This window comes from Miscanthus floridulus, chromosome 12 (assembly GCF_019320115.1).
Source record: "Miscanthus floridulus cultivar M001 chromosome 12, ASM1932011v1, whole genome shotgun sequence".
NCBI classification, from domain to species: domain Eukaryota; kingdom Viridiplantae; phylum Streptophyta; class Magnoliopsida; order Poales; family Poaceae; genus Miscanthus; species Miscanthus floridulus.
In genome coordinates this window covers 83,711,040-83,779,916 of record NC_089591.1, presented here as the reverse complement: position 1 = coordinate 83,779,916, position 68,877 = coordinate 83,711,040, and the positions used below count along the sequence as shown (strand labels likewise).

The 68,877-nt window shown below is 48.8% G+C and overlaps 7 protein-coding genes, 1 non-coding gene and 2 pseudogenes across 11 annotated transcripts; 6 read left to right on the top strand and 4 right to left on the bottom strand.

Annotated features, from left to right (window-relative positions):
* Positions 1 to 13,025: 13,025 nt before the first annotated feature.
* Positions 13,026 to 13,445, bottom strand: LOC136496274 (uncharacterized). The gene has a single exon (XM_066491930.1). It carries the CDS (start codon positions 13,443 to 13,445, stop codon positions 13,026 to 13,028), a length of 420 nt encoding a protein of 139 aa, XP_066348027.1.
* A 4,284-nt stretch (positions 13,446 to 17,729) lies between these two features.
* On the top strand, positions 17,730 to 29,035 carry LOC136498096 (serine/threonine-protein kinase STY46-like). Of its 2 annotated transcripts, XM_066494037.1 has the most exons (16): positions 17,732 to 18,394; positions 18,489 to 18,603; positions 18,737 to 18,831; positions 19,030 to 19,128; positions 19,785 to 19,857; positions 19,972 to 20,082; positions 21,275 to 21,325; positions 21,514 to 21,650; positions 21,932 to 22,039; positions 22,128 to 22,201; positions 27,370 to 27,545; positions 27,625 to 27,720; positions 27,997 to 28,077; positions 28,219 to 28,269; positions 28,376 to 28,516; positions 28,625 to 29,035. In XM_066494037.1, exons 1-16 carry the CDS (start codon positions 18,168 to 18,170, stop codon positions 28,682 to 28,684), a joined length of 1,695 nt encoding a protein of 564 aa, XP_066350134.1. In that variant the 5' UTR covers positions 17,732 to 18,167; the 3' UTR covers positions 28,685 to 29,035. The 2 variants fall into 2 exon arrangements, with proteins under 2 accessions (XP_066350135.1, XP_066350134.1); XM_066494038.1 differs by lacking the exon at positions 19,030 to 19,128 and having other exon boundaries at positions 17,730 to 18,394.
* A 301-nt stretch (positions 29,036 to 29,336) lies between these two features.
* LOC136498097 (serine/threonine-protein kinase ATG1t-like) lies at positions 29,337 to 31,418 on the top strand. The gene is made up of 8 exons (XM_066494039.1): positions 29,337 to 29,630; positions 29,719 to 29,836; positions 29,986 to 30,044; positions 30,145 to 30,209; positions 30,397 to 30,490; positions 30,571 to 30,651; positions 30,750 to 30,861; positions 30,950 to 31,418. The coding sequence occupies exons 1-8, from the start codon at positions 29,349 to 29,351 to the stop codon at positions 31,000 to 31,002; spliced, it is 864 nt and encodes a 287-aa protein (XP_066350136.1). The 5' UTR covers positions 29,337 to 29,348; the 3' UTR covers positions 31,003 to 31,418.
* Positions 31,419 to 31,549: 131 nt separating this feature from the next.
* On the top strand, positions 31,550 to 33,104 carry LOC136496273 (putative pentatricopeptide repeat-containing protein At3g15130; annotated as a pseudogene).
* Positions 32,918 to 33,667, top strand: LOC136496272 (anthocyanidin 3-O-glucosyltransferase-like; annotated as a pseudogene).
* A 3,946-nt stretch (positions 33,668 to 37,613) lies between these two features.
* On the bottom strand, positions 37,614 to 41,254 carry LOC136498094 (3-isopropylmalate dehydrogenase 2, chloroplastic-like). Its single transcript, XM_066494032.1, has 11 exons — positions 40,958 to 41,254; positions 40,718 to 40,847; positions 40,458 to 40,569; positions 39,998 to 40,073; positions 39,784 to 39,872; positions 39,466 to 39,552; positions 39,060 to 39,176; positions 38,852 to 38,959; positions 38,687 to 38,740; positions 38,435 to 38,587; positions 37,614 to 37,975 (listed from the first exon to the last, which is right to left on the bottom strand). The coding sequence occupies exons 1-11, from the start codon at positions 41,172 to 41,174 to the stop codon at positions 37,895 to 37,897; spliced, it is 1,224 nt and encodes a 407-aa protein (XP_066350129.1). The 5' UTR covers positions 41,175 to 41,254; the 3' UTR covers positions 37,614 to 37,894.
* Positions 41,255 to 41,259: 5 nt separating this feature from the next.
* On the top strand, positions 41,260 to 49,753 carry LOC136498095 (F-box/FBD/LRR-repeat protein At1g13570-like). 3 transcript variants are annotated; one of them, XM_066494035.1, is made up of 4 exons: positions 41,260 to 41,511; positions 41,610 to 42,431; positions 49,367 to 49,522; positions 49,629 to 49,753. In XM_066494035.1, the coding sequence occupies exons 2-3, from the start codon at positions 41,646 to 41,648 to the stop codon at positions 49,505 to 49,507; spliced, it is 927 nt and encodes a 308-aa protein (XP_066350132.1). In that variant the 5' UTR covers positions 41,260 to 41,511; positions 41,610 to 41,645; the 3' UTR covers positions 49,508 to 49,522; positions 49,629 to 49,753. The 3 variants fall into 3 exon arrangements, with proteins under 3 accessions (XP_066350132.1, XP_066350131.1, XP_066350130.1); XM_066494034.1 differs by lacking the exons at positions 49,367 to 49,522; positions 49,629 to 49,753 and having other exon boundaries at positions 41,260 to 41,442; positions 41,633 to 42,875; XM_066494033.1 differs by lacking the exons at positions 49,367 to 49,522; positions 49,629 to 49,753 and having other exon boundaries at positions 41,610 to 42,875.
* LOC136498260 (zinc finger CCCH domain-containing protein 43-like) lies at positions 44,358 to 46,014 on the bottom strand (the record flags this gene model as incomplete). Its single annotated transcript, XM_066494203.1, has 3 exons — positions 44,358 to 45,081; positions 45,603 to 45,703; positions 45,837 to 46,014. Coding segments are annotated over 3 exons (852 nt in total), but the record flags the coding sequence as incomplete, so codon positions are not given.
* A 7,477-nt stretch (positions 49,754 to 57,230) lies between the features above and the next one.
* Positions 57,231 to 57,304, top strand: TRNAV-CAC (transfer RNA valine (anticodon CAC)). Its single transcript has one exon. It is a non-coding gene; the product is annotated as a tRNA-Val (tRNA).
* Positions 57,305 to 60,559: 3,255 nt separating this feature from the next.
* Positions 60,560 to 62,456, bottom strand: LOC136498089 (purple acid phosphatase 2-like). Its single transcript, XM_066494028.1, has one exon. It carries the CDS (start codon positions 62,268 to 62,270, stop codon positions 60,768 to 60,770), a length of 1,503 nt encoding a protein of 500 aa, XP_066350125.1. The 5' UTR covers positions 62,271 to 62,456; the 3' UTR covers positions 60,560 to 60,767.
* Between the last annotated feature and the right edge of the window lie 6,421 nt (positions 62,457 to 68,877).

Sequence of the window (68,877 nt, the reverse complement as noted above, 5' to 3'; positions counted from 1 at the left end):
AGACCACGGCTGGTAACTCTTTGAGCCATCTTCCAGGAGCTTTATCATTTTCTCTGTACATCCTCTTCTTCAATGCGTCCAAGATCATGCCATTTGCCCGCTCGACTTGTCCATTAGCTCTAGGATGCGCCACCGAGACGTATTTTACAACTATGCTCCTTTCATCGCAGAAGTCCCAAAAAGCGTTCCCGGTGAACTGAGTACCTAGATCAGTAATGATGCTGTTGGGCACGCCGAAACGGTGGATGACCTGGTCGAGGAATGTGACAGCTTTCTCTGAGGATGCCTGTACCAGAGGCATGTATTCTATCCACTTAGAAAACTTATCAATTAGCACGAAGACACATGTAAATTTCCCAGGAGCTGGTTTGAAAGGCCCAATCATGTCCAGTCCCCAGCAGGCGAAGGGCCAAGAGGCTGGAATCGTCTGGATCTCATGTGCTGGTACATGGATTCTCTTGGAGAAGAACTGACAACCCTCACAGCGGCGGACTAGCTTCTCTGCGTCGGCCACTGCTGACGGCCAATAGAACCCTGCTCGGAAAGCCTTACCGACTAGTGTTCTTGAGGCCGCGTGGTTGCCGCAGGAGCCAGAGTGGATTTGGTCTAGGAGATGCTCGCCTTCCTCCTGGGTTATACACTTCATCAAGATTTCCTCCTTAGCGTTTTTGCGCCATAACTTGCCATCGGCGAGCAGATACTGCTTACTACGACGCATCAGTCGCTCATTTTCTGTTCGATCGATATAACCGCTACCATCTGTCAAGTACTTGATGAAAGGTGTTCTCCAGTCCGGCTCATGAGTGGTCGGAAGCGGCTCGGCTGTGCTCGGCGCCGGAACCGTAGCCACTAATTGCTGGTCTGAAATTTTGTTGGTCGTTGAATCTTCGTCTTCAATGGAAGGCGTGAGCAGGTCCTGGACGAATACGCCATGTGGGATTTTGGCTCGGGATGATCCTAACTTTGACAACGCATCCGCTGCTTGGTTCTTGTCCCGGACCACGTGTATGTACTCGATGCCATAGAACCTGCCTTCCAGCTTTCTTATTGATTTGCAATATGCGTCCATCTTTTCACTGGTCGTGTCCCAGTCCTTGTTGAGCTGGTTGATGACCAGAGCCGAATCTCCGTAGACATAGAGACGTTTAACCCCAAGCTCAATCGCAATGCGTAGACCATGCAGGCATGCTTCATACTCGGCGGCATTATTAGATGCTGGGAAATAAATCCTGAGGACGTACCGGAGCTGCTCCTTGGATGGTGACACGAAAAGAACTCCTGCTCCCGCACCGTCAATGTTGAGAGAACCATCGAAGTACATCGTCCAATATTCGTCGGATCCCGGAGAGGCAGGCGTGCTTAAGTCTGTCCACTCGACGATGAAATCGACGAGTGCCTGAGACTTGATTGTAGTACGGCTTGCAAATTCCAAGGAAAGGGGGCATAGCTCCATTGCCCATTTGACGATGCGCCCGTTCGCATTCTTATTGCGAATGATGTCCCCCAAAGGATACTCGGTCATGACTACCACACGATATCCGTCGAAGTAATGTCTCAACTTTCGGGATGTTATCAGTATGGCGTAGAGCAGTTTCTGAATCTGTGGGTACCTGGTTTTGGATTCGTTGAGTACCTCACTAATGAAATAAATTGGCCGCTGTACCTTGTAGGCGTGGCCCGGCTCGTCGCGCTCGACCACCAGTGTAGTGGAAACCACCCGATCGGTTGCCGCAATGTAAAGTAGGAGAGTTTCGTCTTCTCTGGGAGCAGTAAGTACCGGAGGTGACGTGAGGTATTGCTTCAGCTGCGTGAAGGCAGCGTCTGCTTCCTCCGACCACTCAAACTTCTCGGACGCTTTGAGCAGTTTGAAGAACGGTAGTCCTTTTTCTCCTAACCTTGATATGAAACGGCTTAGAGCAGCCATGCAGCCGGTAAGCTTCTGGACATCCTTCACCTTTCTCGGGGGCTTCATGTCTAAGACAGCTTTGACTTTCTCCGGGTTAGGGCGTATGCCGTCGTAACTGACGACGTTGCCAAGCAATATGCCAGAAGGGACACCAAAGATGCACTTCTTTGGGTTTAATTTCCATTGGAACGTATTAAGGGCTGCGAAGGTGCGTTCTAGATTGTCAACAAGGGTATGAGCTTCCTTGGTTTTGACAACTACGTCGTCGACATAAGCCTCGACGAGGCCGTCTTTTATCTCGTCGTTGAGGCAGGCCTGTACAGCGCGTTGGTAGGTAGCACCGGCGTTTTTGAGCCCGAACGACATAGTCGTGTAGCAGTAGGCGCCGAAAGGCGTGATGAAAGATGTCTTGATCTGGTCGTCTTTTTTGAGAGCGATCTGGTGATAACCAGAGTAGCAATCGAGAAAGGAAAGCAGCTCGCAACCGGCGGTTGAATCTACGACCTCGTCTATGCGAGGTAAACCAAAGGGGTCCTTAGGGCAGTGTTTGTTGAGATCAGTGTAATCAACGCACATTCTCCATTCATTATTCTTTTTGCGTACAAGAACCGGGTTGGCTAACCATTCCGGATGATACACTTCTTTGATAAATCCGGCTGCCAAAAGCCGCGTAACTTCTACCCTAATCGCCTCCTTTTTGTCGCGAGCGAACCGTCGCAGCTTCTGCTTGATTGGTTTGGCCTTGCTGTTGACATTTAAGGAGTGCTCGATCAAGTCCCGAGGTACACCGGGCATGTCGGAAGGTTTCCATGCAAACACATCCACGTTGCCCCTCAAGAACCTGACGAGCGCGTCTTCCTATTTGGGATCCAGGTCGGCCCCGATAAGGGCCGTTTTGCTGGGATCGCCTTCGACCAGCTGGATCGTCTTGTGCTCCTTGGATCTGATGTTCTTGCGCGGAGCCTCGAGCTTTGGGATCTCCAGGTGGTCGGCCGGGGTCTTCTTAGCGTCGAGCATGGTCTCGGCCATGCGAATAGAGAGGTCGTGGGCCTCTGTGATTTTGAAGCTGTCGTCCTCGCAGGTATAAGCTGCGTATACGTTGCCCCTGAGGGTTAAAACTCCTTTCTCAGTAGGCATCTTGAGCACCAGATACCTGTAATGAGGTATGGCCATGAACTTGGTGAGCGACGGTCGACCAAGAATAGCATGGTAGGTGCCGTCGAAGTCAGCGACCACGAAGTTGACGTAGTCGGTGCGGAAGTGGTCCGGAGTCCCAAACTGCACAGGTAGCGTGATCTGCCCGAGAGGTGTGGAGCTCTGTCCGGGGAGAACGCCCCAGAACTGTGCCTCGTACGGCTTCAGGTCTGCCTGGGCTATTTTCAGAGCGGGCAGGCTGTTCTTGAACAGTATATCAATGGAGCTGCCGCCGTCGATCAGTACCCTGTCGAATTGAACCTTGTTGATACAAGGATCGAGGACCAGGGGAAAACGCCCTGGCTCGGGTATGGCGGCCCATTGGTCCTTCCTGCTGAAGTAGATTTCACGGTGAGACCACGGAGGAAGCCGTGGATCGGTGAGAAGGTTGTCGGTGTTTGCCACGTTCATGCAAGCGCGGGCGAGCAGCTTGCGTTCTCGTTTGGTTTCGATGGACACCTTGCCGCCGATGATGGTGTGTACGCGATCAGTCGGCTTGACGTATTTGTGACGAGGGTCTGCATCGTCGTCGTCGTTGTCCTTGTTGCGCTGTTCCCCCGCGTCGTTAGGCTTGTCGGACGTATCCGGAGCCTGTTGACGCGTGTAGATAGTCTTGAGGACGCGGCAATTCTCCATGGTGTGGTTCGACTTAGGATGGAGCTGGCAGGGCCCCTTCAATGCTTTGGCGTAGTCGTCCTCGTAGTTACGACGTCCGCCGCCCTTTTTCACGGTATTGACCTCGCCGTCGTCTTCCCGAGCGCGCTTGTTTCTGTAATCGCCACGGCGGTTGCGCCGCTGATTACGTTGATCACGGTGGTCGCGGGAGTCGTTGCGCTGGTTGCGGCGGTCAAAATTGTCGTTCCGACCACGATTACTGCGGTAATCGTCGCGGTGTGGAGGGTGGTCGGAGCGTGGAACCCTTGCTGCTTCTTCAACGATTATCTTTTTAGCGTCGTCAGCGTCCGCATATTTCTTAGCGGTGGCCAAAAGCGCTGTGACCGATTCGGGTCTCTTCCGGAGGAGCTTGTCTCTTAGGGCGTCGTGGAAACGGAGGCCGGTGACGAAAGCCTCGATTGCTTCGTTGTCGGATATTGATGGGACCTTGATGCGCATCTCCGAGAAACGCCGAACGTACTCGCGCAGTGGTTCATCCTTTCGATCTCGGATCCGCTGCAGATCGTACTTGTTGCCGGGTTGTTCACAAGTAGCGATGAAGTTGTCGATGAAGGCCTGCCTGAGCTCCTGCCAAGAGTCAAAATAGTTCGCTGGCAAGCTAACCAGCCATTGGTGACCTGCATGACCAACAGCGACTGGGAAGTAGTTAGACATGACGTGCTCGTCGGCCATGGCTGAGCGGCACGCAGTTTCGTAGAGCATGACCCATAATTCGGGGTTTTCCTTGCCGTCGTACTTCTGAAGCTTCTCGAGCTTGAAATTCTTGGGCCATATGACTTGGCGCAGGTGTGGAGTGAACTGCTTCAGGCCGGGCGGACCGTGGGCGGTGTCATACTCCATACGGCGATAGCTTTCATGGGATGCACGATCGTCGGCTCTCTGGTTGATGCGAGCACGTAGATCACGTCCACCGAGGTGATGGCGGAGATCGTTATTGCCATCGCGGCGATCTCGATTGCCATCTGGGTTGGCCCTGCGACCGTGGTTATCACGGCGATTGTCGCGGTTATCTCGGCGGTTGTCGCCTCGAACGTCGTGGCGGTTATCCTCCCGGCGGCGGTTGTCGTCCCGACCACCATCACGACCACCGTTTCCGCCTTGACGGTTGTCTAATGGGTCGTTATTGCGCGAGCCACGTTGGTTGAGTGGCTGTGAGCGACTTGAGTATTGGCGGCTGTGGCTTGATTCGACAGAAACGGATGGAGCCCGGGCTTGGTTCATCTCTGCGGTCTGAGCCATAGCAGCCGTCAGATAAGCTTGTATGTCATCACGGATTACTTGAGTCTCGGGAGTGTTGGGCAGCCGCTGCATTGTCGCCATGGCGACGGCTACGTTGGCGCTTGGGGTCTTGAAGACTTATTTGTCCCCCACCCTGTCGAAAGCATTGTTGAGGTCACGTGGCTGGACCCTTATGCGTCGTGCCTCCTGGTCTGCTCCAGCTTCGGTTTGCCGGCGATTAAACCGGTCAATATTGCGTGCTTCGCGTGCAGTCTTTTCTTGTTCTGTTTCGCCAACCGCTGGCGGCTCGTCGTTGCTGACAACATGGATTAAATCCCCTCGTCTTGGCGGGAAAGACGGAAATTGGGGGAAACCCGGGGCGTGGTCTGGTAGATCCAGATCGTATTTGACGCCTTCATCTTCGTGACGCTGAAGCTCGGTGTGGACCGATGCGTTGGAAGCAATGCCGGATGAGGAGCTGGAATCACCCTCTCGGACTGTGTGGACGGATCCTTCTTGATAATCTTCGATCCGGACCATGTTGACGATGTTGCATGGCTTCGGCCGAGATCGATGTATAGGACACAGATCCGAGCGGCGTCGTAGGTTGTACGCGTAGCTGGAGGCAGCGTTTCGCAGGCCGTAGGGCTGGACCTGGTGGTTCTCCTTCGGGACCTCGTACTCGCAGAGTCGGAGACCCGTCGCGAAGGCTGGCTGGCGACGAGCGGAGCGCCCCTCAGGGGTAGATACGACCACAAGATCTGTTCCAAGTCGTGCAGGACGACTGGTCCGAGCTGGTCGGATAGATCTGTTGCGGGGAGATGTTACCTGCTCATTAGGTTGGCTTTGAATCGTACTTACCAGAGCTAGGGTTTCAGCGAGTTTGATGCCGACCCGATCGATGGAGTCGAGCAAGTCGGTGTCGTCGATCTGCTTTCCTTTGTAGCGGGGAAGCGGACGACGGGTTGTCGGCGTGGCTGTAATCGTGGTCGGAGCCAGATGTACCGTGGTCGGAGCCAGATCCATCGTGGTCAGAGCCACGTTCGTCGTGGTCGGAGCCGTGTCCACCGTGGTCGGAGCCGTAGCCGATGCAGGTGAAGTAGTCGTCGGCGCGGGTTGAATCCACGCCTCCTCCGCGGTCATGGCGATGGAAATGTCGGGGCCGGTGGTCCAGGTGATCTGGCCGACGGTGAACGTGAGGCCGTTGGGCGTAGCCATGGAGCCGGAGATGATGACCATCTTGTTTGCTTGGAGAGCAGTACGCACACCCCCTACCTGGCGCGCCACTGTCGACGAAATATGGTCGGCAGTCTACCTAGGGGTATGCCCAAGGTAGTAGATTATCGGCAGACAGATGCGCAAGTCCCAAACAAGACGGTGACGCAAGACAGACACGAGGTTTTATCCAGGTTCGGCCGCCAAGAAGGCGTAATACCTACGTCCTGCGTCTGATTTGTATTGCTGTATGTCAATGAGAGATGTTTTTTAGAGGGGTCCCCTGCCCGCCTTATATAGTCCGGGGGGCAGGGTTACAGATCTGGAAACTAATCCTAGTCAGTTACAATTGCCATATGTGGCCGGACAAGGATTCCTATTCTAATCGACCAGGATCCTGCTTGGTCGCCAAATCCGTCTTGATTCCTTGTGCGGGACTCCGATCAGGTGGACCGAGCCGCACGTCGTTTTTCGGGTGGACTGAACCCATCGATCCGGGCCAGCCCAAGCTTAGCCGTAAGGGTATAGGGGTTAATACCCCCACACTGTAGGATCTCGATGTGGCTTCACTTATAGAGCTCGCCCTCAATAACGATGAAGAACTTGGTGTGACACTCGAGCCATTGAGCCTCCATTTTGTTTGTTGGTAGCACCTCATGGAGGAGGTAGTTGAGGTAAGGCGTCCTCCAGTCGACTAGAGGGTCAGGCTCTACCGCTAGATCTTTGTCAAGCTCCATGACTTTGGGGTCGAAAGGAGCCGATGGTCGGTTAGCCCTTGAGCCCAGGTCAAGTGGCCTATCATTAGTCTATTCCTGCTCCTCATAGTGGACTGAGGGCTTATACTAATCGCTGGCACAGATGCCTATTTGCATCGGCTCTCTGCTAGACACCATTTTCGTCAGCATGTCAGCCACCTCATTGAGCCGTCTTGGGATGTGGTTGAGTCCAAGGCCATCGAACTTGTCCTCCAGTTGGTGGACTTCTTAGCAATACATAGCCATCATGATGCTGTAGCTGCTTGACTCCTTCATGACTCGGTCGATGACCAGCTAGGAGTCGCCCTGGACGTCAAACCATCGAATGCCCAACTTGATAGCGATGCGTAGGGCATTGATGAGTGCCTCATACTCGGCCACATTGTTGGAGACAGGGAAATAGATGCAAACCATGTACCTCATGCATACCCTAAGGGGCGAAACAAAGACTAGCCCCATGCCGGCACCTTTCTTCATCAGTAATTCATCGAAGTACATTGTCCAGCACTCTTGGTCGATGGCTGCTGGTGGCATTTGGATCTTGGTCCATTCTACAACAAAATCGGCTAGCACTTGGGACTTGATGGCTGTCCGAGGGGCATATGAAATGCCCTGACCCATTAGCTCGAGTGCCCACTTCACGATTCTTTCTATGGCATCCTAGTTTTGGATGACCTCGCTGAGAGGGAAGGACGCCATGACCATCACCGGGTGCAACTCAAAGTAGTGACACAACTTTCTCTTGGTGATCAGGAGGGCGTATAGGAGTTTTTGGATTTGGGGGTACCGAGTCTTGGGATCGGACAAGACTTCACTAACAAAGTATACAGGATGCTACCCCTTAAGGGCGTGTCCCTCTTCTTCCTGTTCTACCACCAGGGCAACGTTGACCACTTGTGTGGTGGCAACAATGTAGAGCAGAAGCGGTTCCCCGTCGGTCGGGGGGGGCAGGATCAGGGCCTTCATCAGGAGCTGCTTGACCTTGTCAAGCACCTCCTAGGCCTCGGGCGTCCATTCAAAATGGTTGGTTTTCTTTAGAAGCCAATAGAGGGGGAGACCTCGTTCGTTGAGGTGCGAGATAAAATGGTTGAGCGCGGTGAGGCACCCTATAACTCATTGTACCCCCTTTATGTTCTGAATCGGGCCCATTCTTGTGATGCCTGAGATCTTCTCTAGGTTGGCTTCGATGCCATGTGTCGACGAAATATGATCGGCAGTCTACCTAGAGGTATGCCCAAGGTAGTAGATTATCAGCAGATAGGTGCGCAAGCTACAAATGAGATGGTGATGCAAGACAGACACGAGGTTTTATCTAGGTTCAGCCACCATAAAAGCGTAATACCTACGTCCTACATCTGATTGTATTGCTGTATGTAAATGAGATCTGATAGATCCTCCCTGCTAGGGGACCCCTACCTCTCCTTATATAGTCTGGAGAGACAGGGTTACAAGTAAAGTATCCTATTTGGTACTATATAATGTCTTGCGGTGCACGCCGAGCAGTGCCGTGCATGCCTTGATCTTATGGGTCGGGCCACCTCTGATGGTGTGACCCATGTCTTGTCTTGTAGATACTGGGGGCCATACCCCCATAGCTAGTCCCCGAGCCTGACAGTAGGTGACGTAGTCATGTGGTGCCAAAGTCAGAAAGTATAAGACCAGCCGAGCAGGTAGCCAGTCCCCGGGCGTAGCCTCAAGATAAGAACAAGCACATTTACCGCAAGGTGAAGTGTGCTCACTTAGTCCCCAAGCCTGCTGGAAGATGAAGAATGAATCTTGTAGCAGGGTCAAAGAAAAAGAAGTCTGAAAGCTTGCCAACGTCATCCGACATGCATGTATCAAGACCCTAGACGTGCTGCCCAAGATCAGCACCCTGATTTGAACAACATGGAGCAGCTTGATAGTACACCGATGAGACGTAGCAAGATCCAAGCAGCAAGGGAGCATCGAGGAATCCCCGGCGTCGCTGGCGATGACCGAGCACCAAGAAGTCCCCGACATCGTTAGCGATGACCGAGCACCGAGGAGTGAGGAGTCCTCGACGTCGCTGGCGAAGTCCAAGCACCGAGGAGCGAGGAGTCCCCGGCGTTGCTGGCGATGACCGAGCACCAAGGAGCGAGGAGTCCCTGGCATCACTGGCGATGTCCGAGCACCAAGGAGCGAGAAGTCAATGGCATCGCTGGCGATGACCGAGCACCGAGGAGCGAGATGTCCCCGACATCACTGGTAATGACTGAGCACCAAGGAGCGAGGAGTCCCCAGTGTCGCTGGCGATGACCAAGCATCGAGGAGCGAGGAGTCCTCGGCGTTGCTGGCGATGACCGAGCACCGAGAAGCATGGAGTCCCTGGCATCGCTAGCGATGTCCGAGCACCGAGGAACGAGGAGTCCCTAGCGTCGCTGGCGATGTCCGAGCATCGAGGAGCGAGGAGTCCCCGGCGTCGCTGGTGATGACCGAGCACCGAGGAGCGAGGAGTCCCCAGCGTCGCTAGCAATGACCAAGCACCGAGGAGCATGGAGTCCCTGGCGTCGCTGGCGATGACCGAGCACCGAGGAGCGAGGAGTCCCTGGCGTCACTAGCGACAGCCGAGCACCGAGGAGCGAGGAGTCCCCGGCGTCACTGGCGATGACCGAGCACTAAGGAGTCTCTGACGTAAGCGGCGATGTCTAAGCACCGAGGAGTCCCTGGCGTAGGCGGTGATGTTCGAGCACCAAGGAGTCCCCAGCATAGGCAACAACGTCCGAGCACCGAGGAGTCCTTGGCGTAGGTGGTGATGTCCGAGCACCGATGAGTCCCTAGCGTAGGCGGCGATGTCCGAGCACCGAGGAGTCCTCAATGTAGGTGGTGATGTCTGAGCACCGACATAGCTGACGATGTTCGTGCGGTGAAGTGTGCCCACTTAGTCCTCGAGCACGAAGAATTCGAGTGCTGAGGAGTAACTGGTGTAGCTGTCGATGAAGCACGAGCGGTGAATAGTCTGGTCAACTGGTCGGCGGTGAAGTGAGCATTGAGTAGAAGCGACCGACGAATAGTCTGATCAACTGGTCAGTGATGGAGTCTATGAACCGAGCGGTCCGACCAGTTGATCGGTGGAGGAGCCCGAGCACTAGGTGATCCAATCACCTAGACGATGATCCCGCAATACAAACATATAGAACATGTAGTACATGATGTACAAATAAATAAACTCTGGAGAAAAATCAGCAATGGTGATGAAACGACGTATGTAGTTTGGCGATCAGTTGGCATGAAAATATATTTATATTTAATATAAACTGCCCGACCAGCTAGTGTGTAGCTAAGTCTCCAGCCCTAGCTAGCCCATAGTCCATAACGTCGAGCGCAGAGCCTGTGCACGTGTAGGAGGAACAGGCATGACCAAGGAGCCACTGCCGACCACCCATAACGCAGAGCGCGGAGCCCATAGTACGTGTAGGGAGGAGCCGAAGACAGGACCATCTCTAGAGGCATCCGAGCATCAACGTGACTGTTCGAGGGTTCGCCTTAAACATATCTGTATGTCATCTTTAAGATGGTATACATGAAAGAAAAATGTTTGGAGAGCAAACATAGAGAAAACAGCTCGGAGAAACATTATGGTGATATACGAAGATTGGAGAATATTTATAAAAGTATTAAAGCATCACTTAGCTTTAGATAGAACATCTGGTCAGCGGCGTATGGCATTATCTGGTCAGCGTTGATGAAGTTGCCCGGCGCTCGAGCTTTCTGAACTGTCATCATGGCGGCAGTCGCGGTTGTCACGACGCCGTTCTTCGCGGCGATCATCATTATGACATGGTAGGTGGTCAGAGTAAGTAGTCCGAACGACGTCATCCTTATATTAGTGATCGGCCTTAGGAGATTCGGGGAGATCATTAACTAGTCGGAGAAACGATGATGTATGGCGGAGTAGATGGGGCATGGCCAAAGCATGCTTGATGCGTGCGTTGTCTTTCTTGTTCTGTTTCACCAACTACCGGTGGTTCATCATTACTAACGACATTGATCGAGTCTCCTCACCTTGGTGGGAAGGATGGGAATCGTGGGAACCCTAGGGAGTGGTCTAGGATATCTAGATTGTATTCAACTTCTTCATTATCACGATGCTGGAGCTTAGTGTGGACGGAGACATTAGATGCGATGCCGGACAGGGAGCTTGAGCCGCCCTCTTGAACTATGTGGACCGATCCTTCTTGATACTCCTCAATCCGAACCATGTTGACGAAGTTGCGTGGCTTTGGCCGAGGTCGATGTATAAAACATAGATCTGAGCAGCATTGTATATTGTACGTGTAGTTGGAAGTAGTGTCTCACAGGCCATAGGGCTGAGCCTGGTAATTCTCCATCAAGGCTTCGCACTCACAGAGCCAAAGACCCATTGCAGGGGCTGGTCGGCGACGAATGGAGCGCCCTTTAGGAGTAGATGTGACCACGAGATCCATACCGAGTCATGCAGGATGACTGGCCCGAGCTAGTCGGGTAGATCTGTTGTGGGTAGTGGTTACCTACTCAGTAGGTTGATTTTGAATTGAATCTACTAGAGCTAGGGTTTCGGCAAGCTTGGTGCCAACCTGATCGATGGAGTCGAGCAGGTCGGTGTTGTCGATCTGCTTCCCTTTGTAGCGAGGAAGCGAATGATGGGTTGTTGGCGTGGCTAAAGACGATGCTGGTGTGGTCGGAGCCAGATCCAACATGGTTGGAGCCATAGCTGATGCTGGTGAAGCAGTGGTCGACATAGATTAGATCTACGCCTCCTCTGTGGTCATGGCGATGAAGTTGTCGGAGCCAATGGTCCAAGTGATCTGACCGATGGTGAACGTGAGGCCATTCGGCGTAGCCATGGAATCGGGGATGATGACCATCTTATTTGTCTGGGGAGCAGTACGCACACTCCCTACCTGGCACACCACTGTCGACGAAATATGGTCAGCAGTCTATCTAGGGGTATGCCCAAGGTAGTAGATTATCGGCAGGCAGGTGCGTAAGCTACGAATGAGATGGTGATGGAAGACAGACACGAGGTGTTATCCAGGTTTGGCCGCCGTGAAGGCGTAATACCTATGTCCTACGTCTGATTGTATTGTTGTATGTAAATGAGATCTGATAGATCCTCCCCGCTAGGGGACCCCTGCCTCTCCTTATATAGTCTAGAGAGATAGGGTTACAAGTAAAGTATCCTATTTAGTACTATACAATGTCTTGCGGTGCATGTCGAGCAGTGCCGTGCATGCCTTGATCTTGTGGGCCGGGCCACCTCTGGTGGTGTGGCCCATGTCTTGTCTTGTAGATACTAGGGGCCATACCCCCACACCATGCTCAAAGACAATAAAACCCAACATCATACCCCTCGGGACCCCGAAAACGTATTTCTCGAGGTTGAGTTTGATGTCATTTGCTTAGAGTTTCGTGAAGGTCTACTCTAGGTTAGCTATGAGCTGGTCAGCCCATTTGGACTTGACCACGATGTCATCTACGTAGGCCTCAATAGTTTGCCCGATGAGGTACCTAAAACACTTGAGCATACAACGTTGATACATAGCCCTCGCGTTTTTTAGACCGAACGACATTATGACATAGTAGAACATTCCGAATGAGGTGATGAAAGACATCGTGAGCTAGTTGGACTCTTTCATCATGATTTGATGGTACCCAGAGTATGCATCAAGGAAGTAAAAGGTTTCATACCCTGAGGTCGAGTCGACTACTTGGTCTATGTGCGGCAAAGGAAACAGATCCTTTGGACATGCTTTGTTGAGACTCGTGTAATCAACACACATTCTCCATTTCCCACTCTTTTTTCTTACAAGAACGGGATTGGCTAACCACTCAGGGTGATATACCTCCATGATCATTATGGCCACCAAAAGCTTCATAATCTCGTCGGCGATGGCCAAGCGCTTCTCCTCGTTGAAGTGACATAGGTGCTGCTTTGCTGGCTTGGACCCTGACCTAATCTTCAAGGCGTGCTCGGCGACTTCTTTTGGAATGCCTAGCATGTTCAAGGGTCTCCACACAAAGATATCTCTGTTGGAGCAGAGGAAGTCGACAAGCACGCTTTCCTATTTGGAAGAAAGCATGGTGCTGATGTGCACAACTTTGCCCTTGAAGCTGCTAGGGTCTATGAGGACCTCCTTGGCACCCTCCACGAGCTTGAAAGACTCAGCCAACCACTTGGGGTTGGGCGCTTCTTTGATGATCTCCTCCCTAATGGTCGTGAGCTCTATGGAGGCGACGATCGCCGTAGCATGTTCACAACACTTGACCTCACACTCGTAGGTGCACTGAAAAGAGGTGCCGATAGTGATGACCCCGTGTGGACCCATCATCTTCAACTTTAGATAGGTGTAGTTGGGGACGACCATAAACTTCATGTAGCATGGACGTCCCAGGATGGCGTGGTAGGCCCTATGGAACCTGACCACCTCAAAGGTAAGGGTCTCCATCCTGTAATTGGCCAGATTCTTGAAGGTGATGGGCATATCGATCTGCTCGAGTGGCACGGCCTACTTTCTAGGCACCCATGGAAAGGTGCCTCGGACGGTTAGGTGCGTGATTGGTTGATGCCCATGGCATCGAGCGTCTCAACATACATGATGTTGAGGCCGCTGCCTCCATCCATCAGCACCTTAGTGAGCTGCTTCGTGCCAATGATTGGGTCGAGCACGAGCGGGTATCTTCTTGGCTGCGGGACTCTTTCTAGGTGGTCGGTCCGATCAAAGGTGATGGGGGACTCTGACCATCGAAGGAAGGAAGGTGTGGCTAGCTCGGTCCTATAGACCTCACGACACGCAAGCTTCTAGCAGCGCTTAGAGTCATAGGTTGCTAACCCCCTAAAGATCATGAGGCAGTCATACAGCATCGGAAAGCCACCATCCTTCCCTTCAGCATCGTCTACTGCTGGCTTGGGATCCTTCCTATGCTCTCCCTTGTTGGATCCCCTAGACAGGAACCGCTTCATGAGGGCACAGTCTTTTGTATAGGTGCTTGATGGGAAAGGCATGGCCCTTCAAGCAGCTTCTCGAAGTGGTCTGGGGTACCCTCAGTGGGCTTTCAAGCCCCCTTGCGGTCAGCAGCGGCCACGAGCGAGCTCTCACACCGCTACTTATTATTCTTCTTGTTAGGGCGGTTGGAGGAGCCTTCGTCAATATCCTCGTCCCGCTTTGCCTTGCCCTTAGGGCGGTCAAAAATTGCTCCGACTGCCTCCTCGCTCGAGGCATGGCTGGTGATGATGTTGAGGAGCGCCTTGGTGGTTTGCCGGCCCTTACGTCCTAGCTTGTGAACTAGGGACTCGTAGGTGGTCCTGGATAGGAAGGCTCCTATAATGTCGGCATCGGTGATGTCGGGCAGCTTGTTGCACTACCAGGAGAAGCGCTAGATGTACTCATGGAGAGTTTCCTTGGACTTCTGTCGGCAGTTTTTGAGATCCCATGGGTTTCTAGGACACGTGTAGGTGCCTTGGAAGTTTTCCACAAAAATCTCCTTTAGGTCCACCCAACTTTAAATTCGGTTGGGCGAAAGGTGCTCCAACCATGTTCACGCCGAATCAGCCAGAAACAATGAGAGGTTGTGGATAATGAAACTGTCATTATCCGCTCCACCGGCTTGGCAAGCAAGCCGATAATCCTCAAGCTGCAGTCCGAGGTTAGTTCTCTCGGTGTATTTTGGGATGTTGGTCAGTGGTCGGTACCACGGTGGAAAGATAGCATTGAGAAAGTGTCAGCCGAAGGCCTGAGGTCCTAGTTGGTCAGGGCTCGAACTCTGGTCCTTGTCGCTGTCATAGCATCCACCACGACGAGGGTGGTAGCCATGGCCAGCTTCCTCTCTCTTATTGCTTTGTCCATGCCTATGGGCATCCAGGGTGTTACGTGCATCACGGTAGAGGCCGAGACGCTCATGCACTGGGGCCGCTGTGCATCGCCCACCGCCACGTGACGCCTAGTGGACAGACATGTCCCTGACATGTTGTCCTGAGGGTGCATGCTGAATGGTGTCAAGCTTGCGTCACTGAGATAGCGAACTTTTCGCCTACTGCACCATCGCGTGCTCGAGCAGTGTGCGGATCTCAGAGCAAGGCCACCATGGTAGTGATGTTCTGGCTTGCTTGAGCGAAGTGTGGGAGGGCTCCATCATCTTTGATGATCCTCTAGTTCATGTCGCGGGCCATGGCGCGCACGCCCACCGTCTCCATGGCGCTTGATCTCTCACTCGAGCTCTACGTGCTCCCACTCGAGTTGGAGTCGTGCATCCTCGATCTCCTGGTGACGTGCCCTTAGTTGTTCCACCAGCATGTAAGGAAGGGCCCCTGCATCTTCCTCGACCTCGTCGTCGAGGTCGTTTGGTGGGGTAGCCCCTCCCTTGTGGATGCTTTCGACGTGTCCCTCGGGGTTACCTGCCATAAAACATTCTCGCGAGGGGTGATGGCTCCCCCTGCTGGAGTCAGAGTTAGAGAGCGACTCTAAATCTTTCGCGAGAAGGTTGTGGAAAGATTCCATGATGTATTCGATCATCCCCACAACTCATCGTTCGTAGGGGACAGGTGCATGCGTTGTGCCACAGGGTGGCCAATGGTCCCCGAAGCATTACGCAGACCGAACGGGAATGATGCCAGAGCGCTTGAATGAGGTATTCTAGGGAGAACGGTTCCCCTCCAGCAAGTTGTGTCGTGACATTGGCGAACGAGAAGGTGAGGCGGCGCAGGTCCTCCTAAGATGGTCGGGGTCCCAGGAAGGAGTCGAGCTGGCGCTCTAGCCTCCGATAATCAAAGCCAAAGAGCTAGTCGTTCCTAGGGGCACGGGCCTCCGATGCGTGCAGCTACAGCTCCTCAAGTTCCTCGACGATCGCATCGAGGTCGACGGAGTGGAGAGTCTGGACGGCGGCGGGAGCCTGCGCCAACTCTCCCTTTGTCATGACGATGAAGTCTAGGTTCCTGATGCACACGTGCATGCCCAGGACCTAGCTGATGCCATGACTAGCCATTCGAGGCCTGATGTGGATGCCGAAACGCGTAGAAAGACCCTACCTGGCGTGCCAACTGTCGATGTTTTGAACCACCGACTAATAAATTTGTATCTACGCGTCTGGCCCCGATGGTGTGCTCGGAGGACACAAGGATTTATACTGGTTCGGGCGGAATATCCCTACGTCCAGTCTGCTGCTGCTCGTGTTACCGGTACTAGTTTATAGTAGGGGTTACAAACGGACGAGAGAGGGAGAAGTTCCCAAGTCTCTGGTGAAAAGATCGAATGGAGTTGAGTCTTGTTGAGCTCGTTCAACCCTCTCTTCTCCTCAGGGGGTGTCCTACTTCCCCTTTTATAGGTGAAGGGGAAGACGCAGGTTATAGAGAGAGAAAAGAGAGAGAAAAGGGGAAAAGCGAGGGAGAAGAAGGCCTCCTGGGCCGTTGCGTCCTCCTTCTCCTTCATACGGGTCCCGCCGACGCTATAGATGATAATGTCGGGCTCCTGTTCACCACTGGTGCCATGCCTCAACGTCATCAGCTAGTCGTGGCGTCCCATCCTGTCCCAGCGGACGACATAGTGAACCGACATGCCTATTAGCGGCCGTACGGAGATTAGGCAGCACAGCGATCACGCACCCTTCACTGTTGGCGATGTGAACCCCCGGGCGTGGCATGACGTGGCCACAGGTCACGTCGAGACGTGCCTGCTTCCCTCCCGGTGTCAGAAGTTTGACCTCGGGGTCGTACCCTCAGACCCGTAGTGGTTGGAGGCGGTATTGATCCCCCTTGGGCCCGTGCCCTCAGGGTCGGGCGGGACGACTCCCGTACTCTCGGGGTCGGACGACATGAAGCCCGTACCCGAGGGGTCTGGCGAGGCAGAATGCGTCCATTCGGGGTCGGTCGAGACTGAAATACGTCATCGATTATCTAGACGAGTTTGTCGTCCGCGGTCCTCAGATCCCTTCTTCGGGTATCCCTAATACTGATACCCGACGAGTAGTAACTATGTTCATCCTAAAAAAATGTATCCCTAGGCTTAGATTAAGTCAACATTTCTTAAATTTAATTAAATTTCTAAGAATTAGTAATATAGCTATATCTCTAAAGAGATTTATTATGTAATGGAGTAACTAATTAATCTAATAATATCATAAGTGTAATAAATATTACTCCCTCAATATTAGTAATTCAAGTCATTTTGGACAAGATTTTGGTTAAATATTAGGAATATAAATTATGAATAACTTTTAAGTTGTTGAGTTTAAAGATATGAAAACAATGTGAATAGATTTGTCTTGAAAAGTACTTTCATAAAAATATACATATATCACTTTTCAATAATCTATTTTTATAAAAATAGAAAGTTAAAGTTATGCTTTGGAAACCGTGTTGCCGTCCAAAACAACTTGAATTATCATCATGGAGGGAGTAATATTTTTAGTTAAACTATAATTGATGCCTTGATGGAATAATTAAAAACGAGAATTACTACATTTTCAGAGTCGTAGTGAGAAAAACACAAAAGGCTTGACTTGACGAATCACCGCTAGGGGCCCCACGATAGTAATCCCCAACGAGCAGGAAGTACATGCCACTGGACTGTGGGGCCCAACTCACGCGACCGAGGTAAAGAAGCGCGGCGGGCCCCACGGATTCTCATGGTCTGTCCAATCTCCGGTAGTCGCGGAAAGGAAGAAAGCTCCCCGTCCCCACCACACCGGCCTGATCCTCCGCGGAGACCAGCCGCCGCCCGATCCTCCGGTGCCGCATCTCCGCCGTCCATCCATCATGCTCGCTCTGGGCGAGGGCCTCCCTCCGCCGCCGGCAGCACCACTCCCGGCGCAGTGGATTCGATCGCCACGAACCAGGACAAGCAGCAGGCGCCAAAAACCAAGCCAATTCCCTTCCTTCCCTTCGTACGACACCCACCACGGCGCGCCGGCTCCCGTCTCGCCGGCGACGTCACCGGCAAGTACCAAACTGCCCCTGCCTCCCGCGCTGCGTCACTTCGCTTCTATAAATATGGGGCGAGCGCCTTCCTCCACAAGATTCTGCCAAAAAGATCCCCTCGGATTCCCCCCGCCCGCCCATTTCGCCGGTCGCCATCGGGCTCTCTCTTTCCTATCTATCTCGCCGCCGCCGCTGCCGCTGCGTCCCCCGCCGCGGTGCTAAATCCTAGGACGCGGCCGGCGGGCGTCGCTATGGCCGAGCCGTAGGTGGAGGCGGCACCTCGGCGCCGCGGAAGATGGACGATGACACCGAGGGCGTGGGCGAGAGCACCTGCCCCCCTGCCGCCGCCGACCGAGGAGCCTCCTCCTCGGCCGGCGGCGGCGGCGGCGGCTCGCACGGTTACACTGACATCGCGAAGGAGGTCTTCGACCGTCTCCTGGAGAAGGGAAACCCGGAGGTCGTCGCGGACCCGCCGGCCTTCCTCGAACTGCTCCAGTGCCACTTCAACCGCCTGCCGCTGAGGTCAGCGCCGTCGGTCGACTCTCTCCTCGCCTGCTTCCTTCGCCTTCGCTTTCCTCCTAATCACCACTTGATACGTACTAGTATGTATGTGCAGCTACGCCATCGATGTGAACGTCGACAAGGCAGAGGACGTGCTGCTGCACCGGAGGATTCTCAACGAGTGCGCCGACCCTGAAAAGCGCCCCATCTTCCATGTCCGCTTCTTGCACGTGAGCACCACTGCTCGATCGCCTCTCCACTGTGCTTCGTCTTCTCACTAAAAAGCGAAACCGCGCCAGCACATACCGGGATCGTATTTTTTTAGAAGCGACTGAAATTTTTGTTCTGCCTCTATATGAACAGTTCGCCCCGGCCTCGGTGGATTCACAGGATAACACTCAGGGCCTCTCTACGAGTGAAAACGGTAATTGTGGGGATTCTCAGGCTTCCACTTTGAGGTACAGGCTATGACCCACGCACTTTGCAACGCCATGATGAAATCCTTGAGAATTTTACCTTTGGTGCAACTTAAATCAACCTTTTGTTGTCTGTAGTTTCGATGAGCATTTTTGAAGAAAACAAGTTGTGCCTTGTATGAGTATTTTTATGGTGTTATATCTTGCTTGCTAAAACGTATGCTTATATATACTGCACAGAGGATCTGAGCCTACAGAATTTGAGCCATGCGAAGGGATGGAGGACCTCAGTTTAACTGGAAAAAAAGTTGTGGATAACTCTGAGGCCAGTTCTTCGAGGTCTGTGTCTACCTCAGTTTAACGGGAGCTGTATCAATGAAACCTTGTACTGCATCATGATCTTGTTGAGTTCAGCCATATGACTTGGTCTGAAACAACCACCTCTACCATGATTTCACCCGCAAAAGCTCATGCTTCAATTTTGATTTATAAAGCCTGAATGATATATCCACAGACCATGGCAGAGCTCCTGCCTTTGGTTTAGAATAATAATACGATATGCCTGATTGGTGTAAACTGGTAGAGTGTTTCTACCATGCTTCCATTTGTTGTGAACGGGGCTGTCTGCAACCGTAGGTCAATGGAAGAGTTATTGCAGCAAGCGTCTTTGATGTGAAAGGAGTACCTTTTATCTGTAAAGTCACCATCAGTGCAGTGATCTGTAACCAGGGCTAGCTGTGACATGTTTTGATTATAAAATTTGGTTGATCATGAACATAAACTTATAGGTTAGACACTAGCAATTCAGCATATTTCTATGAAATGATTGGCCTTGTCTTCCTCACCCGCTTTTATATTTTACCTCTTTCTGCTATTTCCAACCAATGTGCAGTATTTGGAACTTCTTTTCGGGAAATCATTCTCTTAAATTGCTTGACTTATGAGTTTTTGGCTGGCTCATGGAACTTCTGAAACTGACACTCAGATATCCACAGGAGAGACGTAGAAATCCTCCATATTCATGAAATTATTTTTTCTACCGTTGACAAGCCAAAGCTCCTCGCTCAGGTAAGACTTAGAACACCAATCCTTGTGTTATTTATGTGGCTTGCATTCGGACTTAAGATCAATGATATACCTTGTTACTTGAGTTTCAATGTTTGTTCACACTATTGTTTGTAGCTATCTGCTTTGCTGTCTGAAGTTGGACTGAACATCCGTGAAGCTCATGTCTTCTCAACAACTGATGGCTATTGTTTGGATGTATTTGTTGTTGATGGCTGGGATACAGAGGTAAACTACCAGAGAATGGTTGTGTAGTGCTAGCTTGTTTATCGATGTATATTTGGAGCATGTTCTGTAGGAACTGTTTTTCCCTGAAAGAAACTACAGCAACCATTTAGGCGCTTGAACGTTATTGTTGAAAACATAATTACACAAGAACAAGGACATCCTCCTTGTAGACCTTTTTTTGGGGGGTTGGGGGGTTGGGGGGGTGGGGTGGGGGGGGGTGGGGGGGGGGGGGGGTGGAGCAGGAAACAGAAGAAAGAAAAGCGATCCCAGAAGGAATCAGGAAAACACACTTTTAACAGAACCCAAGAAATAAATAAATCTTCCAAGCTTGGTATCTTCAGGTAGGAACGGAGTTCTGTTGAAACTTGCGGCTGAATATTCTCCCTTTTTTATGGAGAGAAGAGACTTTGAATAAGACAAACTAACTGCCTATAATGTCAAGTGGAAAATAATACAGTTATACAGACTATATTCCCTAGCCACTGTCCCTAGCAAATCTTAGCAACATGCATCTGTAATATCAGAACAAGGCATCTTATTCCGAACAGCTTTGTTCTTAAAAGGTGCAAAAGGGGAGGAGTCCCTCTTAGGTAATAGTTTGCAGAATATATAAATAATTTATGTTAACCTACAAAGTTATTGTCATGGGCAGTCAGCTAGGCCTTATGGGCTGGGTCAGTGGTATTAGAGGCCCATTAGGTTTAGGGTTAGGGATAAGATTAGATGTAGGTGTCAATTGAGTCTATGTAAGCAGAGGAGATGTATCAATTAAAAGAAAGCAAGATGAAATAGATCTATTATCGCAGTCACCTTCTCCTACCCCTACCCTTGTGGTCCGGCTGCCGCCTACCAGCTGGATGATGTCGGGCTGCTTAGGTTAGGGACATCCAGATTCGTGTTCATAATTACTGACCGGACCCATAAGGCCTAGCTGACTACTCATGACAGCTATGCAGTTAGGTTTTCATGCTAAATATTCATCAACTTGGGATTTGTATGTTGCATGGCAAAGCACCTAAAATCATTCTGACTTTATGCTTGATAAGTTGATAACTGGCATATTAGTTGAGCTATCAAGCATCATGGTTATAAATCTAGATTCAATTTTTGAGTCAAACATCAGGGCTTTATGTTAAATACTCTTGCTTGCATGGATTTCTTGAGTGAAAACACTGTGTGATGCTGTTTGCAGGAGACAGATACATTGCTACAGATTCTCAAGGAGACAGCGGCACGAAATCATGTATGATGCTTTCTCTCTTCATTGATTTTGCATAAATGCTTGAAATATGCATGTGCCCACATACTTGTAATTTACCTTTTCACACCAATGCAGCGTCTTGTGTACTTCTACCCAACAATATAAGACAAAAGAATGAACACATTAGCTTAACATTTTCCTTATAGACTTCAATCTCATGTATTATGCAGGCCTCATTATCAAACCCAACAAATTCTGCAGCCTCGCAAAGAATACTGGAACTGCAAGAGCAGATTGGTGATTCAAATGTTGACAGGAGTTTCCTGCAGATTGGGGAGAAGATTGCATCTGGATCTTCCGGGGACTTGTAAGAGAAAAGTAACACTTCCAAGGAATACTATGATTTAGGATGCCAATTGTTTGGTGCGCTATCAGCAATTTAACTGCCAGTGCCTGTTCCATGCCCTTTTCATGCATTACACATTAAGTAAATGGTTTGATATGGGGTCGCTGTCAATAAACACTAGCTAGGAACGGTCTTATTTCATGGACTCGAGAATCTCGCTGCATAATTTTGTATATATACACAGGGCAAGACCTCAAGATAGTTCAGTAACCTAGAGGCTGTATCTGTGCTCTTGTCTGCAGGTATCGAGGAACTTATCAAGGTATGGATGTCGCAGTAAAGTTCCTCAGAACCGAACATGTTAATGACTCATCAAAGGTGGAGTTTTTACAAGAAATATTTATTCTAAAGTAAGCATATTCTTATTAAGTCACTGTTAAAAAATAGGATATTGAATCATCTAATTCAAATAATTCTAACGGCTTAGTTTGTGTCCAGGAGTGTTAATCATGATAATGTTGTTCGATTCTACGGGGCATGCACAAAGAAGAGAAAATATGTCATTGTAACAGGTGACAGTAATATTACCGCTAATCGTAATTTCTGCTTTGTGTAGCTATCAGTGTCACTGATGCTCTTGTTCATGGGCATATTTGCAGAATGAGTAACGTTAGTGGCTAAATTTAGTAATGCACATTCTTAGGTCTAACCCACCATGTTCTTGACTATTTATCTTAGTTGAGGTTGATAGATAATCGTGGTCTGTATCCCCTCTTTTGAATGCTGTTCTCGCTTCAAACATCTATATTTTCGTTATGCGATTAATGGAAATGGGGCTGGCCTCGTTTCAAAAACGTGCTTAAACCATTCACTGTCGGTTCCTTTAGCCTTAAAGATGTAGGGATAACTCATGTCTCCTATCATTTTCGTAAGAACTTGAAGGAGAGTTTAGGGTGGTTGGGATCATTACATTTTTCTTACTACATGAGCATATATGGAATGTCTGGTCCATGCCAATGTTGGTCCCTGGGATCCCTGCACAGGTAAGCAGCTAGCTTACTAGCACACCCACACACTCACTTTGGCTAGAGATAGAAAAAGGGGTGAGCACAACACACACACTCTGCCGAGCTGCAGCTGCAGCTGCAGCTGCAGCTCTGAAACTCTGAATGTGGCAACTGAACTGCCCTTTTGCATTGTCTTAGATGTAGTATATATACAACTCATGTACCAACTATAAGGTACACATGAGTATGGCTGAGTACAGCCCCAACTACTCCTAGTACCTTACTTAGATCAGCCCACTACCAACATGGCTAATGTAGTTTCTACCAATACAACACTAGAGAATGTACAGCCATGCTGACCAGTTCCAATTCCTAATCTGCAGCAAAGAGAGATTTGGGGAGCAGCAGGTTATGTCTTACAATTCTTCCTCTAATCCTTCTGCTAACCTGAAGCCTTGACCTCATCCATGCCAATCATCTTCCTCAGCTCCATGAATCGCAGGCGTCCGAGTGACTTGGTGAGGATGTTAGCGAGCTGTCTGCGGATCTCGACGAACTCGATGACGATCTGCCCTCTATCGACACAGTCCTAGAGGAAGTGGAACTTAATGTCGATGTGCTTGCTCCGGTCGTGGAGGACAGGGTTCTTGGCGAGGGCGATGGCGGGCTGATTGTCCACCATCAGAGCTGGCGGGTGAGCTTACTCGCCGGTCAGCTCACCCAGCAGTCGGCGCAGCCAGACTGCCTTGCACACCACCATGGCCGCTGCGACATACTCTGCCTCACATGTCGACAGCGCCACGATCTTTTGCTTCAGCAACTGCCAAGCAATGGGGGCTGCACCAAGGAAAACGAGCACACCAGAGGTGCTCCGTCGCCCGTCAATGTCGTCCGCCATGTCTGCATCGCTGAAAACCATGAGCTCCGGCTCACCTTCCTCTGTTTTGGGGGGTGCCTCACTGAAGACCGTGAGGCGCAACCCACCCTTGCCGCCGTGCTAGGGGAAGATGATCGCTTGATCGAGCGTCCCCTTGACGTAGCGCAAAGCCTCTTCACCGCCGTCCAGTGATCGTCCCGCGGGTCCTCCATGAACCGGCTGACGTACCCAACCGCGAACGCGATGTCCGGCCGAGTGTGCGTGAGGTAGCGCAAACCGCCGACGATGCTCCGGTAGCGCGTCGCGTCCACCTTCGTCGCGGTGTTGTGCCTAGACAGCTTCAGCCGCTCTTCCATCGGAGTTGCGCACGACTTGGACTCCGCCATGCCGCCGCGCTCTAGCAGCTTTTCCGCGTAGGCGCGCTGGCCCAGGGAGATGCACTCCTTCCCCTGCCTCACCTCGATGCCGAGGTAGTAGGAGAGCGCGTCGAGATCGCTCATCCTGAAACGAGCCGCCATCTCGCGCTTGAAGCTGTCGATGTCCTCCGCACGCGCCCCGGTGACAATCAAGTCATCCACGTACACGCCAACGATGATCTCCTCCTTTCCCCATCGCCGCGTGTAGAGCGCGTGTTCCGTGGCGCAGCGGGTGAACCTGAGCTCGCACAAAGTGGCGTCGAGCTTGGCGTTCCACGCCCGCGGGGCCTGCCTGAGCCCATAGAGCGCCTTGCGCAGCCTGAGCACCATGTGCTCTGCCCCTTTGTAGGCGAAGCCCGGAGCTTGCTTGACGAAGACCGTCTCTGCGAGCTCACCGTTGAGGAAAGCCGACTTGACGTCGAGGTGGTGGACGCGCCAGTCCTTCGCCGCTGCCATGGCTAGCAGCAGGCGGACCGACTCCATGCGCGCCACCGGAGCAAAGACCTCCTTGAAGTCGATGCCCTCGTGCTGGACGAAGCCGCGGGCGACGAGCCACGCCTTGTACTTGATGATGGCGCCGCGCTCGTCCCGCTTCACCTTGTAGACCCATTTGAGCCCAATCGGCTGGCAGCCCACCAGCGGATCAACCAGCTCCCAAGTCCCATTGTCCTCGATCGCTTTCATCTCTCCTCCAGGCTCCAGCATCGTCCGTCGCCAATTTGCGTCGTGTTCCGCCACCACGAACGTGGGCGGCTACTCCACACTGACGAGAAGCAGCTCTGGGTCGTCGAGGATTTGACTGGCCAGCCTAGGAGCTCCCCCGTCGCCGACGATGATATCCACCCGGCGCAAATGGACCTCCTCGCCATCGTGGAAAGCGTCCACGTACTCATCGATGTCGGTGGGCAGAGAAGCGAACTCAAGCGGAGGCGTCCCCTGTCCCGCCGTCGCAGGGGACTGTGGTGGAGGCGTGTGCGCGACTGTTGGTGGAGTCTGTTCGCCCGTGCCCGCCATGGCCGGACTTGGCGGCTCCTCATCTGCCACCACAGCTGCCGGAGCTGGCTCCTTAGCCCCACATCTCCTCCTTGAATCACCAGGTGCTCGATGGCGAAAGTGCCGCTGACTCCTCGGTCTTCTCCCGTGCCCGGACCCTCCTAGTCCCAGGTCGCCATTTTGTCGAACACCACGTCCCTAGAGATCACCACCTTACCTCCCTTGGGATCGTAGAGCCGATAGGCCTTGCTGCCCTCCTCGTAGCTCAGGAGCACCATGGGTGTTCTCCTATCCTCCAACTTGATGAGGAATGGCTTCATGTTCTTCACATGGCTGACACACCCGAACGTTCTGAGGAAGGATACGTTCGGCTTGTGCCCTTGCCACGCCTCGAACGGCGTCTTGCCCTTCAGGGCCTTGGTGGGTGTGCGGTTGAGGATGAACACCGCCGTGGTCACCGCCTCGCCCTAGAACTCCGTCGGCATCTTTTTGACCTTCATCATCGATCGCGCCATGCCGACCACTGTGTGATTCCGCCGCTCCACCACGCCATTCTGCTGCGGCGAGTACGGCGCGGTGTGGTGGCGCACCACCCCTTGATCCGCGTAGTACGCGGCGATCTCCACGGACGTGAACTCGCCGCCGCGGTCCGTCCTCAGCATGCACAGCTTCTTTCCAGACTCAGCCTCCGTGCGCGCCGTGAACGCCTTGATCACCTCCGCCGTCTTGCCCTTGCTCGTCAGGAGCTGCAGCCACATGTACCGGTTGCAGTCGTCCACGAGCAAGGTGAAGTACTTGCGTCCGCCGTGTGTCGCCAGAGGTCGCCATGGACCAGCTCGAGGGCCTCTGCCGCGCGGTACTTCGCCGTCTTCGGGAAAGGCAGACTCATCTGCTTCCCGGCCAGGCAGCTGTCACACAGCTCGCCTGCGTGCTCGATGTGAGGCAGCCCGTGCACCATCTTGTTGGTCCCTAGGATCCCTGCACAAGTAAGCAGCTAGCTTACCAGCACACCCACACACTCACTTTGGCTAGAGGTAGAAAAAGGGGTGAGCACAACACACACACACTCTGCGGAGCTGCAGCTGCAGCTCTGAAACTTTGAATGTGGCAACTGAACCGCCCTTTTGAATTGCCTTAGATGTAGTATATATACAACTCATGTACCAACTATAAGGTACACATGAGTATGGCTGAGTACAGCCCCAACTACTCCTAGTACGTTGCTTAGATCAGCCCGCTACCAACATGGCTGATGTAGTTTCTACCAACTACTAGTACTAGATGGCCTATTGCCTTACAAGCTACAACACTAGAGAATGTACAGCCATGCTGACCAGTTCCAATTCCTAATCTGCAGCAAAGAGAGATTTGGGGAGCAGCAGGTTATGTCTTACAATTCTTTCCCTAATCCTTCTGCTAACCCGAAGCCTTGACCTCATCCATGCCAATCATCTTCCTCAGCTCCATGAACCGCATGCGCCCAAGTGACTTGGTGAGGATGTCAGCGAGCTGTCTGCGGATCTCGACGAACTCGATGACGATCTGCCCTCCATCGACACAGTCCCAGAGGAAGTGGAACTTAATGTCGATGTGCTTGCTCCTGTCGTGGAGGACAGGGTTCTTGGCGAGGGCGATGGCGGGCTGATTGTCCACCATCAGAGCTGGCTGATTTAAATTTTATGTTCATGCTACAACTTGAATATCACCTAAAAACGGTCCCTTTGTTAATGGTGGGCTCGACCTGGCTTTTTTAGTGAAAGGGATCTATTATATTCATACTGAATTTGACTGTATGATATGTATTGTTGAACAACTATTTTTAACTTGAGATTAGAGTTTTCTGCTTTTAACTTGATTGACTAGCAGTAGAAGAAAATTGTTTGTGTTTTTATTTTGTTGTAGATAGACATTGTCCATTTCCTTTTTTTGGCTATATTGCAAACGGAAACTATTTTTCATATGTTTCAAGTAGCCTGGTCCTGGATGATGATAAGAATATGAGTGAGGAATAGTTTAGTCATGTGTATTGCTACTTCTCTGTTCCTGTATCATCCTATCATGCTAGTGTAGGTGGCAATTGTTCTTTGACAGAGTTGCTACTTATATTAGAAATTTAGTGACATCTTGGAACCATTTTAAAAAAACTTCTAGGCATTAGTAAATGAAACTTGCATGAAGCCAGTTACCTAACGAAATTTCACTTCTTGTTGAACATACACATCATTTCTGTAATTTGTATCTGCCAACTCCAAGTGCTTTTGCCACCGTCATGATTTTAATCCCAAATAAGCCCCTATGGCATGACTTATGTGCTTACATATCTAGTTTTTGAGCTAGTTAGATAGTTGAATGTAGTTTCTTCTGTCCAGAGTTTATTCAGACAACCATTTATCATGAGCTGATTCATGAGATCATATTTTGATTTTGCTATTGGTTGTCCCTTTCAGAGTATATGCCTGGAGGTAATCTATATGATTTTCTTCACAAGCTAAAAAACACTTTGGATCTCACAACAGTTCTTAGGATTGCTATTGGCATCTCCAAGGGAATGGATTATTTGCACCAAAATAACATCATCCATCGAGACTTGAAGACTGCCAATTTGCTGATGGGCTCTGATTATGTATGCATATTGTTTTGTGTCTGTATTTACGAACTACTAATTCAAGGTTCATCAAGCATTGGATGGTCTTGGAAAATAGGTTGTGAAGATTGCAGACTTTGGAGTCTCGAGGAATCCATCTCAAGAGGGAGACATGACTGCTGAAACTGGTACCTACAGATGGATGGCGCCTGAGGTGTGTAGATTTCTTCGAGTTGTCTAGTGTGCTCATGAGAAGCACGTCTTACCAGACACAGAAACGTGGCTGTATACACGTGTACGCAGTTATGTTTTACCTTGCTATATATATTTTTGAACGCAACTTACCTTGCTATATTTCATCTGTCAAGATATACAAGACATAGGAAGATTAGTTTTACTTGCCACAGTTGTCTCCGAAGGGAGTTCTTTCAGTGCAAGTAGAGATATTTTATATCTGCACCAAGCTTATTAGAGTTGCGTGTCTTACCAGGTAATAAACCATAAGCCGTATGACCACAGGGCAGACATCTTCAGCTTTGCTGTTGTTCTGTGGGAGCTGGTCACTTCAAAGGTAAATAATGGTGCCGAATCGAGCGCGCTTTGACTTGTTTTGAGTTATATGAGCATCTTATAATTGCTTGAAGGTAACACTTAGCTTTTTCTTTTTGAACGAAAGGTAACACTTAGCCTTACTTGTGTCATATGTGTATAGATACCATACGAAAATCTGACACCCTTGCAAGCTGCGCTGGGAGTAAGGCAGGTAATTTCACAATGATCCGTGACTTCAGCTGTTAGCTGGAGGTAGAGACATAAAGATGAGGATCACAGCAATAGACTAAGCTTTTCCCCTTGTTTACATATATCAGGGAATGCGGTTGGAGATCCCGTCATGGGTCCATCCGCAACTGTCTAAACTGATTCAGCAGTGCTGGGATGAAAATCCTAACGTGCGCCCCTCCTTCTCAGAGATCACTGTAGAGCTGGAAGGCATGTTACGGCATCATCAGGTAAGATTGACATTCTTCTCCCCTAGCCGCACGTTTGCTATGCTGCACAATGGCGATAAATGGCTTGTGCTGTGATGTTTGCCTGATGAAAATCTGCATACATTTTAGGCCTCAAAGGGAATCAACAAACATTCGAAGGCAAAGGTGCACAAAAAATCACAGAGATAGATAGATAGAATAACAAGGTTGTCAGTAAGCTTGTGCAACAGCTTAGAGGAGCTTGGTTATCATCATCCAAGATTCTGAGGCTACTACGCTGCAGATACGATACGGCGGTTGGTTGCTACGAAGATGCTGCTAGTGTAGAATGTTTTTTGTACAATTGTCACATATGTATATGTGAGGTGCTTGCCTATGTTTTTTTTTTTTTCTGCCCGATCGGTGTGTGTTTCTATTACTCCCAAAAATAGTATATACGGGAGAAGTGTCGACAATACAGCAGGACAAGCAAAGACAAACGGTATTAGCTTGCAAGCAGCATAAAATGCCCTTTAGTTTTGGTATACAAGACAAGAAAAATGTATGTTTTGACTGTTTTGCATGAACCGTGCATTGGTTCCTGAATCCTGTTCTATGATTTCCTGAATCCTCTTTTTTTTTTTAGAGGATCCTGAATCCTCTTCTATGATTCTATCTCCTGGCAAAGTTTTTTTTTTTTTTAAGGTAATCTTGAGTCTTGAAGTAGCTCTGAGGTTTTGTTCCATGGGCCATTACATTCTTGGGACTGGTCGAGTTGGGCCGGTATGTTTGCTCTACTAGGGTAAATCGTAATGTAGTAGGAGAAAGGGTCATAATAACGATTATGGGCCGTTATCTTATTAACGGATTTGCCATGCTCTCTCGTCCTTTCGCGATGGGGATCACCGGCGACACGACGAAGGCGGAAGCGCTGGCGACGGTGGGTGACTACGAGCTACGGGAGAGCCTGGGCGGCCGTCCGCCGTCCACGGCCGTGTGGCGAGCGGTCTCGCGGTCCACCGGCGCGCCCGTGGCAGCGAAGCAGGTGCGGCTCGCCGGCCTCCCTGCTCGCCTCCGCGACAGCCTCGACTGCGAGGTTCGCTTCCTCGCCGCCGTAAGCCACCCCAACATCATCCGCCTCATCGACGTCGTCCAGGTGCGACGCCATCTCCTTTTCTCTGGCTCTCCCTACCGACCGACTTCTTCCAGTGACCCTAGCTCTCCTCCATTTGGGTGCCTGCCAGACCCAGAGCTGCCTTTACCTCGTCCTGGAGCTCATCGAGGGAGGGGACTTGGCGGCCTTCATCCGGCGCAATGGGAGCGTTGACGAGCGCGTGGCCAGAAATTTTATGAAACAAATTGGTAATTCAGTTCTTGATCCATGACTGTTTCACTCAAATTGGTAATTGGCCAGTAGTAGTAGTGGTGGTAGAAGTAGCATGCCTGCAATACCTTCACGACTGGAGATGTGATGATGATGTGTGAAAAATGGTGCTTGCCCCCTGTGGCAGGAGCTGGCTTACAAGTCCTGCGCCGGCACCATGTTGTCCACCGGGACTTGAAACCTCAGGTCCAGGGACTGAATCCTTGGTTCTGTTTGTGACTCAATTGGATCAACAGTTCAAGTAACTGATATGCTGTGGCCTGTGGCTATCCATCCAATGTTGCAGAATATCCTGCTCTCTTCTCGCGGTAGCGATGCGATCCTCAAGATATCTGATTTTGGCCTCGCAAGGTGCACATTTATCCCCATTTTCAGATACCTACCTGATGAAGCGGTCGAGCATAAAATGAAATTAAAAAAAAAAACTGAATCAGCATTTATTTACAACGGTATCGAATGTTCATGACGATTGCTCTTTTGACCTGAATGAGATCCAGATGTAACCTATACTACCTGTTATTTGCTATTTTACCTGCAGGGTTCTTGGACCTGGGGAGTATGCAGACACAGCTTGTGGTTCTTGTTTGTACATGGCTCCAGAAGTGATGCTATTTCAAAAGTACGATGACAAGGTGAGAATGGCATGTGTGCTCAAACGGACAGAAAGTTGCTACCAGTACGAGAAATCTATCTGAACCTATGTTATGCACAGGTAGACATGTGGAGTATCGGCGTGATCCTATTTGAGCTCTTGAATGGCTACCCGCCATTCCGTGGCAGAAGCAATGTACAGGTGGCTGCCCTCTTTCCTTGTCCGAGGCAACCCTTATCTGGAATTCTGAATTCAACATTTCTGCTGATGGCCATCTTTGTTTTCGTCTCTCTCTTCAGCTGCTTCAGTGCATCAACAGAAGCACATCTCTCCCGTTCTCAGAACCACTGGCGTCCACCTTGCATCCCGATTGTGTTGATATATGCACCAGGCTACTATGCACTAATCCAGGTCTGTCACCTGTTAACTTCATACCACTTTCATCCAGCCACCTGATACCTTGGTGACAGTAGCTAATAATCTAGGGCAAACGTTTCAGTGAAGCGGCTGTCCTTCCAAGAGTTCTTCAACCACCGCTTCTTCAGAGTTTGAGTGCCAAGGTTTCGCTTGAGCTAGTTCGCAGCCGCTGCTGCTGTATGTACAGTGCTTTTGTGAGAGGAAGATACAGCCAAAGACGCTGCTGCAGCTGCAAAAGATGGGTACCGAACAGGCCTGAAGAGGAACATCATCTGAACATCAAGATGCCTGAAGTTTGTTGTACTTGACGTGGGCACTAGTCTGACCCTGTTGTAAAGCGTTCATAACTTGTTGCTGTACACGAAACAAAGATCTCAAGGAATCCATGTGCCTTTTACGATTTTTGTGATGAATTTTCTGTTCACGCCCATTTCCTTCTCCAAAGCCATGTTGCGAACTCTCTTTTTTTTTCCCCCTTCAGAGAGAGATCGAGTATTTTTGCTGTTTAAGCAGCAGTGCGGGAAATTATACTGTCTCTCTTGCTGTGCGCAGCTCTCCATGCACACCCTCGCCCACTATCATTTTTGTCTTAGATTCACCACCTTGCTCTCAGTATTCCGACCTGAAACCAAGCAGAGCTGATACCTGCGTGAGTTGAGCAGTGGCATTTCCCACGAATCCAATGGAGCGGCGGAAGATGATCGCCGACCTCCTCAGGGCAAGCGCGAAAAGCTCTTCGCTCCGCGGCGGCGTCCAGCTGCACGGCGCCCTGACGAAGCTGGGGTTCGGATCGGACACCATGCTGGGCAACAACCTGATCGACATGTACGCCAAGTGCGGGGAGCTGGACATGGCAGGCGAGGTGTTCGGCGGAATGCGCGACAGGAACGTGGTCTCGTGGACGGCCCTCATGCTGGGCTTCCTGCAGCACGGCGACGCCACGGGGTGCCTCAGGCTGCTCGGCGAGATGCGGGCCGCCTCCGAGGCAGCGCCGAACGAGTACACGCTCTCCGCGACCCTCAAGGCCTGTTGCGTCGCCGGCGACACGGGCGCGGGCGTCGGGATCCACGGGCTCTGCGTCCGGGCAGGATACGAGGAGCACGACGTCGTCGCCAGCTCGCTGGTGCTCGTCTACTCCAAGGGCGGGAGGATCGGCGACGCGCGGCGAGTGTTCGACGGCGCCGGGCTCGGGAGGGGCCTCGCCACCTGGAACGCCATGATCTCCGGGTACGCGCACGCCGGCCACGGCAGGGACGCGCTGCTCGTGTTCCGGGAGATGCGGCGGCGACATGAGGATCAGCATCAGCATCAGCCTGACGAGTTCACTTTTGCCAGCCTGCAGCGGTCTTGGCGCGACACGCGAGGGCGCGCAGGTTCACGCGGCCATGGCGGCTAGCGGGTTCTCGACGGCGACGAGTGTTAGAAAGGACGGGCAATATAAACGACAAAGAACGGTAGATCCGGAACACGGAATTTTAACGTAGAAAACCTTACTAAAGAAGAAGAAAAAAACTACGGACAACAACCAGTAAATCTTCGCTATATCAGGTGAGGTTACAAATGTCAGGGATTTGTAACTTTTTTTATGCCAAGACGACAACAGGTCTCACTTCGCTCCGACATAAGTTAACATTCTGACATCCGCCGCGTCCTAAGGACGTGGAGACGAGGATGCGGGAGCGGCTCGGGTACTGCCCCGGCGACGCGCAGTTCGCGCTGCACGACGTCGACGAGGAGTCCCGCGCGGAGAGCCTGCGGGCGCACAACGAGAGGCTCGCTGTCGGCCTGTGGCTGCTGCGCAACGGCGTGGACGGCGGGCACGGGGAGCCAATCAGGGTGTACAAGAACCTGCGGGTGTGCGGGGACTGCCACGAGTTCTTCAAGGGGCTGTCGGCCGTCGTGAGGAGGGCGCTGGTAGTCAGAGACGCCAACAGGTTCCACAGGTTTGAGCATGGCGCGTGCTTCTGCAAGGACTACTGGTGACGTTGCCTGCCCTGCCTGAATCACCTCTGCCAGACTGCCAGTCCAGCAATTGTATCAGCTTCGGTAGATGATGTAGAATTTTTTCCCCCTGGTTGGTGTTTACTTCAGTTTGATAACAGTAGACTAGCCAGCTCTGCCCTGTTGTTGTTGTCACTTCAGTGTAGGCCTCAGGGACGACGGCGGCTGCGGCTGCGACCTGCTGCTGCTGGTCCTGCGACGCACGAGACGATGGCGAACGCGGCCAACTCCACGGCGCAGAGCCCGGCGAGCCTGGCTGGACCGCCACCCCACGCGCGGCGTCGCGTACGTGAGCTTCGGCACGGTGGCTTCCCCGCGGCCCGACGAGCTCCGCGAGCTGGCGGCCGGGCTGGAGGCCTCGGGCGCGCCGTTCCTGTGGTCGCTGCGCGAGGACTCGTGACCGCTGCTCCCGCCGGGCTTCCTGGACCGCGCCACCAGCACCGGGTCCGGGCTCGTGGTGCCCTGGGCGCCGCAGGTGCCCGTGCTACGCCACCCTTCCGTGGGCGCGTTCGTGACGCACGCCGGGTGGGCGTCGGTGCTGGAGGGCGTGTCCAGCCGCGTGCCCATGGCGTGCCGCCCCTTCTTCGGCGACCAGCGGATGAACGCGCGGTCCGTGGCGCACGTGTGGGGGTTTGGCGCCGCGTTCGAGGCGGGCATGACGCGCGCCGGGGTGGCCGCGGCCGTGGAGGAGCTGCTGCGCGGGGAGGAAGGCGCGCGGATGAGGGCCATGCATGCACCTGCATGCGTGTGGGAAGGGTTTTTCTACAAATGTGCTTTGAATTTAAGGTTAAATAAATAGGTATGGACTACAGTGAATCGTTTTAAAAGTTTATGGACCCAAAAAGCCACTTTGGAAGTTGATGGACTCAACTGAAACTTCCTCACAAGTTAATGGATCTCTGATGCATTTAACTCATGTAGAATTTTTTCCCCCTGGTTGGTGTTTACTTCAGTTTGATAACAGTAGACTAGCCAGCTCTGCCCTGTTGTTGTTGTCACTTCAGTGTAGTCAAGATTTTTGGTCATGTGTATCGAACAGCACAACAGATAATGAGCTCCAACAAGATTATTGGTCCACTTCTTCAGCTAAACCACTTTTTAGATAATCTGTGGCATGGCCTAATGAGTTCAGCCATGTCAAATGATCAGTATGGGTGCGTTTGGTTCAAGAACGAAGTTGGATAGGATATAACGATTCATGGATATTGGGATAAAGATATCCATGATGCATGTTTAGTTAGATGGATAGGGCGAGCTATTTTTTCTGTTCGGTTGGATAGATAAAAGTGGATAGGATTAGAATAGTTGTCTAATTATATCTACAACATCAACAACAGCAACAAAGCTTTTAAGTCTCAAACAAGTTGGGGTAGGCTAAAGTTGAAACCCAGCAGAAGCAATCAAGGTTCAGGCATGTGAATAGTTGTCTTCCAAGCACTCCTATCTAAGGCTAAGTCTTTGGGTATATTCCATTATTTCAAGTCTCCTTTTATTGCCTCTACCCAAGTCAACTTTGGTCTTCCTCTGCCTCTCTTTACGTTACTATCCTGGCTTAGGATTCCACTACGCACCGGTGCCTCTGGAGGTCTCCGTTGGACATGTCCAAACCATTTCAACCGGTGTTGGACAAGCTTCTCTTCAATTGGTGCTACCCCTAATCTATCACGTATATCATCGTTCCGAACTAGATCCCTTCTTGTATGACCGCAAATCCAACGCAACATACGCATTTCCACGACACTTATCTGTTGAACATGTCGTCTTTTTGTAGGCCAACATTCTGCACCATACAACATAGCAGATCTAATCGTCGTCCTATAAAACTTGCCTTTTAGCTTCTGTGGTACCCTTTTGTCACATAGGACACCAGATGCTTGTCGCCACTTCATCCACCCTGCTTTGATTCTATGGCTAACATCTTCATCAATATCCCCGTCTCTCTGTAGCATTGATCATAAATATCGAAAGGTATCCTTTCTAGGCACTACTTGACATTTCAAACTAATATCTTCCTCCTCCCGAATAGTAGTGCCGAAGTCACATCTCATATACTCAGTTTTAGTTCTACTGAGTCTAAAACCTTTGGACTCCAAAGTCTCCCGTCAAAACTCTAATTTTTGATTCACTCCTATCCGGCTTTCATCAACTAGCACTACATCGTCCACGAAAAGCATACACCAAGGGATGTCCCCTTGTATGTCCCTTGTGACCTCATCCATTACTAAGGCAAACAAATAAGGGCTCAAAGCTGACCCTTGATGTAGTCCTATCCTAATCGGGAAGTCATCCGTGTCTCCATCACTTGTTCGAACTCCAGTCACAATATTGTTGTACATGTCCTTAATGAGCCCGACGTACTTCGTTGGGACTTTATGTTTGTCCAAAGCCCACCACATAACATTCCTTGGTATTTTATCATAAGCCTTCTTCAAGTCAATAAAAACCATGTGTAGGTCATTCTTCTTCTCCCTATACCGCTCCATAACTTGTCTTATTAAGAAAATGGCTTCCATGGTTGACCTTTCGGGCATGAAACCAAATTGGTTCATAGAGACCCGCGTTATTGCTCTCAAGCGATGCTCGATAACTCTCTCCCATAGCTTCATAGTATGACTCATCAACTTAATTCCTCGGTAATTAGTACAACTTTGAATATCCCATTTATTCTTGTAGATCGATACCAATATACTTCTCCTCCACTCATCAGGCATCTTGTTCGATCGAAAAATATGGTTGAACAGCTTGGTTAGCCATACTATAGCTATGTCCCCGAGGTATCTTCACACCTCGATTGGGATATCATCCGGTCCCATCGCCTTACCTCCTTTCATCCTTTTCAACGCCTCTCTGACCTCAGATTCTTGGATTCTCCGCACAAAGCGCCTATTGGTGTCATCAAAAGAGTCATCCAACTGAAAGGTTGTGTCAATATTCTCACCATTGAACAAATTGTCAAAATACTCTTGCCATCAATATCGGATCTCATCCTCCTTCACCAAGAGATGTCCCCTTTCATCCTTAATGCACTTAACTTGGTTGAAGTCCCTTGTCTTTCTCTCACGAATCCTAGCCATCCTATAAATGTCATTCTCTCCTTCCTTCGTACTCAAACGTTGATAAAGATCCTCGTACGCTCTACCCTTTGCCACACTTATAGCTCGCTTTGCAGTCTTCTTTGTCACCTTGTACTTCTCTATGTTGTCCACACTCCTATCATGGTACAAGCGTCTATAGCACTATTTCTTCTCCTTAATAGCTCTTTGGACTTTCTCGTTCCACCACCAAGTATCTTTAGCCTTGCCTCCACTTTCTTTGGTTACTCCACACACCTCTGAGGCCACCTTCCGAATGTTAGTTGCCATCTTCCCCCACATGTTGTTTATGTCATCTTCTTCCTTCCAAGAGCCCTCTTTGATAACCCTTTCCCTGAATACCACCGACGTCTTCCCTTTCAGTTTTCACAATTTTGTTCTTTCAATTTTAGCTTGTTTATCCCTACGGGCACGCACCTGAAAATGAAAGTCTGCCACCAAAAGCTTATGTTGAGAAACAACACACTCCCCTGGTATCACCTTGCAACCCAAGCATGCTCGTTTGTCCTTTCTTCTTATGAGAACAAAGTCAATCTGACTAGAGTGTTGTCCGCTGCTGAAGGTCACTAGATGAGATTCTCTCTTTCTAAAGAAAGTGTTGGCTATCATCAGGTCAAAAGCTACCGCGAAGTCTAGAACTTACTCCCCCTCCTGATTCCTACTATCATACCCAAAACCTCCATGAACTGCCTCAAAACCTGCGCTTGTAGTACCTATATGCCCATTAAGATCTTCTCCTATAAAAAGCTTCTCACTATTGGATACAGCTCTAATCAGACCATCTAAGTCTTTCCAAAACTGTCTCTTAGCACTCTCGTCGAGGCCTACTTGGGGGGCATACGCACTAATTACGTTCAAGACCATATCACCAATGACAAGCTTAACTAAGATAATCCTATCTCCTTGCCTTCTCACTCCCACCACATTATTCTTGAGGCTCTTATCAATCAAAACTCATACTCCATTTATATTCGCAACTGTCCCTGTGTACCAAAGCTTAAAACCTGTATTGTCCACCTCCTTCGCTTTCTGACCCTTCTATTTAGTCTCTTGAACGCATAATATATTTACACACCTTCTAGTCACGGTATCAACTAATTCTCTTAACTTACCTTTAAGCGACCCTACATTCCAAATGGCTAAACGGATCCTAGTTGGTTCAACTAGCTTCCTTACCCTTCGTATATCTATTATTTAAAAATAATAACAACTAAGTAGACACTAATAAATATGCACTAATAATAATTTTACCATGAAAATCACTAATCTAAAATAAATATGTTAATTAGCACAACTAATAACCTAATTAGCACACGAACATGCACTAATCAATGTATTAGCACTTATCAAAACTAATCCTACCATCATAATTACTAAGTAATAATATAGCATACTAATCATCCTTAATTTATTTACTAATGACAAAGATTAGATGACATGGATAAGCTGGTTCGCGAGATTTTTACGAACCAGGAAATCTAGCATCTAGAGATATATTCCCTATCCATGGTTTTATTGGTCCCAATGATTCATCCAACCAAACGCTACTGATCCATGGATAGTCCAATCCCATCCATACAAATCCAAACAACCAAACACATTGTATATGTACAGGTATCCCATGTAAATTGAACGCATAGCCACAAAGATATATAGTCTGAAACAAAACTCCATCTTTTATTCAACTGGCATAAACTATCCCATTTTATTGAGCGAACATATGCTTATCCTGCCTTGTACAAAATTAAATTACAGGGAGACCAACAAACAACAGAAATGAAAAGTGGCTATCGGTTCCGCCACTAAAGTTTCAATTCAACAGCAACAATAAACCAGACGCAATGATCTCTTCCACCAGGCTCAACTTCTAATAAAATGTAAATTCCTTTCAACCATCTCATCCTGTAGGGTTTTAGCTTAAGTATCAGCATGTATCAGTTTACAGCAGCCACTTCTTTTAGTGACTCCACTGTCTTCAAGACTTCTTCCCCCATCCGCTTGCATCCAACCAATGTCTGCCCATTGAGAACACAAGCCTCTCAGAACGAGATCAACCAAAATTCAAACACAACCCATGCCTTCGCAAACTAGCTATCACTATCTTCCACGAAGACATGAAAGAGTTAATATGCTTGAAGCACTATAAACCAGAGCCTCAAAACAAAATACTATTACACTACCTGAATATTTTGTCTAATGCGGATCTTCATACCTTCTCTAGGTAAGGACCAAGCACTTGACATTAAACATGTACAATATAAAGCTAAAAAGTTTTACCCTTTTTTATAGAGAAGGTAGGAATAAAACTTCATTAAAATAACTAAGCAATGCAAAAGCATGAAGGTTGGATCCATTCCACCCAAATTCATGGGATGAATTCATGATGGGCCATCTCAACTAAGGATGAGGTGATTCCTCAAATGAAACACCCCCATAATGCATTAATAATGGTTCTGCAGGAAAATCTATCTTACTGTTCCCGGAGAATATATGTCCCCAGTTCGGAACCCATGGTTCAGTGTTTCTGTAACTGCAGCTTCAATTCTCTTCGCAACATTTTCTTCTCCTAGGCCATATCGCAATAGCATCGCTGCACTAAGAATTGTAGCTAATGGATTGGCCTTGTCCTGCACTCAACACATAACAGGAGGGGAAGCAAATCTCAGACAAACATAATTTAAACCCATCTAGTGCAGAGAACATTTCGAAATAGAAGTCATCTCAACCTGTCCAGCAATATCGGGGGCAGAGCCATGAATAGGTTCAAAAAGACCAGGTCCCTGCATAGAAACAGAATGGCATTTTCAGCTGCACTTTTAAATTTTCAGCAGAATATAATGGCATCTATAAACAATTGAGAGAACTCCAAAGCATTGTAGGGATTCAATTACCGATTCACCAACACTGGCAGATGGAAGCATTCCAATGCTTCCCGTAATCATTGATGCTTCATCAGATAATATGTCACCAAAAATATTGTTTGTGACAATTGTGTCAAACTGTGGCAATAAAGGAAATTAAGATCAACACATCTTCTTGATGCTTAGCCAGGGTGCGATGAATTAAGTCAAGAGAAAAGGGGAAAGAAGAGAAGCAAACCTGCTTAGGATTCCTAACAAGCTGCATCGCAGCATTATCAACATACATGTGTGAGAGCTCAATGTCAGGGAATTCCGAAGCTAGTGCAGTCACCCTTTTCCTCCAAAGCATGGATGCCTACAATATTATTGCAGCAAAAGGGTTGTATTAACTATGCGCAATTAGAAAAGGTCCACAACCATAATACTTTTAAACTTTCAGGGGTTTTCTAGTGTCAGCATAATGCTAAAAAATATTTGCATATCAATAACAGAAAATAAAGTCTAAAAATAGAAACACTAATTCTTTATATTTTGTAACCAAAAGATGGAATTTCAATTCAAAGACAGGGTCAAGTAACATTTCACACAGAATACACTTCAAAACAAGTTTTGATATGCATTTAAGACAGGTATAAAAAAAGTACCTCCAGAACATTTGCTTTGTCAACCGAGCATAGTTTTCCTCTTCTCTTGCGAGCAACCTCAAATGCAACACGTGCTATACGATCAATCTGGGGATGAAACACAAAAGGACCAAAATTTTACAAATGAATGCACTCTTAATTTGAATAATATCAAATAAAGAGTTCTGGATACAGGTATAGATATTCTCCTACGAACCACATCCTGCATCCCTAACTGGTTCCAATTAAGGCTTGGACAGCAGAACAGGTGGCATCTCAAATAATATATTTTTTTGTCATGGGAAGGATCGTAGAATATCTAATGGAGGGCGGAGTTACCTCAGAAGCTGAATAAACTTCTGTGTTGAAGCCAATATCCTCTCCCTTGTCATTTATTCCAAAACCCCTGGGTTTGCCAAAGTAGATGCCTGGCACAGGAAATTATGGATTACTCTTTGCAGCCACGAGTTTCATTAGAATGAACAATCAAATTTATATTGGTATTGAAACAAAAACCACGGTCCGTGTTTTATCAAAATGCAGATAGAGTTACCTCCAGTAAGCTCTCTGACAACCATGATGTCAACACCTTCAGCTACCTCTTTCTTCAGAGTGGATGCGTCTACCAACTACAAACAGCATGATGTTAAAAAAAAGTAGCTATAAAAAGGACAGTCAAGTAACATTAGCTAGAAATACAGTAGTTTCAATTAAAACCTGCATCCAAGTGCACTTTCATAATTACAACCATGAACAATTAAACAAATGATATCAGAATATCCATCTCAAATCTTGGTTTCATGCTTGCATGACCTTTTTTCTCTCTGTACAATTAAGAAGTGACTACATGTTACCATTCATTCAACGCATTCAGAGTCAATCAGATGGAATTCGACTCAAACTGACAGGGTAACTATCTAACCTAGCTGTGAGTCCCAGTGCAGTTAGTGACTAGATGAGCATAGTAAAGCTTACACAATTTGTACTGAAACTAAAACCCGACGTGCTTGTACCTGTGGCAACACTGCAGCTGGTCGCAGATTGGCAAAAACCCCGAGTCCGGCACGAAGCTGCAGCAGCCCGGTCTCAGGCTTGAGGTGCTTCTCATTGTTATCCCACTTATAGCTACAACCACGAAACGTCATCTAAGTACTCATAGTGCAGACGCGGCCACGCGGGAGAGAAATTCCAATTAAAAGGATGCAATTCGCTGCAGTGCCAATACTGTGAGCTCTGTGTCTGCTCCTGAAATGACAATAACAAATCCGCTCACCCTCCAATGGCGCCGAGGAGGACGGCGTCAGAACCCTTGGCCGCGTCGAGCGTCTCGTCGGGGAGCGGCACACCGGTGGCGTCCAACGCGGAGCCTCCCACCAGCTTCTCCTGGAACCGGAGCTCGACGCCTGCGGCGGGCGGAAGGAAGCAAACAAGGGGGAGGATTATCCTGCTAGGTGCTCGCGCCTCGGAGCCCAGGGAGCTAAGGTAAGCATTGGATGGTGACGAAGCGGCTTACCTTCGAGGGCGCCGGCGAGGGAGAGCACGTCCTTGGCGACGGCGACCACCTCCGGGCCGATGCCGTCTCCGGGGAGGAGCGTGATGTTGTAGCTCCTCGCCGCCGCGGAGCACCGGAAGCTCGCCGCCATCGGCCGCGGCCGCGCCCCCGCGCCGCCGACGCGCCGGCGGGAGATGGCTAGGGTTTTGAGCGGCGTGGCTTGCAGAGCCGCCGCCATTACCGCCGCTTGCTAGTTGCTTGCACGCTTGGCTTCACGTCGCTCAGGCTGTCAGGCAGGCTCAGGTCGACGTCGTCTCTGTACAGTGGCGCAATCTGCGTCGTCCACTACGAGCTGTAGGATCCAACGGAGACTGTGTCTAGCAGGCCGTGTGGATGGGTCGAGGGCCCAACTAAGCCCATAACACCGCGCGCACGCGACTCGGTCCTCCTTCTTCTTCCCTTTCCACCGTTCCTTCCTCACCGGCGTCCGGCATCCAGCGGCCGCGGTTCGCCTTGCTCGTTGCTCCATCTTTCCCGTCCATGGTCCAGGTCGGTGCTGCCTACTACCCACACTGGTATAGCCTACTAGCATCCTCTCGTTGCGTTCCCGAATCCAACTCGCATTCTAGCATTCCCACGTGAACGAACTGACGCGTCCCACCATTATCGGCAGATCGATCCATCTGCTGTGCGCAGGGGCTTACAGGTGATGGAGCCATTGCCGCCGGCGGAGGCGGAGGCCGCCGACATGCTTTCGTCTCTCCCGGCGCACCTGCTGGACGAGATTTTGACGCGCCTCGACCTCCGCGACGTCGTGCGCACCTCCGTGCTCTCCTGCGTCTGGCGCCGCCGTTGGGAGTCCCTCCCCGGCCTCGCCCTCTGCTTCCCCAAAGGCACGCGCCCCTCGGTCATCGCCCGCGTCCTCCTCCGCTACACCGGACCCAGCATCTCCCGCTTCGCCTCCTACGTCGTCGACGATGACGACGTCGACGACTGGGTCATCGCGCTCTCCCACCGCAGCGTCGAGTCCATCTCCATCGTCAAAGAGTGGGGGAAGCGCTTAGGACACTTAACCCTCCACTCCTCTATCTTCTCCTGCGACCGTCTCGTGTCCCTCAATCTGCAGAGTTGCGGCATTCCATCCCTCCCGCGATCTAGATTCGCCGGCTTTCCTGTGCTCCAGGAGCTATACCTATGGTATGTCGACTTCGCAGACAAAGGTGACGGGGAATTGCAAGCTATTATTCGGGGGTCGCCCCTGCTTCGTGTCCTTGAGCTCGTGGAGGTGTTCACCCTTGTTGACTGCGTGATTGAGGCGCCGAATCTCCAAACTCTGGTTGTTGATTCGCAAGATGACGATGGCTGGCGATTTGGGAGGTTGCCGCGCCTCCAATATGCCATGATTGATGTGGCAGAGTATGGACATGGTGGACATCGTTTGCTAGAGTTCTTTGTTGGGGTTTCCCAAGTTCGGGAGCTAATTTTTTACTTGCCGGTACATTGTTTGCCCCTATTATCACCATATATATTTTGTGTTGTTTGGCATAAATCTAGGATTCAAGGTTTGGGCAGTCCTTGGCCCTGTCCAGCAAGCTTGCTTAGCAGCTTAATAGCCTGTTTGGTTGAGCTGTGGATTTAAAAAAAGCTGCTGTGAGCTGTGGGCTGTGGAAAAGCTGCTGTGGGCTGGGAGCTATGGGAAAAGCTGAAAGCCGTTTGGTTAGAGCAGCTGTGAAACTGCAGGATGTGTAGAAATGTCTGTAATGCCCTTAAAGGCCTGAGGGACTATTTATATTCAAATTGCTTGTAAATAAATATTGTACTCACTTATTTGTATGTAAATGACTATTTTGGTAAGGAAAAATAAATTTGTTCCAAGTTTTTTAGTATTCAAAGTGATTTGGTCCATACAAATATAATAATATTAGCATTTTACAAAAGATAAGGGCTCATCAAATCATGTCATCCCTCAACATAACTATCTCACACTAAACAAAGCATCGGCTATTCTACTACGAATGATATTCATGGCATCCTCATTCTCCACATCTTCAATCTCATCTTCCGGTGTCATGTCATCCTCTTGTACCAAGTATTCATCATCAGCATCACATCTTTCGAACTTCTTATCATGCAAATTGCTATCACGAATAAAATTATGCAATGCCAAACAAGCAAGAATGATGTGTTTCTGAGTACGAGTTGAGAAACTTGGTATGCCCTTCAAAATACGCCACTTCTCCTTCAATACTCCAAAGGCCCACTCAATGACATTTCGAAGGGATGAATGGTTGAAATTGAACACCTCATATTTCCCTTGGGGTGGTCCAGAACGATTACGAAATTCTGGAATATGGTATGTGCTTCCTTTGAAAGGGGCCAGATACCCTGTTCGGTTTGGATATCCAGAGTCCACAAGATAATATTTCCCTACAAAGTAAAATCAATGTAAGCAAATAAATAATACAAGTACCTCATGTACTGCTGGTCCAACCATTAGGAAGCAAATACATAATACGTGTGATATGTGTATACCTTTAGGAGGCACAGGAAAATCATCAAAATTTGCCAAAGCATGATTGAGGATACGTGTGTCATGGGCACAACCGGGCCAACCAGCAACCGCAAAGATAAACCTCATGTCAAAGTCGCAAACAGCTAGCAAATTCTGAGATGTATATCCATGACGGCATGTGTGATTAACCGTATCCTCAGGTGGCACAACCACTAGAACATGTGAACCGTCTATTGCTCCAATAGCGCCTTTGAAGTATGGCCAGAAACGGTCTTCTTTGATTCTTTCATGTTCCGAAGAAAAAGTAGCATCTCTTGGCTTAATATTGTCTTTACCTAACTTGCGCAAACACTTCAGCACCTCATGAAACTTAGTGTGAACTGTCCACAGTGAACGAGTGAAGCGATTTTCCACTTGTGAAAATGATTACGGTCCTCCGACAATCCACAAGAACATCGCCAATGACTCAATGGATGAAACATTGTTAGTGGAGGTCAAACCATAGTTCAAGACTAGCAACTCATGCAGTGCCATGAAGACATCGGTGCTCATTCGAAACATCTTATAGAAGTACCTTGGACGAGAAAAGCACCTCATCACCCATTGCAGTCCAGTTTCTGGTGTTTCCCTGTACTCTCCTTTGTTCCAATAACGATCAGTGTATTGTGCACCCATTTGACCAATAATGGCAGCATGCTGGGAAAGCTCAGCTAGGAGTAGCAATCTCTTCTGTCCTTGGGCTACACCTTCCAGGTTCTCATCCATCTACAAAAAATATTAACATTTATTAAGCTCAGTACAAGGATATATATCTGACACAATGATAATAAGCTCACAGTACAAGGACAAAAATATATGTATACATGCACATGGATACTAATCTGACAGAAGGATAATAAGCTCACAATACAAATAATTTTAGTACAAATTGTTCTCAGTACAAGCAAATTGTTCTCATAGTACAATTTAAAATTGGTTCAGGTAGCCATACAACTAATAGTGCTCACAATACAAATTCTTATTGGTTCACACAGCAACAATAGAAATAAAAATTGGTTCACTAACGCCTCATCTCCTTCTCATGCTCTCTCTCAAGGACATCCAGCCTTCCTTTATTTGTTTTCAGATGGCTGAAGACCTCTCTAAATTCAGGCTTCATGATCAGCATGGTGGCAGTGTGCATTAGAGGAGTTCCTTCTTCCACCCCACACTCTTCGACCATCTTCATAGCCTCTCCAATAGTGGGGACACCATTAGTGGGAGAAGCTGAGGTGGCAGATGCACTAGAGATCCTATCTGCTGCACTTTCTATCTTCAAACATGTGTTTTTGTACATTCGATAAAATAGACTCTTTTCTTCTTTGCTTTCAGCAATAGTACAGGAGCTCTTGCGTTTCTTTTTCCCTTTTTGCTTCAAATCAGCCAGCTTGACATCATCTTTAGGTGGAGGTTTTGGCACCTCGGCCACGCAATCATCACTCTCATCCGAAGATATATCACCAGGACAAGCTGCAGTGGCCCCAGTCACATGTACCTTGCCGAAAATCAGATCAAGATCATCAAGGTACTTCGGTCCTTGTTTTCTGAACCTCACATGATTGCATTTAAGCCCTTTTTCACGATTATTGCACCTCTGAAATTGAATGAAAAATTTTAGCACGACACACCATATCATACTATGGACAAAATATCAACAGAAATAGTGCTTACAGCAAGGTGTTCATCCCACCAATCCTAGGGGCAATCAATAGTTCCCTTAGCCGCATCCCATCCAAGTCCAGTGGCATAATTTTTTAACTCCATGAACCAAACATATTCTTTTTTTAAGTTATCTAATTTGTTCTTCAATTGTATCTTTGTTCGCTTGTCACCAGTTTTGGCTTCAAACTTGGCTAAAATATTTTTCCAACCAGTGCTAGTCCAAAGCCCCTGGGGCCTATTCCTAGCTTCTATCTCCCCTTTGCATACATCAATCAAATGCTTTAAAAAGAAATCACCCCAATCTGCCTTGTCACCCATTCTTGAATCAAACAAAACAAATTTTTCAGACATTCTAATTACCATAATATCATGCCATTATTTCTATCAAATACACAGCACACTGAACTGAGAATAAATAACATGTATCAAACCATTTATGAGAGATTGAGATACCTTCTGTGTAGATCCGGTCACTGGAAGCGTAGATCGATGGAGCTTGGACTTGGTTTGCCAATGTCGTTGAGCCCAGGAATCGCTCTTAGCAGCAGAGTGTTCTGTGATGAAACAAGAAAAAAAAGGAAAAGGCTTCTCTTTCAGAAGACAGGACCTTTATCTATCATCCGCGACTGCAATCGAACACTATACGTGGATAGAAGGAAAGGAGCTTGTTAATCCAAGAAAGCTAACCTGCTTGTCGAGTGGGTGGCGGAAGTCGTCGGCGTCGAGGCCCGACCTCGACCTGCAACCGAGAAGGGGCAGAGACAGGGACTCCCGCCGGGGTGACCAGTAGGGCGATGAGGATGGGGACGGCGCCGGAGAGGATGGGGACGGCGCCGGAGAGGACCGGGCGGCGCCGGAGAGGATGGGGACAGCAACGGAGAGGACCGGCCGCCGCCAAACCCTAGCTCTGCCTGGGCGTCGCCACCTGCGGACAGACGAGTCGTCTCGCGCGTGAAGGGTCGAGATGGCGACTAGAGGGGGGTGAATAGTCTTTTCTAAAACTTAATCGCGTCGGCTAACCGATACAAATGCGGAATTTAAACTAACGGTCTAGCCAAGACTACACCCCACTATATATGTTCACTAGCACCTTGCAAAGATAACAATTATGCAACAAAGGTGCCGGGCTAGCTAGAGCTCTCCTAAACAATTCTAGGAGCAAGGTTGCACAAACCTATGCCACTAGTACTTTAAGCGACAAGGGAGCTCCTACACATGCTAGTAAGCAAAAGCACAAAGCTAACTAAGCTCACTAGCAATGCTCAATAACAAGGCAACCAATGCCTAATTAGAGAGCGCAAATACTTAGTTACACTAACTAAGCAATGTGACTAATAAGGTTACTAAAACCAAATTAGCCACGCAAGGGAGCTACTTCTATGCTACACAAGCAAGAAGGTAATTAGCAAGCTACACAAGCTATCTAATTACAAGAGCAACTACACAAGCTTAATATGTATAAAAGTAATTGCAAGCTTATGTAATGGGGATGCAAACCAACGGGAAGAACAAGGTTGACACGATGATTTTTCTCCCGAGGTTCACGTGTTTGCCAACACGCTAGTCCCCGTTGTGTCGACCGCTCACTTGGTGGTTCGGCGGCTAATTAGCATCACCCGCTAAGCCCGCACGTCGGGCGCCGCAAGAACCTAGCCCTTGAGTGAGGGTAGCTCAATGACACGCTTTACTAGAGTTGCTCTTCGCGGCTCCCGCGGGGCGAGCATAATGCCCCTCACAAGCACTTCTCTGGAGCGCCGCACAAGCTTCTTGCGCGCTTTGACGGAGACCACCACCAAGCCGTCTAGGAGGTGGCAACCTCCAAGAGTAACAAGCACCACCGGCTTGCAACTCGATCACCTAGTGCCACTCGATGCAACCTCACGATGCAATCGCACTAGAATCACTCACTCACACAATCGGATGATCGCTATCAAGTATGTGTGAGATAGAGGGCTCCCAAGCACTCTCAAGCATGGACACAAAGTCCCCCAAGGTGCTCCACACCAGCCATGGCCGAGGGCCACTTCTATTTATAGCCCTAGGGGCTAAACTAGCCGTTACCCCTTTCACTAGGCAACGGTCGGGCCGACCGGACGCTCCGGTCGTGTTGACCGGACGCTGGACCTCAGCGTCCGGTCGCCCACAGACGACCACGTGTCCCGGTTCCAACGGTCACTTGACCTGACCGGACGCTCCAGCTTCTACTGACCGGACGCTGAACCCCCAGCGTCCGGTCGTTTCCAGTAAGCTCCCGAGCATGACCGGACGCGTCCGATCGAACGCGATTGGACGCAGCCAGCGTCCGATCACTCTCCAGCTACTGCGTCACCGTACGTCAGCGTGACCGGACGCAGCCTGCCAGCGTCCGGTGCATTCAGATCCAGCGTCCGGTCAGTTGACCAACGCCAGCATCTTCTCCATTCTCTTCACCCTTGCTCAAGTGTGCTAACCACAAGAATTTGCATCCGGCACAATAGAAAATAGACATTCCATTTTCCCGAAAGCGCCGAATCCCGCCTCGCAAGCTTGGCGGGAGGGAGAGAGGGACCCAAACCCATCTCAACCCTGCAAACACCACCGCCTTTGTAAATGTGCCAACACCACCAAGTGTACACCACCATGTGTAAGTGTGTTAGCATTTTCACAATCATTTCCCAAAGGATGTTAGCCACTCAACTTGCCACGCCACTCGATCCTAGCGACAATGCAAAGTTAGATCACTCGAGTGGCACTAGATGACCGATATGCAAACAAGTTTGCCCCTCTTGATAGTACGGCCATCTATCCTAAACCCGGTCATAAACTTCTCTACACACCTATGACCGGTGAAATGAAATGCCCTAGGTTATACCTTTGCCTTGCGCATTCCATTCCATCTCCTCCAATGTCGATGCAACACATGCACCAACACGATCAACAATGATATGATCCACTTCATATCATCACATGATCATATTGGTTCATCGATCTTGACTCTACTTGCTCTTCACCGTTGCCATCGTCCATCGGCGCCAAGTCTTGCTCAAGCTTCACCGCCATGCGGTCCATCACTCCAAAGCCTTCGACTTGCCCTTCACGCTTGCAACCGGTCCATCAAGCCAAGTCTTGTCTTGATCTTCTCCACCTTGATCACATGACTCAATGTCATGTCTCATGTGCATTTAAGCTCCTTCATCATCACATGTGTGAGCTTTGCAACATCTCCAAGCCATTTTCACCTTCATGGCATATGTTGCTCACACACATGTACCTGTGGACTAATCACCTGTGTATCTCACATAAACACAATTAGTCCACCTAAGTTGTCACTCAATTACCAAAACCAAACAAGGACCTTTCAGCGCGGACGGGAAGAAGAGGAAAAGATCAAAGCGTTTTCTTTGTAACCTATGGCAGTGCGGGTAATTTCCATCCTCCACAGCCGGTGAAAGCAACCCTCCCCCTGCTGTGAAAAATGAACTACCAAAAAGCTAGCTTTTGTACAATCTATTGGGCCAACTAAGGGCCTTTGGTTAGTTTCTTGACTTCTACAAAAGCTACAACAGGTTGGAAGCCAAACCAAAGAGGGCCTAAGTCAGTGAATGCTGTCATAAGATGCAATCATTAGATAATTTTACTGCATTATGTTAATTGATGCTCTATTTTAGGTCAAGAGGCATATGAAAGAACATAAAAATAGGCTCTTCTAATCTTTTATTATTGGTGCATACAGATAACTTTTTTTATCATCCCACGGGTTTTATAACACATGCTACTTTACTTTGAAACCTCAGACATTGAAGCAGATATTGAGGCCTTAGCTATGCAAGTAATTGAGTCTAACAAGTGGGCTTTTAAAATCTTGTATGAACTAGCTTCCAACAAGTGGGCTTTTAAAATCTTGTATGAACTAGCTTCTAGTGTAAGATTTTATTTTGGCTCCAGCAAGCTAAAGGGTTTTATGACACCCTTATGAACTGGCATGATCAAGGTAGAAATATTAGTACTTGGTTCGTACTCATAATAAGTAGTAAACTTGGTTACCTTGATTTAACAAAATAATATGAAATGCCACCTTAATAAAGGAGAAATGTTTGATGGTACCATTCCTGCAGTGCTTTTGTGGGCTTATGCTTCCTTGTTTGAAAACGATACTACAAATCTCATCCATCTTTCTACACTTGCATTTAGTTTTTTTTATGTTTTCATTTTACCATCACATCTTTTTTATCTCGCAGGGCAATCAGGACGAGGTTAAGATAGATAGAATTCCATTTACCTTTCACAACTTGAAAAGCTTGGAAATATCAACGCTCTTTGGTTACATGGAACCCATTTTGCTATTGTTCTCCTTGTTGAGGAGCTCCCCAAACCTCTAAGAACTTAAAATTGAGGTAATGTTGAATGTTATATTGTTATCTCTTGGATATCCATCATTATGTTTTTGAAAGTCATCTTGCTGCTGCCAACTGATTTTCTTTATTACTTTTATTGGCGAAGATTCGAGATTGGGAGCCAAAATGGGTTACAAATTCTGACATCCAAAGTGAAGAGTGGACTGATGCACAGTGGACTGATGGCATGTGTGCCAATCTTCAAGTTGTGCAGATAGATAGTTATTTTCGGTCGTTTCCATTGTCTTTTATGAAGCTTATTCTCTCTAAAGCAAGCCTTCTTCGCACATTGTCTGTGGATGTATGCCCAGTTTCTCAGGACGACCCACTAAATGAGTTACTAAAATGCAGAAGAGCTTCAGCTCAAGCTCAGGTTCTGTTCAAGGCAGGGACGAAGCTAGGAAAAAATTTAGGAGGAGCTAAACAACGGCAATTAGCAAGAAAAGAGGTTCAGCAAATCTCAGCCCCTCCTACCTGTACATCTACAGCTGAAATTTCAGACGGCGGCTCTATGGGGCTTCGCTTGCTCGTGAGCGGTAGGGGGGCTGGAGCCCCCCTAGCCCCACCGCTGGCTCCATGCCTGGTTCAAGGTAAAGAAACTTTTTGTTGGATTGCAAACTTTTATCTTATAGATTTCAGGTTTCACATCATACCAATAGTTTCAACTTTTTATTTTTATCTATATATCCTCAAGTTTTTAAGAAGTACTAGCTTCAACTTTCAAGAAGGACCAGAAATATCTATCCCAACTACTCAAATCACTTCTCAGTCTTCTCTGTTTGTCCTACCATTTTTCAGCGTACATGATTAGATCCCCTAAGAGTGGGCTAGCCAAAACTTTTCTACCACCTCAGACAATTCCTCCCCTGAGAACCAACATTGTTTTGAATATAAAAGGACCTTGATTTTATTTGAATAGCACCTCTTAGGCAGGGTTATCTAGAGAACTAGCACAGTGAGTTTTCTATTAAATCAATTTCGCTTAAATCTTTTTGTTTCAATGATCATAAAAAGGAAAGTCTACTTAGAGCTCCCTCTAGATATGTTCTTATAATTGTTTTTTGGTAATATCGAAGTCACCATCTATCAGTGTTGGTTGTTTTGAAACTGCTATTTGTCCTCTTCTTGCAACACTATGCACCAGTTCACCAAATGATGTCTTGAACCCATTTGCTTTATGTCTAACTAATAATAATTTGACAGAAAAACCTGTAATCCTTTGTTTCCCCCAACCTCAAGTTGCGTATGGAACACCAACTATATTCCCACCAGGCTACCTTTAGCAGGTAAGGCATGCCACATGAACTCTGATTGCCGGTGATACTTTAACCCAGTGCTCTGTACTAGTACTTCACCTCTCTCATGGTTAGGAACTGACATCAAGACTCAAAGAGTTTATATACACCATAGTCTATAGCTGTTAGCTTCTAGTTCCAGTCAAACATCAGGTAAAAACCCTTTTCCAACTCAAACCACTATATCCCATCCTGTACTTACAGCAGCGCAAACACATTCATCTTCTTATGATTATACAGATTTTAATGATTAACTTGGCCATACACATCCTTCTGTCACATGACAATATTCTCCACAGAAGATACATACCACTATTTCTTTGCATTCTTTGATTCCATAATACCCCAGTTTTCCAGACTTGAGAAATGACCCTTTACTTCTGTGCGCTTTGCATGGCCAATTGACTCTTCAGTCAACTATTTCGGTAATGTTCTTCTATGGCTCCCTTGTCTACATTGCCTGCGCTATTATATGAAGTTTTACAACCAGAGCCACCATCCAGTAGAAAGATGCAATTATGCTATTTTTTCCTGGAGTATTGCTTCCCAATTCGACTGTTGTTTCAGATATCTTTGGAGTATGTGGGGGGCATGTAACAGAACCGCCCAATTTATACAAGATCAAGTACGGCTGTCCCCGCTAACACATTGACGCACACATACCTTCACTCATATAAACTCGGTAGTCCGCCGAGTGTCCCGAAAGACCTCGGTAAATCAACATCACAACCAAGATCGCGTGATTAAGCAAATACACATCACATACGCAGGGTTGTAGCGGAAAATAATATTACAAATGGATTCACAAATAATAGTACAAGTTTGGGTTTCAAAACCGATTAGTGAAAACAACATAGCTTTCAAAGGATTACATTAATATATGTTTCAAATACATTGCTAGCATAAGTGACATCATCCGACAAAAGCATATAGATGAGAATTAACTATAGAATCACCGAGCCACCGGTGGTTAGCCACCATCTTCACAGGCCGAGAACTTCACCTGCAACATGGTGGGATAAACCCTGAGTACGAGAAGGTACTCAGCTAGACTTACCCGTCAAAACCAGAAATAAAAGACACCAAGAGTCATGCAAGGCTTATGGGGTGGGCTAGCTGGACACAGTTGCATAAAAGAGCTTATGAATATAGTGACCAATTTAAACTTTGCATCAAGTTTATTATCATTTACCTGTCCACTAGATTTGCACCTGTACTAGAGCACTCACTTATTAGGAGCAATCAATATTAACCATAGCAGGTATAATAAGGATGTCATCATCATATCATCATTCCTGAACCATTATGTTATTTAGTGTATCTACTTTGGAGATAAACCCGTCAAGTTCTCACTAACCGGGAGAGACGCCGACTCGAATTGAATTACAACTCAGCTGAGGGGGTATTCCTAACTCTCACCCTGGCATACTTTGCAAGGGTAGCCGTGGGTCACCTTTGGGACAACTCAGGAACCAAATTCGTGGGTTCGATCAGCGCCAGCACTCTTAGGGATTACCCTTCTGTTAGGACGATCAGGACTTTTAAATCACCTGCCCTTGGACTCACGCCTACGGCTCCCTTTCGAGACATACTTTATACTTATCGACTCCCGGCCTGAGGTGAGCTACTCGGCTTCGCGGTCGGTCTTCGGACACGGCCAACTAAGAGAGAGGCATGCGTTTAACATGAATAGGAAAGGCTCTAAGATTCAGTCCTTAAGCGACACAGACGGAGTCACTACAAACCGGCAAGCCTCCGCCTGGTCTTTATTTCAAATTAAGACAGGTTCTTTTCTACGATAGCAAATATAGCCAACCGTGCCATATGTATATCCCTATATCTCGCAGGTGATAGGAAATCACCTGACTTCTACCGCGTTTAAGCAGGGCTAAGCACTACACGAGCCTGAGCTACATAGGATTCAGGGTATCAATATCTAGATAAGGATTGGATAACCAATGCAGCAAGTGTTTGCATCCAACACCTAAACTTAATGCAACAATATATATATATATAACAATAATACTTTAACTGCATTTCGGAAATTAGGAGGCTTAATATGCTCCGGGGCTTGCCTGGGACCCGACACAAGTCAATTCAGTTAGCTTGCACCGTTCTGGTGACATCTTAGGTCCTAGCACTTGCTTAGTCCTTCCATCTTCAGGATAGATCCATCAAACGCTATCTTCGGGTTTGGCTCCAACATCTCATCCTTCACGTGGTGCATCTAGCGTACCTAGATGGGATGCAATATGCAAGTGCATAAATATGAAGAATAGTACCATGAGACGCATCACAAAATAGCAAGCAAGACAAGCATAGTTTACACTAACACACTTAAGTACTTTGCGATGCTTAACTTAAACATCACACAATCTATCATGCTAAGATGGCAAAGAAGACGACAACACCAAGCATGACACAAGTTTCCCAAGATCTCAGGTGCTCTAACTCAGTCATCATTCAAGGCATAAGTCACACTTAACAATATACAAGCAAACACTATAATTGGAATCTACCAATTTCTGAACATGCAAACAGCAGCTACAAGATTTAGCTATAACTGGAGTTACACAAATCCAAATGACTTGCAAGAAGGCATTTTGGAAAGCTTATGAAATTATCTACATTTCATCTATAACCATCACAGCATGATTCCCAAGTTAAGTAGGTCGAAATTATACCTTTACAGAAACTGGTTCATACCAAACAGAGAGCAACAAATCTTGTATTCTAACTTTAAACAGTTGTAACTCAAATACTACTTGGCCAAATGATACCAAATTTTAACAGCAGCTAGATACATAAATTATCTACAACTTTTGTATAAACAAGTCTCACAACAAAGCATATTGTCATGAAGAACTTTGCTAAGTTCCTAGATCTGTCCATAAACCACATCGGCAAGAAAATAATTATTAACTTATGTTGCAAATTCATAATTGGGCAAAACCAACTTTACCAACATTTCACACATGACTAAAGAACACCAAAAAGCATGGTGCTCACCTCTAAATAAATTTTCTTAAAGCATTTCTTAATTTATTTAGACATCAAGGTGTATTTATGAACATATACCACAAATGCACAATAAATTCTACAAAAATTACAGTAGCTCACATATCCTCTCAATAGTTTACTGTACAAATTTCATACCATTTGCATAAGTATAGCTGCCTCTATGAAAAAGACAATTTGGTATTGCAAGAAATCACGTGAGAGCGAGATAAACCAATAACTCACTCATACTTCATCCAATACTCATGAAATTTTTACCACACATCAACTATCACATGAGTAGCATGCCACAAAAATTTCACTTCATTTGGAGCCCTAGATCTACAGTTATGGAAAATAACAAATTCAACTAGCATTACAACCTTACTGCATAAATCTATTTTTACCGCAAAATATTGAAACTAAAACATGTCATATTATAGATCTAATGCATAGAGAATTTCACAAGGATTCCAAAAAGTCCCCATTTGCTATTTTACGAATTTCCTATGAATTACTATGAATTTCCAAAGATTCGGCAAATTACTGCAAATAGGTCCTTATTGGCACTATTCATCTGAGTCTACAGGTTCACAGAAAGGCCCCTCCCAAAACTCGAATTCGAAGCCAAGGTCCATGCTCGCGATTTTTGAAGGAGCTTCACAGGAGCCCACCGTTTGTCGGCCGGAGGATGCTCGTCGGTGGCGGGGAAAGTGGCGGGGAGGGACCAAGGGTCCGTGCGCACCCGCTGGGCTTCCCAGCTCGGCCCGAGGCGGCCTGTGGCCTACCGGCCGCACGAGCAGGCGGAGCGCCGGTGGCTGCTCCGGCGGCGACGGCGCTACGGCGGCTGCGGTGGCCGGAAAAGTGGAGCAGAAGGGGCGGCGCACGACAGGGAAGGTGGTGGCGCACACGGTAGGACGCGAGGAAGCCTGGAGCAGCGAGGATGCGGTGGCGGCAAGCTTCACCGCTCGGGCATGGTGGTGGCGCACCGTTCTGCGCGCACGATGACGACAAGCGCGAGCAGAGGAGCGAGAGGTGGCGAGCGCGAGTGAGGAAGGAAGTGGAGCGCTCGGCCAGGGCTCTCCTCATTCGCAACGGCGCAGGGGACACACGGCATGGAGGTGGGGGCGCTGCTCGTGCATGGCCGCCACGCACGGGGCACGCGGCATCCATTGGGGCATTTCCGCGAACACCTGGTGAGCGACGGAGTGAACATGGTGGAGCACAGGTTTGGGCCAGCTACGGGCCGATTTGGTTCATGGGCCCAAAACGAAGTTTGGTCTACACCTGATGCTCTCCAACTTTGTTTAAGTGTTCAGGGTCATTAGGGTTATGGTTTAGCAGATAACGTGCTCCAAACTTTGGTTTGTCAGCGTGACGATGGTGATTAGGAAAAACTCAGAATTAACCATCAACACGAAGCCAAACGGGTTCCAACTTTTTGCATGCTCTTCTCCATAATATAACCTTCCACTTTTATTTTTGGACCAACTCAAGTTGCTTAACGAATTTCGGAGAACGCGGAATGGCAATGGCGACGACGATGAATTCCAGACTTAGAAAAATTCTAAGTCTGAAAACAGCCGCTGATTCAATTTTCGAGCCTCTGTTTGACTTAGTTCCAAGTTGATCTGGCTCTTGTTCCAAAAACAAAGTTTGTTCTACTCTACTCAATCTTCAACTTTTATTTAAGGTGAAACTCCATACAAGCACTGTAAGTTGGTGGTCAACATAGGTCAAAGTATCGTCACTCTAAAGCTTAAATTAGAGTTATTGACCGATTGATGTATTTTCTTGATCTCGGCTCAACACGAACCCTTCATGACTTTTGTTGTGGAGTTCAATTAGAGTCATTTGGGCAAGGTTGCAAGGTTTGGTTGGTGACCTACATTTCCATTCACTTAATAGTGCAATTCAAGCACTTAGTAAAATCATTCCAATAAGGATATAACTTATCATTTCATGTGACTTTTTGATTCCAAACTTCATGAAACTTTTTCATGGATCAATATAGATGGATATTGATGCGAGCCACATGAAACAAGTACATCCAGCATTACTTTTTAGAAAAGACAACATGTAAGCAATGGTGCATGGTCTAAGTTTAAGTGGTGGCTCATTTTTATATGTTTGACCTAACATCTCCATCACCACTTAACATGTCAAGGTTGAGCTTAAACACATTGCTTAACTGGTGACAAACACCTGGGGTGTTACAGGGCATAGGGGTATCCCATTTACTGTTTTCCTGACTGTATCCCGTTTCTTCATAACATTCCAAACTCAGTGCAAAACTGGGAACCATCAGGAGGAAACAAGGTTGAAATTGGTAGGAGCCTTTTCTTGACTGATTCTTTGGTATCCCGTCTTTAACCAGGAATTTCCTGGTGGGATACCCATCTCAAAGAGGCCCATACATAACATGGTATGCCTTCAGCCCAATGGCTTGAGATGCATGCATGAACTCAGGCGCCTGATAGCATCACCCATGTCTTGCACTCTTGCTAGGTTGATTGCGCCAGCTCACTTTGACTTCTAGTGCCAGGGGTTCTCGCAGGAACCTCTTGTGCTATCTGTTCCATTTTTCTTTTTTCTTTTAGCTTGGTCCGATGTGGGTTTTCATCCTTGTGGTTTTATAGTAATATGTTTTGGCCATATTTAGTTTTCTGTTCTGAGTCATGGTTACATTTTCCCGATATCAATTACTGTTTCTGGATAGTTACCGACATGATGTTTGCAGCGGAATAGGTCAGCTTTCGACATCCCGACATACCTGAATCGTTTTTCCAAATGACTTTTCTAATTTTGATTTCAGATAAAAATGTGAAATTGAAAGTGGCTAGGTATTTCTGGAGTCTGGACCACACCATACCGTTTTTGTCCCTACCTAGGCAGAACTCAGACTTGATTCTGTTGGAGTATGTTATTGAGTTTTCATATTATAGTGAGTTGGATCATGGAGGAATTGTGGCAGGGATTAGAGTATGCATATGCATCTACTAGCGGGTTGAGTGTTGATATTTGGCATAACGGGGAGGAGAAAAGGCGGCACATCCCGGCAGGGGCGAGGTGGATCCGGGGAGAGGAGTCGTGGGGGCGGCGGCGGCGGGCGCGGGCGCGGGCGCCGGTCCCCGCACCAGGTGGTATGCCACCTGCAGGGATGTAACCGTCTTTTAATCCAATTATTAAAAGAGTGGGGCTCAGCCCTAAATAAAACTCTAAAAAATAGGCTTGAGTTGTTGACGTAGGACATGGACAATGGTACTACAGATCTCTGACTGTCTGATACAGTCTTGTGGAGGTTTACGCATGCAAAGCTGGAGCTGGAGCTCGGCCGGAGGATGATTAGATAGCCAGCACTTGTGCAGACCACGCACAGCGAACAAAGAAACAAGAAAACAGCAGCTCAATGCATTGTCTGGGTGGTGTAGTTGGTTATCAGGTTAGTCTCACACACTAAAGGTCCCCAGTCCGAACCTGGGCTCAGACACCTTTTTTAGCTCAGACATTTTCTCTTTTGCCTTTTTTTTAATCCATGCAGGAACAGCTCTAGAACACATTTTATCACAACATTGTCCTTTTTTTTTCCTTTTTTTAGTCCCTGCAGGAACAGCTCTAGAACACATTTTATCACAACATTGTCATTGTTTTTTTTAGTCAAAAACATTGTCATTTTCTGTCCCATCCAGAGATTTACTTGTCACATACACTAGTCTAATAGTCACATACTGGCATTATTACCTCCAGAGAGTCTGGGAGAACAACACATTGTTCGTGAACTACCTTCCTCCCACGTTGCCAGCAACATCCAAAATAGACTGGTGACTAAATTAGCTAAGTTCATTCATTGACTGATATTGCTGAACTAGGTGAGCAACTAGAACCTACTGTCCACTGAGGAACCATGCAAGATTTATTCAAGTCTTAGAGTTATACAAAGGACACCAACCATACCGGCCCCTAACTTTTTATTATCTCTTACAGCTACTGTTTTTTTGTTTGTTTTCTCTTTACCACCTTTTTTTAATGGTTTTTGGACACAATTGGAAAAAAAAAGTTTCAAGAACATTTTTATAACGGAACCAATCTAGGCCACTCTGACAAATCTAGGCCCCAGACAAGAAAAATCCAGGCCGCTCTGACCTGGCCCGATGCCCGTCGTCCTTTTTCTTAGTCGGATCTCGTTTTCTTGTCGCGCATCAGCCCATGGACGTGGCAGTACTGTGGAAGAATCCAACGAAATAGTCCGTGGCAGTACTGTGGCACAAATCAAATCATATATATCTATCTTTCTTTATCACAGATTCACGGCTGATTATTATTCTTGTTCCAATTCCCGGTTGAACCGTCAACTGATAAATTAACCTAGACACCCTAGTACTTTCTTTTCTTCCAATGTGTTAACAGGAATCACAGGACCCGCGTACTGTACTATTTGTTTCCTGCGTGATACAACCTAGTACACGGTAAAGGATCCACGAGGATTCCTGCAAGGATACATGTGGGCCTAGATTTGTCAGAGTGGCCTAGATTGGTTCCGTTATAAAAATGTTCTTGAAACTTTTTTCCCAATTGTGTCCAAAAACCATTAAAAAAAGGTGGTAAAGAGAAAACAAACAAAAAACAGTAGCTGTAAGAGATAATAAAAAGTCAGGGGCTGGTATGATTGGTGTCCTTTGTTCATTCGTTCAATTCGAACTGGTGGACCGGCGAAGGCAGGCATGTCGATGATTCATACGGTGGCCCTGGCCCCTGCCTCATGCCATGTTTCTCCATGTGCCTTAAACAATGGGCCTGCACTGTACCGAAACGCTGCTGCTGCGAACTAGATGCCAGGGCTAGTTTATAAAGTTAAACTTGTTTTACGTCCTAAATTTATCGAATATTTAAACGAATGTATAGAGTATTAAATATAAACTAATTATAAAACTAATTGCATAGTTTGTGACTAATTTACGAGACGAATCTTTTAAACCTAATTAGTCCATGATTTGACAACGTGTTGCTACAGTAAACATATGCTAATGACAGATTACTTAGGCTTCAAAAATCCGTCTCGTGGAGTACTAACGGATTATGTAATTTGTTTTTTTATTAGTATTCGAACATCCATGCAACATCCTCCCGACACACCTTCTAAATTTTAGTCACTGGATCCAAACACCACCTTAGAACAACCCGCCCACTCGGTTCTTGCCGCGCCATGCTCCGTGGCGCGTCAGTGCCGCGTCATGATCCACGTCGCGACAGATCCGGCCACGTCAGCATTCAGCGGCCTAGTCGCTGCCACGTCACTGCTCCTACTGTGCCCACATGCATGGCGCGGCAGCGTGATTTCGCCGCGCCATGCAAATAGGTGCTGCCAAAAGTGTTAGATTTGGAGAGAAAAAAAACGTGTTAGATTTAAAAATAGTTTAAAAAAAGTGTTAAAAAATTGTCGTGCCAGGGCAAGGCCGCGGCGGCCAGTTTCATCGCGGCATGTTGGCGGCGGCCAGATCTGGCTTGCTGCTCGTCGGTGGCTGGCCGTGCAGCCGCCACGACGCTCGGTCATTGGCTGCTTCGCGGCGTTTGTGCGGCGGGGGATTATGGCCATGGTTGTCGGATCCCAGACCTGCACCTCCCCCTCCTGTTCGCGTTGGTGCCCAGGCGTCGTTCAGTGGCCGGGCTGCCCTGTGCTGCGGCTGGCCGGTGCGTGGCCGGGCCACCCCAAGCGGCAACCAGATCTGGCGGCTTTGGGGGCTCCTGCGTCCGGCTGGCGGGCAGGGCTGGCTGGCGGCTGCTGGTCATGGCCATGGCCGGGCCAGGTGGCCAGCGCTTCTAGGGGCCGGTGGCCAGGGCCTAGGGATACCCCCAGCGACCGTGGTCGAACAAGCTCTTGGGTATAAACCTTGCTCGGCTTCTCGCTTCGGGCCGACGACGGTGGCGCAGCCTGCGTCATCCGCCTTCCTGAAGGCATCGTCGAAGGATCTGTTCGTCGCGCGGGTCGTTGGGGTCGGTTCTGGGATGAAAGTCCTTGTGCCCTCTTCAACGTTGTTGGCGTCCGTGGACGTTATTCCTTTCTTGGAGGCTTCGTTGTTGGCCACCATCCGTCGGAGCCGCTCCTAGCTTGTACTGTGCCTATCGTGCTTCAGCTTTCTCTTCGCTTTGGTCTGCCCACCTATGGTGGTGGTGTTGCCGCAGTCGTCATCTTCTTCGCAGCGACTACTTGGTCGCTTGTGGATGCTGTCGTCTTCTTTGCAGCGGCTAGCTGGTCGCTTGCGGATACTGTCATCGCCCTCTTCGTACCGACTACCTGATCGTTTGCGGATACGATCATCTTCTTCTTCGCAGCGGCTAGCTGGTCGCTTGCGGATATGCTGTGCTTTCTACCGGTGGATACTTTGCCACCACGGTTTCACCCCCTCTGTTGGCGACCATTACGTGGATGTATTTTTCTTTTGCAGACATAGTCGGTTGGTGTTTTGATGTGGTGGTCCCCCCTCGTGTTTTTGTTGTTGTTTGTTTGTGTCTTTCGGATTCTGCAGGTAATCCTAGGATTACTTGTGAGTCCTTTTGTAACCATTTCCGGCGTTTCTTTTGGCCATTCCTCTTAATGACAAACGGATTAAAGGCCTGATCGCGAAAAAAACAAGATAGGTCGTAGTGTCAGAGCTTTTTTTTAGAACGTGCTTGGCACGTACTATTTCATTAAGGGTCAGAGCTTGGGGCAACATTGAGGCTTGTGGCAAAGACAAGGGACACAATCTGACTATATATTCAGCCAAAGTTTATTAATAAAACAATATAATAGATATAAGATAGATATTTGTTCCATATATGTCTGGTTGATAGGCACATGATATCCATGTATGTCGTCCATGGCAGCAATATAAGTGGCCTTATTAGCATCAAGCACAGTTTTTTTATTGGGAGGAAAGCATGCAGCTCTGGGTGTGCTATGATGGATTATTACGCTAATACGCGGACGCGTAGGCGACCTTGTTTGGCTTGGCGGAGGCAAGCGCGTGGATAGAGTAGACGGAGTCGTCGTGGTTGGGCATGTGGTAGCGATTGGTGAACCACATGGTGTCGGCGGTGACCTTGTTGCCGTCGTGGTTGCGGTACCACGCGTAGTAGGCGTGCGTGCGGTTCTTGATGTCCAGCACGGCGTGGCCGAAGCTGTACTCTCGGAACGCCGAGTAGGCCGGCTGCGGCCAGGTGAGCTCGTCGGCGAGCCCTTCCACGTTGCCGCCGTCGCCGATGACGACGTAGACCGGTGCGCGGCGGTCGGCGATGGGGGTGCACTTGCCGTCGGTGACGTTGTACTTGATGTTGGAGTAGCGGTGGGTGCGCTCGTAGGCGTGGACGTGGCCGGCGAACACGGCGTCGACGCGGGCGTTCACGGCCATCTTCTCGAACTGCGCCCGCATCGGCTCGCCCTCCATGTAGTGGAAGTTGTTGCTGTTGTACCACGGCACGTGCGTGCTGATGAACAGCCACGGCGTCACCTCCCGGTCCACGCGCTTCAGCTCCGCCTCCAGCCACTTGTACTGAGGCGTGTACTTGCCGAACGCCGAGTAGGACGACAGCACGATGATATGCGCCGGCCCCAGCTTCACCGAGTACCAGTACGGCTCCGACGACTCGCTCGCCTTCCACGGCGTCGGGTACCGGTGCGTGAACGGCTTGAACGGCGCCAGCTCGCCGAGCTCCGGCGCGAAGTCCACCTCGTGGTTGCCCGTCGTCCACACCCACGGCTGGTACGCGATGCTGCGCTCGGCGAACCGGCCCCACGTGTCCCACCGGTTGTTGTCGTGCAGCGGGTGCTTGTCGGCGTACGACAGGTCGCCGACGAACAGCACGGCGTCGCCCGTGTGGGACTCGTAGTGCGTCAGCGTGCTGTTGGAGTCGGGCGTCTGGCCCAGGTCACCGATGAGCCCCAGCCGCAGCGGCACGTCGGGCCCCGGCGCCGGCGGCGTCGTGAACCAGAACGTGCGCACCGTGTCGCCGAACCCCACGGCGTAGTAGTACTTGGTGCCGTGGTCGAGGTTTGCCAGCGTGCAATGGTGGATGTAGCCCGACGTGTAGTTGTAGTAGGTGTAGCGCGTGATGATGCCCTCGGCGGCGAGGTCGAGCTTGTTGTCGGCGGCGCGGCCGTACAGGACGGTGCTGTTGCCCTCGGCCTCCACGGTGACCCAGGACACGAAGATGGCGGTGCCCGTCTGGTCCGCCAGCCCGATGTGCACCTGCTGCGGCGCGTTCCGGCCCGCCGGCACCGCGAACACGTCCGCGTCCAGCGGCATGTCGTCCGACGCCTGGTGCTTCCGCACGTACCTGCTCGTCACCCCGCCGCGCGGCGGGTGCGCCTCAGCCGTCTGGGCCGCGGCGGCGAGGACCACTACGGCTGCGAGCAGCAGCGCGACGGCGCCATGACGCCGCTGCCGGATGCCATTATTGCCAGCTGTCTCGGTGTGCATGGTGGCCACCACAGGACACTAGCTGAGAGAGTAGACACGTGCGTATGTACGTTCAGGCCGTCGGCTCTCGCAGCCTTTGGCCGGGTTTGTTAGCTGATATGTTGTGTGCGTGAGTGGCACACGCCGTGTGTCCGATGAGCCGGTGCATGCTACTGCTGCTACCTGCTTTAAGTAGAGGGACATGCAGCATGTGGATATTTGCTACCACTCACCTAGCTACTTGGCAGTATGACGTGGATCCACGAGCGACCATGAGAATGAGAGGTCTATCACAATATATTATTGTTGGGATCTTCAATACCGCAATGCAAATTGTTCCCAAAAAAAAATATCTCAATGCAAATTTCGTACCTGTTGTTTATTATATCAGAGTGAGAAAACTCGATCTCTTCTCTCTATAATAATGAATGATAAGAGAACCGCTCCGGTACTACTGTTTCTAAAAAATCGCACACTGTTCATTCTAATTATTAATTATTTTCTTATAATTTCCCCACCTGGGCCCCACACGGGTCTGGCATGTCTAAACCCAGTCCGTGTCCGGCCCAAATATAATCTTAGGCTTTTTTCGGCAGGACTTATTGCTATTACGGTTGATTTGTAGGACTGATTTGTTGTGAGAGAAAAACGTTATTCCATTGCTGAAAAAATATGGCTGATTTTGGTTTATAAGATCAAGCGAATAGAACAGTAAGTCTCATCTGACATCTCTCCCGATCGCTTCGTGCTTTATTCAGTCCCTGTATGTACGTTCTGTTTCTTATTATACGCAGGCAGGCAGCCAGCGGCCATATATGTATAGCCGCAACTAGTACCAGGCAATGATGGTTCAATAGAAAAAAAAAATTAGCCAACGGAATGGAAAGGCGCCGGCGATGGAATGGTGCCGTTACGTTGGACCTCCTCTCCTAGCAAGAAACGAACAGCTCCTCATGCACTATACAGATGGAGGTGCCCCTGCCTGCCTGCCGTTGTGGATGACCATCGAGGAGGGAGACACAGGCGCTGCCCTGGTCATGGTGTGTAGCTGCGCTCCTTGTCGGCTGCTAGCGCATAGGGAAAACCCCAGATCGAAACAAGAAAATCAGGGCAGGTGAAGTGCATGTGCGGAGAGGACAGCCACGGAGCACCGCCGCGACGCCGCCGGCTGCCTGCACATGAGGAAACGGAACAAACGGGAACAAAAGAAAAAAAGGATCGGGAGAGATGACTTACGGACGCATTTGGGCTGGGCACGGGTTTTTGGGTTTACTTGGATCAGACCCACGCGAGGCCCAGGTGAAAAAAAGTTAAGCAAACATTTAATAAATATTAATTAATGGCAACGTATCAGGTACAAACTCGTCAACCTGTGCAAACTTAAAAACTACCCACCAGGACCACTATATGCCGATCTAATGGATAGGGTGAGAGGTGGGATTTTTTTACGCTTAAGCTCCCCATCCGCCGGCCTTTGTTGCGCTTAAACCCCCTCACCACATCCATTAGATCTTATAAGGAAAGTATCCTATTTGGTACTATACAATAGCTTGCGGTGCACGCCTTGATCTTATGGGCTGGACCACTTCTGATGGTGCGGCTCATGTCTTGTCTTGTGTATACCGGGGGCCATACCCCCATAGCTAGTCCTCGAGCCTGACAGTAGGTGACGTAGTCACATGGTGTTAGGGTTAGAAAGTAGAAGACCAGCCGAGCAGGCAGCCAGTCCTCGAGCGTAGCCTCGAGATAAGAAAAGCGCACATTCATCGCAAGGTGAAGTGTGCCCACTTAGTCCCCGAGCCTGCTTGAAGATGAAGAATGAATCTTCTAGCAGGGTCAAAGAAAAAGAAGTCTGAAAGCTTTATCGACGTCATCCGACATGCGCGTATCAAGACCCTAGATGTGTGGCTCAAGATCAGCACCCTGATCCGAACAGCATGGAGCAGCTTGATAGCACACCGATGAGATATAGCAAGATCCGACCACCAAGGGCGATGTCCGAGCACCAAGGAGTCCTTGGCGTAGCTGACGATGTCCAAGCAGCGAGGAGTTTTCAGCGTAGCTGGCGATGTCCGAGCACCGAGGAGTCCCCCACGAAGCTGGCGACGTCTGAGCATCGAGGAGTCCCCGACGTAGCTGGCGATGTTCGAGCACCGAGGAGTCCTCGGCATAGCCGACGATGTCCGAGGAGTCTCCGACGTAGCTGGCGATATCCGAGCACCAAGGAGTCCCCGGCGAAGCTAACAAGGTCCGAACATCGAGGAGTCCCCGGCGTCGCTGGCGACGTCCGAGCACCGAGGAGTCCCTGGCATAGCTGGCGATTGTCCGAGCACCGAGGAGTCCCCGGCATAGCTAGCGATGTCCAAGCATTAAGGAGTCCTCGGCGTAGCTGGCGATGTCCGAGCACCGACGTAGCTAGCGACGTCCGTGCGGTGAACTGTGCCCACTTAGTCCTCGAGCATGAAGAATCCAAGCACCGAGGAGTAACCGGTGTAGCTGACGATGAAGCACGAGCGACGAACAGTCTGGTCAACTGGTCGGCGGTGAAGTGAGTATTGAGTAGAAGCGACCGACAAACAGTCTAATTCACTGGTCGGCGACGAAGTCCATGAACCAAGCGGTCCGACCAGTTGATCGGTGGAGAAATCCGAGCACCAGGTGGTCTGATCACCTAGACGACGATCCTGTAATATAAATATGTAGAACGGGTTGTACATGATGTAAAAATATATGAACTCTAAAGAAAAATCAGCAATGGCGATGAAATAGCGTATGTAGCTCGGCGATCAGTTGATGTGAAGATGTATTTATATTTAATATAAACCGCCCAAACAGTTAGTGTGTACCTGGGTCTCCAGCTCTAGCTAACCTATTAACCATAACACGGGACACGGAGCCCGTGCACGTGTAGGAAGAACAGAGTGTTGCTAAGGAGCCGTTGCCGACCATCCATAACGCAGAGCGCGGAGCCCGTAGCACGTGTAGGGAGGAGTCGGAGATAGGGCCATCTCTGGAGGCGTCTGAGCATCAACGCGACTGTTTAGGAGTTCGGAAAATCGTTTGGAGAGCAAATATGGAGAAAATAGTTTGGAGAAACATCATGGCGACATACGGAGATTAGAGAATATTTAGGAAAATATTAAAGTGTGACTTAGCTTTAGACAGAACGTCTGATCAGTGGCGTATGGCATCATCTGGGCAGCGTTGATAGTGAGCACCTGGTGGGCGGTGAGTTGTTGATGAAGACGACCTCGGAGGTGGTTCTAAGATCAGATCTGCTATCGCGGGGGCTGATGTAGCCAGCGATGAATCGTCGTCGTGGACCGTAAAAGGATCAAGATGCCTAAGAGGGAGGGTGAATTGAGCTAATTCTAAATTTCTTTACAATAATTAAAACATATTGTTAGCCTAATTAACCCCTTGTGCCTAGAAAGTGTTTCTAATGTTCTATCGCAAAAAAAAGTCTTGCAACATAAGTTCCAATCCTACTCTAGCATGACAATTCTATGAATATAAAGATAAGTATTGAATTGCTCAAAGTAAATGCTCAAGGTAAATGCTCAAGGTAAAGAGAGAAGGAGGAACGCGGCGATGTTTTGCCGATGTATCGGAGAGTCGCCACTCCCCACTAGTCCTCATTAGAGCACCCGCGCAAGGGTGTAGCTCCCCCTTGATCCACGCAAGGATCAAGTGCTCTCTATGGGTTAATTCTTCGACACTCCATCACGGTGAATCACCCACAACCGCTCATAACTTGAGTTGGGTCATCCACAAACTCCGCCTGATAATCACCAAGCTCCTAATCACCACCAAGCCATCTAGGTGATGGCGATCACCAAGAGTAACAAGCATGAACTCTCAATTGACCACAACAAGCCTAATAAGAAGGGTGGATGCACACTTTGCTACTCTTGATCTTACTAATGTGGGCTCTCTTTGGGATTCTCAAATCTCAATCACCTCACTAGGACCTTGCTCTTCTTGGCACTCTCAAAGGTGTTTTTCAGCTGTTGAAATAAGCAAAAGTACCCCCACACACAAATAGAGGAAGTATTTATAACATGGGCTAAAAAATGAACCGTTATGTGCCTCTACGGGGTGACCGAACGCTCCGATCATATTGACCGAACGCGCCGGTCAGTTTACCCTGAATTCTAGTGTTTAAAGTGTGACCGAACGCTGGCTAGCGTCCGGTCAGCACTGACCGGACGCGTCCGGTCATGATTTTCCCTCTCTGGAACCTTACTGGAGTCAATCGGACGCTGGCCCTCAATGTCCGATCACTTCACCTTTCAGCGTCCGGTCACTTCTAGACGACTTCACCTTGATCAAATGAACTGACCAGACTCTGCACCAGCGTCTGGTCACACCGAAGCCAGCGTTCGGTCAGTATTTGACCCTACATTCACTTTCAACTTTCGATCATACGTGAATGAAGTTTGCTCCAATGGATCTAAGGGCTTTTTAGGAGCTATCTAATGCTAGGTTTAGCAAGTGTGCACCACACCTAACCCACTAGACTCACCTAGGTCAAGCTACCCGTCCATACTCCCCTTAATAGTACGACCAAAGGAAAAAAAAACAAAGTCCTAAACTATTCTAAGTGTCTCTTCAACTCCAATCGATACTTAGAACTCGTCCATTCTTAACCTTGTCGTCCATCCTTTGAAAACTGAAATGATTTCTATCGTAGGGGCATGACCACCATGATAGCCCAATCGATCTCCATTACCATGACCTAACTTAATTGCTTCTGTAAAATACACGTTAGTCATAGTAATCATGCATTGTCATTAATCACCGAAACCCAACTAGGGGCCTAGATGCTTTTTAGACCGACATGGATCTCCACAAGATTGTTGATGAGAACGCGCTGTTGATTTAAGGTCCATTAGGCTCGCCATGGGATCAAGCGCACACCCCCTACCTGGCACGCCAACTATTGACAAAAGATGCTCGGTAGTCCACCGAGGGGTATCCCACGATGGTTGATTTGTCGTAGAGGTGAGTGAGATCAGGAGCGAGATGGTAATGCAATATATCAGAACACATGATGTAGGTATTACGTCATACTAACGGACGAGCCTATCTAAATCTTGTATCTTGGTGCTTGTATTACCATCTCGTTCCTGATCTCACTCACCTCTACGACAAATCTACCATCGTGGGATACCCCTCGGTGGACTGCCGAGCATCTTTTGTCGACACCCTGCATCCTCTTTTCCCCTTTGCCCGCGTGGCTAGAGTTTCCCCGCACTCTCGTCGCTCGTCCACGTCTCAGCGCCCGATTCTTGGTGGTCGTCAATGCCGCATCTTCTAGCCGCGTCGGTGGGCACCGGATCTATCCGCGCCCGCCTTTCTATGCCGTCCTCCTCGCCGGGCCTGCGATGACAGTGATCTCTACCTCTTTCCCTGACCCCGCCTCCATCGACGGTGTCTTCGTCCAGCAAGGTAACCCCCGTATCCCACATCGCTGTCCTCTCACCCGGCCGCCTCAGAGCCCTAGCTCATCGTCTTGTAGGTTGACCCCCACGTGGCTAGGGTTTCCCTGTACTCTCGCTGGGCCTCGGTGATAGTGCTCTCCGCCTCCCTCCCCAATCCCTCCTCCATCGACGGCGACACCCTCCAGCACAGTAACCCCCTGGATCCCACGCCGCCGTAGTCTCACCCGACCGGATCTGAGCCCCACTACCTCGTCTTGTAGGTTTACCCCCGCGCTGCACCCCTCATCACCGCCAGGACCCGGTCGACGTCTGCTCCTTCTAGGTGTTTTCGAGCCGTCGTCCTCCTTGCAGGGCCCCGTCTGCACCGACTGGCTCCAGCAAGGTACCCTCGGATCTGGCACTCACTTCTAGAGCTGGCTACTATCAATTTTGAGGTCATGCAACTGGTCTTTTATAGAGCTGGCTTTACTGATCGGATAGGATTGGTGGCAAGATCAGTTTTGGGCTCTTGCACTTGGGGGTGCTAGGGTTTAGCCCATTATTTCTAAATTCGCTATTTGCTTTTTGATCATAGGCTAGGAATTACTTATAGTGCTTTTGTTTACACTGAAATGCTTGACCTTGGTATTAGTACCCAAGATATTAATTCAGATTAGGATGTTGATTCCGCTTACTATCTGTGCTCTAGAGTGATGCTGGAATCGGGAATCACTGACAAACGGGGCTTTAGCCTAGCCATTTCTAGTTGGATGTTCAATTCTTTATGATAGGTTATAGGTTCTAGTGTTATGTTTTGGCTTCAAATGCTTCATCTATTACTTCAGATTCTAGGTTGTTTTTACTTGAGTACCAGTGTGTTTGTAGTGTACCTAGAATGGAGAGTTTTCAGCCACTAAGAGTTGTTGATTTGTTGGTACTAGGGGTTTGTCCATTACCTGTTCATTTGTTGGTACTAGGGGTTTTCACATGAATACATGCATGCAATCCTGGTGATCTCACATGTTTGTATGCCTGCAAATGCATGTTCACAGTATGCAATATGAGAAGTTATCTGTTATCGTAGTTATTCCTGGTGACCCTTCTTGCACTAGTAGCAGGGGCTATTGGTTTCTTTGCCATATGCATGCATTATAGTTTTGTCAGTATAACCCATTTAGCTTGTATCCTTCAATTGCACCCATTCT

Bases quoted from the DNA above. Each gene is read 5' to 3' on its own strand.
- LOC136496274 (XM_066491930.1), bottom strand. From the start codon at position 13,445: ATGCCCATCACCTTCAAGAATCTGGCCAATTACAGGATGGAGACCCTT.
- LOC136498094 (XM_066494032.1), bottom strand. From the start codon at position 41,174: ATGGCGGCGGCTCTGCAAGCCACGCCGCTCAAAACCCTAGCCATCTCC. The intron at 39,177-39,465 runs GTACTTTTTTTA...ATAATATTGTAG, and splicing joins ACAAAGCAAATGTTCTGGAG to GCATCCATGCTTTGGAGGAA. The intron at 38,960-39,059 runs GTTTGCTTCTCT...TTATTGCCACAG, and splicing joins TTGTTAGGAATCCTAAGCAG to TTTGACACAATTGTCACAAA.
- LOC136498097 (XM_066494039.1), top strand. From the start codon at position 29,349: ATGCTCTCTCGTCCTTTCGCGATGGGGATCACCGGCGACACGACGAAG. The intron at 29,631-29,718 runs GTGCGACGCCAT...GGTGCCTGCCAG, and splicing joins GCCTCATCGACGTCGTCCAG to ACCCAGAGCTGCCTTTACCT. The intron at 30,862-30,949 runs GTCTGTCACCTG...CAAACGTTTCAG, and splicing joins GCTACTATGCACTAATCCAG to TGAAGCGGCTGTCCTTCCAA.
- LOC136498095 (XM_066494034.1), top strand. From the start codon at position 41,646: ATGGAGCCATTGCCGCCGGCGGAGGCGGAGGCCGCCGACATGCTTTCG.
- LOC136498089 (XM_066494028.1), bottom strand. From the start codon at position 62,270: ATGCACACCGAGACAGCTGGCAATAATGGCATCCGGCAGCGGCGTCAT.
- LOC136498096 (XM_066494037.1), top strand. From the start codon at position 18,168: ATGGACGATGACACCGAGGGCGTGGGCGAGAGCACCTGCCCCCCTGCC. The intron at 22,202-27,369 runs GTGACAGTAATA...TGTCCCTTTCAG, and splicing joins AAAATATGTCATTGTAACAG to AGTATATGCCTGGAGGTAAT. The intron at 27,546-27,624 runs GTATGCATATTG...CTTGGAAAATAG, and splicing joins TGCTGATGGGCTCTGATTAT to GTTGTGAAGATTGCAGACTT.